The following is a 71,294-nucleotide window of genomic DNA, read 5'->3' as shown; positions in this document are numbered from 1 at the left end:
TAAAACTGAATTTTGTAATGCACTGGAAAATTATCATCCCACAATTCAAATTATTTTAATATTTGTAGAAATAATTAATATTTGTACGTTACTTGCATAATCTAATTCCTGTATTATATATAACCCGCGACAAGACCATTCAACTTACACTTTCGTTTAGAGTAATTTGTATCATTTTTATTTGCAGCACTGCAATTGACCAGACTGTATCATTCACACGGATCAAAGAGTCTTTTCGGTAATCTGGAATGTAGACAGGTCCACAATTCCCTATTCTCAACTTACTCCAGAAAACTTTTAACAACCCTGAAAAGGGAAATAAAGAAAATACAGAGGTAGATGTAACAATAATCACTAGTAATGGTAATAATTTGTAAAATGTATTAAAGACCAAACAGCCTATTAATTTCTGCCAAATATTTTTTCTTTAAATTTTGAGTATAGGTTTTTCATGATTTTGGGAATAAAATATGACGAAATAAATGGGAAATGTGTCCATTGGTCACAACGAAGATGCCCCCGCTTGCATATAATGTTATGAAGGAACATAACTCAAGAACTAAAAGAGATACTACCCAAATTTGTACTTGATCTGAGTTTTGTTGTATTTAGCATGGTGTGTACGTTTCGTTACATTTAGTTACTGGAAAACTTTAATTTAATTTAGACAACCGAAGAATCAGCAATATTTCATTTGTAAAGGGACATAACTCGAAAAAGGCATAAGTGGCGCCACAAATATTCAAACTTTATCTGTGTTTTGTGGTAATAACCATTGTGTAAGTTTCATAACATTTGGTTGAGCCAATGTCTTGCATCTTCTTCAGTGTTAAAAAAATGGTCACACTTTGCTCAACAACTATATTGGACACACACACTTAGATTAAAAGCTAAAGGAAAAATATATTTATAGCAACAAACTTTATTAGCAACAAACTTTTAATACTACTTTTACTATATGCCATAGACATGATAGAATTGATGTCACCTGACTTTGAACAAGCACTTATATCATGTTAGCTAGTTACGGAGACGTTACAAATGGGGGAGTGCCAGTGGTAAAAAAAAAACCAAAAAAACACATGTTTGAACTCAATAGCTTGACATAATACCTATATGTAGATAGGCGGATTCAACCAAGGTTGTCGATTGATCCTAGTCCTATAACATATGACCTCAGGGGCATTATTTACGATTTCTTTTTACTGTTCTGAAATTTTTTTATCTATCAATGTGCCACCCGAGCATTAGACAAAAAATAAAAAATGAAAATATATGCATGAAAACGTTAAATAGTGAATATATAATGCGAAGGACTAGATTGATCTTCATATTGTTTTAAGCAAATTTAAAATTAGAAACCTACAAGACACAAATTACAACAGCCTTAACTCAACAAAACGTTCATCACAAACTGAAACACATCCCTGCGACATAAATTTTAATTACAATTTATGATTAAAAGGAACAATGACGTAATATATAAATTCCTAACAATAGGACCAACTTCGGATAGTTATCAAAGGTAACGTTACCAGGATTATAATTTTGTACGCCAGACGCGCGTTACGTCTACATAAGACTCATCAGTGACGCCCATATTAAAAATATTGTTTAAAGCCAAACCAGTACAAAGTTGAAAAGCATTGAGGATCCAAAATTCCAAAAAGTTGTGTAAAATACGGCTAAGGTTATCTATACCTGGGATAAGAAATTCAAAGTTTTGTTTACAGGAAAATTATAAAAATGACCACATTATACGTTTCTGTAATACAATTACTTTTTCCTGATTTATGAGGGCCTAGACAGGGTATTGGGAGCATGGGAGAGGGGAATTAAGGAGGCGGTGGGAGGAAGGAGACAAGGGGCAGGAGAAAGGAGAAAAGGGTATAAAAGGAGACAAAAATGTGTATTAGAATTATTAAAATTAAGCAGGAAAACAATTATTTAATAAATGAGTGAATCAAAAAGATTCAACAAACTGGTAATAAAAAGTAAAAAAAAAAAAAAAAAACACCAAAAAAGACTCCGACGAAATCTAACTAGAGGCTCTCAAGAGCCTGTATCGCTCACCTGACCCTACTTGGGTTTTTGAAATCATATAAAAACACAAAATTTGGCTACAAAGTAACAACACTTGGCCAGCACCTCATAAAGAAAGGACTATTTATGCTATGTTTGATTTCATTCAATTCCGTGGTTCTCTAGAAAAAGACTTTTGTATGCATTTCCCATAGGGTCCTATGTTAAACTAGCCCCCCGCTGGCAGCCATCTTGGATGATGGACCGGAGACAAAGTAACAACACTTGGTCAGCATCTCATAAGGAACATTCATGCTATGTTTGGTTTCATTCCATTCAGCGGTTCTCTAAAAGATGTCATTTGTATGCATTTCCCATAGGGTCCTATGTTAAACTAAGTCCTCCCGCTGGTGGCCATCTTGGATGATGAATCAGCTACAAGGTAACAACACTTGGTCAGCACCTCATAAGAAACATTTATGCCATATTTGGTTTTATTCCATTCAGTGGTTCTCTAAAAGAAGTCATTTGTATGCATTTCCCATAGGGTCCTATGTTAAACTAAGTCCCCCGCTGGTAGCCATCTTGGATGATGGATCGGCTACAAAGTAACAACACTTGGTCAGCACCTCATAAGGAACATTCATGTCATGTTTGGTTTCATTGCATTCAGTGGTTCTCTAGAAGAAATCATTTGTATGCATTTCCCATAGGGTCCTATGTTAAACTAAGTCCCCCGCTGGCGGCCATCTCAGATGATGGATCGGCTACAAAAAAACAACACTTGGTCAGCACCTCATAAGGAACCTTCATGCCATGTTTGGTTTTATTCCATTCAGTGGTTTTCTAGAAGAAGTCATTTGTATGCATTTCCCATAGGGTCCTATGTTAAACTAAGTTCCCCGCTGGCGGCCATCTTGGATGATGGATCAGCTACAAAGTAACAACACTTGGTCAGCACCTCATAAGGAACATTCATGTCATGTTTGGTTTAATTCCATTCAGTGGTTCTCTAGAAGAAGTCATTTGTATGCACTTCCCATAGGGTCCTATGTTAAACTAAGTCCCCCGCTGGCGGCCATCTTGGTTGATGGATCGGCTACAAAGTAACAACACTTGGTCAGCACCTCATAAGAAAAATTCATGTCATGTTTGGTTTTATTCCATTCAGTGGTTCTCTAGAAGAAGTCATTTGTATGCATTTCCCATAGGGTCCTATGTTAAACTAAGTCCCCCGCTGGCGGCCATTTCAGATGATGGATCGGCTACAAAAAAACAACACTTGGTCAGCACCTCATAAGGAACCTTCATGCCATGTTTGGTTTCATTCCATTCAGTGGTTTTCTAGAAGAAGTCATTTGTATGCATTTCCCATAGGGTCCTATGTTAAACTAAGTTCCCCGCTGGCGTCCATCTTGGATGATGGATCGGCTACAAATTAACAACACTTGATCAACACCTCATAAGGAACATTCATGCCATGTTTGGTTTCATTCCATTCAGTGGTTCTCTAGAAGAAGTCATTTGTATGCATTTCCCATAGGGTTCTATGTTAAACTAAGTCCCCCGCTGGCGGCCATCTTGGATGATGGATCGGCTACAAAGTAACAACACTTGGTCAGCATCTCATAAGGAACATTCATGCCATGTTTGGTTTCATTCCATTCAGTGGTTCCCTAGAAGAAGTTCAAAATGTAAAAAGTTAACGACGACGACGGACGCCAGATGATGAGAAAAGCTCACTTGGCCCTTCGGGCCAGGTGAGCTAAAAATAGAAAGTCCTTAATCTAACTGCAAAATCAAACAAATGGACAACAACTGTTATATTCCGAATTGGTTCAGCTAGGCATTTTCTTATGCAGAAAATGGTGGATTGGACCTGGTTTTATGGTTAGCCAAACCTCTCACTTGTATGACAGTCGCAGAAAATTGCGCATAGTAACGAAAAAAATATTCCGAACCTTATCACTAATTCATTACGATCTCTTATATATGGAGAAACAATAAAAAACTAACAATTTCCAGGATTTTATTGCGAGCCCGTGGATGTATAGCGATACATGTCACCATCCTTATTTTTTTTTTTTAGATAAATTGCTTCAAAGTTGCTATATGCATAGAATTGGTGTTTTTTATGTCCCCTGTCTGGTTTCGTAAATTTCCTATTAATTCTAACTGATTTAGTTTTATTTCCAACTAACAGGGTGGAGTCTGAGATTCAGCTTTCAAAATTTCATGAAGTGAACAGTGATTTACAAGTAGAATTTGAATCGATTTATTTGAGGTTGCAAAATGTCCGGTGTCAAATATTTCAGGCATGTTCAGGACAATACAATTTGAAATTGTTGTCTAAAAAACACACATTTCTAGATCTAATGCAACCATAAACTAGAGGCTCTCAAGAGCCTGTATCGCTCACCTGAATCTACCTGGGTTTTTGAATTCATATAAAAAAAGATAAAATATGGCTACAAAGTAACAGCACTTGGCCAGAACCTCATTAGGAAAGGAACATTTATGCTGTTTGGTTTCATTCAATTCCGTGGTTCTCTAAAAAGAAGAAATTTGTATGTATTTCCCATAGGGTTCTATGTTAAACTAGGTCCCCCCACTGGCGACCATCTTGGAAGTTGGATTGGCGACAAAGTAACAACACTTGGACAACATTTCATTAGGAACTTCATGCTTTTTTTGGTTTCATTCCATTCAGTTGTTCTCTAAAAGAGGACATTTGTATGAATCTCCCATAGGGTCCTATGTTAAACCAAGTCCCCTGTTGGTGGCCACCTTGGATGTTGGATCAGCTACAAAGTAACAACACTTGGTCAGCATCTCATAAGGAACATTCATGATATGTCTGACTTCATTCAATTCAATGGTTCTTTAAAAGAAGACATTTGTATGTATTTCCCTTAGGGTCCTATGCAAAACTAAGTCCCCCGCTGGCGGCCATCTTGGATGATGGATCGGCTACAAAGTAACAACACTTGGTCAGCACGTCATAAGGAACATTCATGCTATGTTTGGTTTCATTCCTTTCAGTGGTTCTCTAGAAGAAGTCATTTGTATGCATTTCCCATAGGGTCCAATGTTAAAATAAGTCCCCCGCTGGCGGCCATCTAGGATGATGGATCGGCTACAAAGTAACAACACTTTGTCAGCACCGCATAAGGAACAATCATGCCATGTTTGGTTTCATTCCATTGAGTGGTTCTCTAGAAGTCATTTGTATGCATTTCCCATAGGGTCCTATGTTAAACTAAGTCCCCCGCTGGCGGCCATCTTGAATGATGGATCGGCTACAAAGTAACAATACTTGGTCAGCACCTCATAAGGAACATTCATGCCATGTTTGGTTTCATTCCTTTCAGTGGTTCTCTAGAAGAAGTTCAAAATGTAAAATGTTAACGACGACGACGACGGACGCCAAGTGATGAGAAAAGCTCACTTGGCCCTTCGGGCCAGGTGAGCTAAAAAAAGGTTACAACAAACATCCCATTAGTTGTAAAAGTGAAAGATAAAATAATACATGTTTTAATGTAGTATATTCTCTGTATGATGTAAACGTTTGGGTAGTGTGCATAGTTGCAGACAAACCTTGCAAACTGTATTAAATGTAAGTTCAATTAACATTCTGTCTTTCGTGAAAAATGATATAATAAAACAAATCTTAGAACATACATGCATCATCTATAGGTAAAACACTTGGTGCATTATAAAAGTTCCACCTTGAAATTGCACACTGTAGAAGGAAGAAGTCAGACTGAGTGTGCTCTGAATATGCGCACTTTTGGTATATATATTTTATATTAAAGATCATATTGGAATATAGTTGGGAAATCTCAATTATAAATCATGTCCAACTTAACAACAAAACACACCCATCCCTGTACACCCAAGTGTAAATTAACATAAAACAAAATGATATTAAAATGTTTACGTGTTTTCAGTTTGTTTCTGCATTTGAAGAAATATATCAAACAAACATATCTCTTTAATTTTGGTGTTGGCGTTCGGAGCGCTTTTCTTGGAATACCTTCGACAATTATTAAAATAATTAAACGATTATTCGTTTATTGTTGGCCACTGGGTTTTATTTAATGAATTGTGTGATTGTAAATTTCAAGAAATAATTTTTGAAATACTCAATTGAAAGAAAAAATATGTAACGGGATCTGAGAGATATAATTTTGTTTCGTCCCAACGGATGCGCATTGAGTGTTGACATCCCAAAATGACAGGCCTTTGTTAACGTTTTCCTCATTCCGATGTTGCTGTCCTGTGTAAACTGTATTTATAAGATTACAGTATCGGCAATCTATTTTTACAAGCTTCCAGAACCATATTTTATGTACAGTCCAATAATATTCCAAAACTGGTTACACTTGGAACATATATATAGGAAAAGTTGTGTGCCAAAATAACCAAGTTCATGGACAATTGTATCATTCTTCTTTGATAATTTCATTCCAAAAATTATTTTCTGCCCGATTGTCAAAGACTGCTTGTACTGTGTATTTTCAACAAATTATATTCCGTATTATTTTCCAAAAGAATTTTATTTTTCTATTTTGCAAGAAGCGTTTTTTTTTTATTGAAGAAATCTTTAAATGTATACCATCATACTTTGAACGAGACAATTATTTTATTAATTTATACTACTTTTACACTAACCCTAGCCATATTTGGGACAACCTTTTTCAACTTTTGATCCTCAGAGCTGTACAACTTTGTACCCCTTTTTTTGACTTTCGAACTTTTACATCTGGGCGTCACTGGTAAGTCTTGTGTGGACGAAGCGCGTTTTTGACACATTGAATTTTAAACCTGATGCCTTTTGTTATCTATTATTCATGTGTTTCTTTGCCTAATACATGTACGTTCTCCTATTTATTTGTATTGTAGTCCTGTATTATCATTTTAGTGTTATGTTTAACAATGCCATCAAAGTGCGAGGTTTGGCATGCCACAAAACCAGGTTCAACCCACCATTGTTTTTCTTTAAAAATGTCCTGTACCAAGTCAGGAAAATGGCCATTGTTATATTATAGTTTCAGTGTGTGTAACATTTTTACGTTGTGTCGTTTGTTTTCTCCTATATTTGAGTGTGAATTCAAATTACGTGTCACGGTACTTTTCTATCCCAAATTCATGTATTTGGTTTTCATGTTATATTGGTTATTCTCATCGGATTTTGTCTAATGCTTAGTCCGTTGCTGTGTGTGTTACCTTTTAATGTTGTGTCGTTGTTCTCCTCTAATATTTAATGCGTTCCCTGAGATTTAGTTTGTCACCCCAATTTTGTTTTTTGTCCTTAGATTTATGAGTTTTGAACAGCGGTATACTACGGTTGCCTTTATTTACTTATGTATCTTGTCATACTTTGAATGACAAAACTATTATACTTATTAATATTACTTTTTCTGTTAAGACTTTTTTTTTTGGTGATATATAAAAAGTAAAATCACATTAATACTGAACTTAGAGGAATATCAATTCGGAAAGTCCATAATAACATGGCAAAATCAAATAAAAAAACTCATCAAAAACGAATGGACAAGAACTGTCATATTCCTGACGTGGTACAGGCATTTTCAAATGTATTGATTGATTGATTCTTGGTTGCTTATATAGTTGGCAAATAATTGATGCATATTCAGGACGAGAACAAGTTCACAATAAATACAATTGGTAGGTCTTGTCATAAAATAGGCCATCTGGGATGATGGTCGGGGAAATTTGGACTGCCACTGGAAAATGAGGGTATTTTGGATAGGGACAGAAATTTGGCCTTGCAATAGGCCACCTACGGACACCTCAATGAGTTGTTGCAAGGGTTCTTAACGTGCAAAGAGCGTGGCACTCTCTTTCCACGAGGCATCGGATTTAACGTCCCCCTTCTGACCGGACGTGACTGCGAACTTGATACATCCCGCAGAGCCAAACGGACGCCCCATTTCGGCAAGCGTTTAACTGCCGGTCGGGAGAAGACCAAGTGACCATATATCTATACCCCAGTCACCCTTGGGGTATATTTTCAAATGTAGAAAATGGTGGATTAAACCTGGTTTTATAGCGCTAACTCTCTCTTTTTTTTTTTTAGATTACCTTAGCCGTGTTTGGCACAACTTTTTGGAATTTTGGATCCTCAATGCTCTTCAACTTTGTACCTGATTGGCTTTATAAATATTTTGATATGAGCGTCACTGATGAGTCTTATGCAGACGAAACGCGCGTCTGGCGTACTTAATAATAATCCTGGTACCTTTGATAACTATTTGATGATCGTCTTATCAAATTCCGTTATATATACATTGATGCGTTAAATAAACAGACACAATAAATAAAATAGTCAAGATATAGGTACATCAGTCATCATCGTGTAACAATTTTAAAAGGAACAATTTAACAGAACACAAAAACATCTATCTACAAATACATACATCACAGTCGTTTGAATTTTAGTGATAAATAAACAAAAAAAAAATAGAAAAAAAGTCGCTGGATATATATATTCAAACGACTGTGCATGCATTGATTTATGTGTCTGACGTCAGAAAATTATATACGTCACATAGATTTGTCGTTCAATGTGCATACAAACAATTTTTAAATTTATTTTAAACATATTTATTTATAATGGATTGGGAAACAAGTTTTTCAACTTATATTAATCCCTTTCCACTTTGCGGGTGCGAGTGCTAAATTTATATAGGCAATGTTAGCATATAGGCTTAAAAAATCAAAAGTATGTAAGAATAAATTTCAGAAATAGACCAAGATTGAAAAGAATCCAAAAGTTATATATATAGAATTTATAAGAATCCACAAATAGTTAATTACACTACGCGATTAAATGATTTTGACGTTTATGGTTCAACGTATTGTGTAATTCATAATAGATAAACTCATCATAGATACCAGGAATAAAATTTAATATTTACGCCAGACGCGCGTTTCGTCTACAAAAGACTCATCAGTGACGCTCGAATCAAAAATGTTATAAAGGCCAAAAAACGTACGAAGTTGAAGAGCATTGAGGACCACAAATTCCTAAAAGTTTTGTTAACAGTTAAGTTATAATTATAAACATATCAATGATAACTCAAGTCAACACAGAAGTGCTGACTACTGGGGTGGTGATACCCTCGGGGAAATAAATCTCCACCAGTAGTGGCATCGACCCAGTGGTTACAATTAAACTCATCATAGATACCAGGAATAAAATTTAATATTTACGCCAGGCGCGCGTTTCGTCTACAAAAGACTCATCAGTGACGCTCGAATCAAAAATGTTATAAAGGCCAACAAACGTCCGAAGTTGAAGAGCATTGAGGACCAAACATTCTTAAAAGTTTTGCCAAATACAAATATACCATAATGACATAAAATAGAACAATAGCATACTGACGGGATCTTTTAAAGTACAGAGTCACATTATAAGAATCAAAGAAATACAAAAAGTTGACGAGATGTATAAGTACCGAGCCACGTCAAACGGATATCGCATAAAACCATTCATCAGTAAAAGTAATATTAATAAGAGAACAAAGACAAATGAAAGAACTATAAAACACGTTGTTAAGATGGTAAACAACATCAGTACGCTGATTCTATACATCAACACCATCGTGTATTATTTGTGAAGTCGGTACGGAATATTTATCAACAAGGTCTTGGTACCTTCCGATGAACTATTTTAGAAAAAAGGACGAGACGTTCTTTGACACACCCCTCAGCCCTGGTTCATCAACTTTCTACTCCGACACTGATCACGTTTTACAAAGTCTGAATAGGAGCTGCAAGCTCTTGAATGTCGAATAAGTTGGGAAATATATATCCCATATGCAGGTGAAGTTAGTGTATTGCTACTAAGGTAGGGGAAATTTATAATTTCAAAATTAAAATCGTCACGTTTGTCATAGATTCTGGTACTGAGGTGACTGTGCAAGTCAAATTCGAGATAAAAGTATAAAAAGGAGGCGGAGGAAGCCGTGTGTTGTTTCTTTAATCTCTAGTTCTGGGGGATATATTAATGGAACCTAATCAGAAAAGTTCGGATTGTTTATGGAAAGAACATCATCAATATATCTGAAAGTCAAATTAAATAATCTGGCTTCTTTGATCTTCTTGTTTTTGACAAGTGTCCGGAGGAACTCCGATTCATAAGAAACTAAGAAGAGGTTGGCAAGAAGAGGCGCACAGTTTGTTCCCAAAGGAATGCCGATAATTTCTTCGAAAAGTCTCAACAAATATGTTGTCGATAAGAAACTCCAGCATACTGACCACTTGTTCTTCTGTGTAGCATGTTTTACCTTTTTGTTTGTCACTATTAACAAAATATGCCTTATGAAATCCCAAATTAATAAATTTATAGCGTATGCTACCATTTTTATGTTGAAAGGCATTGTGGATTATTTCTTTAAGGCGATTTTTCAATTTCACATGGGGAAATTTCATATATTTGACGTGACTCTGTACTTATGTATCCCGTCATACTTTGAACCACACAATTATTTTATTTATTATTATTACTTTGACTATTTAGTATGTTTTTGTTATATCTCCTTTACTTAACTCTTTATTTATGTATGCCGTCATACTTTGAACGACAAAATAATTTTATGTCTATCTGTGCGAATTTCAAACGCGCAATTTTAAACCAGTACTTAAAACCTTCCATCCTTAATGGGTGGACTTAACATAGATAAATAAAATCGTATAATATAAGCAAGATGAGGATGTTAAATTTGAGGTATGCCTTTTTTGGTGCTTCTTCGTTACATTTGTTGTTTTTATAGAGATTAAGATCATTACACAATGTTGACTGCTGTACCCCTAATTTTGACATTTTTACCTATTGTGTCTTTTTGTTTTGTTCACGCATCGTTGACAATGTAAAGGAATTTGATGCGACTATCATACGAGTGAGAAGTTTAGCTAGCTATAAAACCAGGTTCAATCCACCATTTTCTACCTAAGAAAATGCCTGTACCAAGTCGGGATTATGACAGTTGTTATCCATTCGTTTGATGTGTTTGAACTTTTGAATTTGCCATTTGTTCTGGGGCTTTCCTTTTTGAATTTTCCTCGGGAGTTCAGTATTTTTGTGTTTTACTTATTACATGAGAAAGTTCTAAATGTTAAAGGGGAGATACTCGTTACTTTAATAGTGTGACATTACTAATCTTCTGAGCGAAACTCTTCCCGAATGTTTTATGAATTTTAATGAAATGTATGTCGGAAAAGGTAAGGGAGAGAGAAAAGGGGACGGGAGCAGGGAGAAACATATCCCCTGTCCAGTCCCTCATTTATACGGACTTCCCGTTATGAATTTTCCACGAATTGGTTGGGTTTTTTTTTTTTTTGCAATAACTGTTTATGTATAACTAAATCTAATATAAACGGGATATCGTTTAGTATTCTAAAGATTTTCTAAATTCGCCCCAAATGCACTCAAAATCATTAAAAAAATCTGACTTTTTTCTAACAATGAAGTTTGTGCATTACCCTGTTATCGGTGTTCTGCTAACGGACGCCGTCATGTTGAAAAAAGTAAAATACCAAATTACAGAACTCCAAGGAAAATTGAAATCGAAAAGTCCATTAACAAATAACTAATTTTAAAGCTCAAACAAATGGATAACAACTGTTATATTCCTGACATGGTACATGCATTTACTTATGTAGAACCTATACGAGTGTAAAACAAAGAGAATAAAAGCTGGTTTTATAGCCAGCTAAAATATTTATCAAAGATACCAGACTTATTATTTAGTACGCCAGATGCGCGTTTCGTCTACATAAGACTCATCAGTGACGCTAATATCAAAATATTTATTAAGCCAAACAAGTAAAACTCTCACTTGTATGTTAGTCGCATAGCAGGGCCGTAACTACCTATGAGGCAGGGGAGGCAACTGCCTCCCCCTGAATTTTCTGCACCAATTTTTTTTTTTAAAGTAATAAAATGAAATATTGACAATATGTACACGAAGAACTTGAATTTATATAATAAACAACACAAGTTTACAGTTTTAACAGTGTTATCATGATTCGTGGTATATCTGTCATTGTCCGGATTTTTGATCGATAGTGAACCGTTTCAGTATTTGTTTTATTTTTATTTTTTCGTGTGGCCGTCCGTCTGTTATTCAGTATTCGTACGAGAACACATATGAAACTTTGCTTTCGACAATTTTGAATAAAACTGAACTATTCACATTTATTTAGGGGCTCAATTAAGCAGAGGAATTTCCCTTTGTATTGTGATTCTTTTATGATATCGGAAATTCGTTACCGGCTGAATCATCTGTTGGATCATTTTTCTAACGTCTCCCGATCATACTAGAACATTATGGTCAATGCCTTAGTAGTTAAACACTCCCATTCGTTGTAGCAGGGGCTTTCTATACTAAGTATATACTAGTATAGAAAGTCCCTGGTTGTAGTTATATACATGTCTGTTCAGCTTTCAACAATATTGAAATTCAAGGTCCTCGATAAAAAAAAAAATATCTTGCGTTCTATGATCTTGCTTTATATAATAAGTTATCTACGTTCATATCCGTAGATATTGGTATTTTAACACCCTGAAGCACCCCAGTACACCCTGAGGCGTAGCCGAAGGGTGTACAGGGTACTGAAGGGTGTTAAAATACCCATATCTAAGGATATGAACGTAGATAACGAATTTATCCCCGGTCTTAGTCCGAACTGGGCGAGTTTTATGGAAATTCGGGTACAAAGTGTAACGTGAAAACAACGTTTTTTTCATTATCTAAAAAAGTTTTATTGAAATTTTGAAATTTTACATATTTTTGACGGGATGTAGGGTATTTATTACCTTTGGTAGAACCCTACAGGTAGTCAAATATAAAAGACGTTTTTAATACGGAGACAGAGAAATTGCATTGAGTCAAATTTGGCGCTCAATGTTGTGAGAGTTAAGGCAGCAACCATTTGATTTTCTGGGGGGGGGCTATGGTTTTTTTTTTTCTGGACAAATTTTTTTTTTCGCCTGCGGCGAAAAACAATCTATTTTTTCGCGACAAGTCGAAAACAATTTTTTTCTTTCAATTTTAGCATTACATATAGTGGCAGCTGAGGGTGAAACAAACAATTTTTTTTTCTCAGAATCAAAAACAAATTGTTTTTTTCTCCAAAAAATGGAAACAAACTTTTTTTTCCAAAAAAAACCATAGCCCCCCCCCCTCCCCCCCCCCAGAAAATCAAATGGTTGCTGCCTAAGTCATAGACGGTGTGACGTTAACGTGGGTCATTTGCATAGCTAGGTGAGTAGTCTCATTCCTACACAATGTGGCAGTCAAGTGATGCATTTAATAAAATGAGTAAATGATCGGCATAATAGGACAAAATAGTTAATGAATTAAATATTTAATTATAAACATCAAGGATTATCTAAAGAATTCAATATTTCACAAGGAACAACCATGGAACTAAGGAAAACTTGCGTGAAGTTCCCCGGGATAATGGTTAGCAACGTCCGGGTATATGGGTTAGCAACACCCAGTGGCTATGGGTTTTGTAACGACGTGCGTTAACCAATCAAAACCCTAGATATATACTAAGCCGGGGATAAGTTTTTTTTAACTTACCAGTTTTATTTCTTACAAAAATATCTTTAAATACAGATAATAATTGTTTGCATAAAAATTGCTTCCAGGATCCAGCAATACTGATGTTTCTTAGAGTAAGGAAATCGAAGGAAAACGGGTCATTTTTACGGCCACTGATTTTATTGAGAAAAAAATCCACGGTCACATTAATTGTATTTAATGTTAATAATTATAGGGCAAAGTACGGCCTTCAAGACGGAGCCTTGGCTCACCCCGAACAGCAATCTCAGCTTGTTTTTGCATAAAAATTGCTTCCAGGTTCAAGCAATACTGATGTTTCTGAAAGTAAGGAAATCGAAGGAAAACGGGTCATTTTTAGCTATTTTACTGAGAGAAAAAAAATCGGCGGGGGCCTCAATCGGCGGTCCCAAAACCCCTGCATCCCCTGAATTCGAACCCTAGTTACGGCCCTGCATAGAATACATTCTAGATATTGACAAAAATGTGTGAATAAAAAATAAAAGATATAATAGGCCAGAATGTCAAAAAAGTGGGACATTACTTTGACCAAAAATTTTAACCTGAAGCGGGACAGACCAGAAACATAAAGTCCATAAATGGGGCATAAAAATACGGCAATTATTTTTGGATCGAAATTCCCGTAATTAGACATCCTATTAATATTGACGTAAAGAACGAAGAAATCCAAATATTGACACGCTTAAACTTTTTTGCAATAACATACTTAAGTTTAGAAGAGGTCAAGTGATTATCGTACTTTTACTTTGAAACCTTGGCTTTTAACATTTTTTACATCGTTTGTTTTCGATGAAGTACCACATAAAAGAGTGACGAAAGATACCAGAGGGACAGTCAAACTCATAAATCGAAAATAAACTAACAACACCATGGCAAATGTGGCTTTTACGGAAACTAAAGCATTACGTAATAAATGGCAAATAAAGGCAACATAGTATGTCATCTATCGATTGAGAGAGAAAAAAATCCGGGTTACAGACTAAAACCCAGAGAAACACATCAACTATAAGAGGGAAACAACAACTCTGAAGTGCAACAAAAATTTAATAAAAAACGACAATGCAACATACATATAAACAACACATGCCATATTCCTGATTTGGTACAGGACATTTTAAGAAAATCGTGGGTTGAACCTGGTTTTGTGACTAGCCAAACCTCGCGCTTTATGACGTTGTTAAATTTACCGCTAAAATGACATTACATATCGGGAATACAGTACAAATAAATACAAGAGTATCCAAGACAGAGAAATATATAAATGAAGAATGAAATAGTACATTTCGACATGTTAACCACAGTATAATAAAATAAACGGTAGCAATTTTCTTGCACCAAATGCGCATTTCGACAATACATGTCTCTTCAGTGATGCTCGTGGCCAAAAAATTTGAAATCCAAAGCTTATATAAAAGATGAAGAGCTATAATCCAAAACATCGGGTAACTAACATTATTTTAGGACAATACACAATCAGCTTTATACTTATTAGAATTACGATTTGTGTGCCTGTCACACGAATGTATCAACGCCACAAAAAGAAACGTCACAGGTAAATTTCTTAAATTTGGATATCAACCTAGGTTAGGTTCCTTATTTTATTATTTGATGTATAATATTCTTTAGTTGATAAAGGATTGGCTCTTGCAGATGATAGCCTTTTATACCGGTCAATAAATTGTACTCTAGTTTAACTAATATATAAATGTCTGTCCCAAGTCAGAAATCTGTACTTCAGTGGTTGTCGTTGGTTGATATGTGTTATTCGTATATTGTTTAGTCATTAATTATACCCCGTTAGATTTCTCAATGGAATCGTTTCATTAAAAATGCACAATGGTCTTGAATTATAGATTCTGCGTACTGACGCGTTGGTTGTTTATCATATTAATAACGTGTTATATAGTATCTTTTGTTTTTTTGTCTTTTTGAATATAACTACCGTTTAGTCTATTTTGGTGATATTCATATGACGTGGCTCGGTACTTATACATCCAGTTCTTGTATGGTTAATTTTTGCATTCTTCATTTCAATTTTGCTTATGTGCTTGTCTATATGCCTTGTTGTGTTTCTTTGTTACATATTTGTTTGATTTTAAAGGGATAAAGATAATAACGCATTGTTGACCTAATTTGACATTTTTACTTTTGATGTCTAATTGTTTAGTTCACATCATGCACTGTCAATACAATGCAATTTTATGCGACTAGCCAAAAAAAACAGGTTTAATCCACCATTTTCTACATATGAAAATGCCCGTACCAAGTCAGAAATATGGCAGTTATCATTTGTTTGATGGGTTATATCCTTTGCTACTGACATTTAATAAGAGACTTTAACTTGGCAAGCTCGCAATTCTACTGGCGCCTGTATATCAACACAATCACAGGAAATGTTTGTTCACCATATAGGCCATCACACATGCCCACTCTGTACATTATATCGAAACTGAGACCTGTTGAACATAAAACAAAAATGTCTTAAAATGTAAAAAAAATCATAAAAGTGCACTATTGCTTATAGTTTAAGTAACAATTACAGCCCTTTAGATTTTTGTTTTTACTATCATTATTATGTAGTTTATAATTTCTTGACAGCTTAATTCTATTCAAATACATACTATCATCAGATGAAATGAACCGTACTAATATGAATGACAATATCGCTTTTAAAGAAGTTTAGTAGAATTTAAACCCATATCTGAACTTCAAATAAGAAACTCTTTATTCCACCAAATCCATTAATTTGGTTAGTTTTAGGTGCAGCTTTATTGACATTCTCTGTGTTGGATTTGATAACCGTGTCAGTCGTTGATGTAGAAGGAGGGCTCTGCTTTTCCGTCCGTTAGAAGTGTCATGATTCTCAGCTTTTGTACTATCATTCTCAATTTTTGTACTATGATAATATCTGCTTTTGCCATGTGATTATGGACTTTCCGATTAGATTTTCCTCTAAGTTAAGTATTTTTGTGATTTTACTTTTCTAAGCTTTTGTACTATCATTCTCAGCTTTTTTGTCCTGGTTCTCATCAATCGTGTCATTTACAGCGGCAACTGGTTCTGGAAAAATGTGTATTAAAACGATATTTATTAGTTTTTAGCTCACCTGGCCCTTCATAGTCAATTTTTAACAATTTTCTTAAAATTTGAAGATTTTCAATAACATTTTCCACAGAAAGTACTGTTATAGATAGAGATAATTGTAAGCAGCAAGAATGTTTAGTAAAGTAAGATCTACAAACACATCACCATCACCAAAACACAATTTTGTCATGAATCCATCTGTGTCCATTGCTTAATATTCACATAGACCAAGGTGAGCGACACAGGCTCTTTAGAGCCTCTAGTTTTTTATACATTGGTATATGATTCTTTAAAAACAATATTAATAATCTCTAGAAATCCTACGTCCACAAACATAATATAACAGTCCACTTACCATTATTAAAAATAAAAGTATCAGCATAGGGTTTGCCACTGTTCGTTCAGTAGAACTTTTCTTTACCTCGTAAGTGTAAGATCAAGAAATTTGCATTATGTGGTTGCTCGCTGACTGCCTTATATGGGGACTGCTACAAGCTTCAGTGATTTCCCTGTTTAATCAACCAATTTTCCCTCTAAATCCGCATCTGATCGAATATGTTTGATTATATGATATATAAAAAAAATAACAAGTTGAACAATGTTTCATCTCATTTAAGGGTGAACAAACCTAGTAACCTTTCTGAATTTACCGTACATTATACCTTAATTTAAAGAAATATTTAAGGGAAATAAAACAATATTTTGAATCCTAATGATTCCGTTTTTTATCACTTAAAGATATTGATAGTTTTAATAAGAATGAAAAAAATAAAGAAATTTCAATACCTTCTGTGTCGAGCCATTTGTACATCGCAAAAGCTCTTGTAAAAATCTGCATAGTGAGAACCACCATCTGATATAAAAGAAACGATATAAAATGTCTCTACGAAATATATACTAGGCAAAAAAGATATGGTATGTGTTTTAATATATTCCTATTTCATGTTCAATATGTCTCAGTTTTGATACATATAATGTAACGAGTTGCTTTATGTGAAAGCCTATATGGTGAACAGCATTTCAAGTGAGTGTTTTGAGATCCATTTATTCAGTTATGAACAGGCCGTCACTTCTTCTTAAAGTGGAGATAAAAATAATTTAATTTAAGGTGGTACCTAACACTACATGGAGATAACTCAGTAAAGTCAGCTAAACGTTTTAATTACGTTGTGTTGTAAAAGGAATATTTAGCTTCTCAATGATCAAAATTGGTGTTTGTCAAATTGCTATATAACCAGTGTAATTTTTTTGACAAAACGGTTGGTTCAAAATTTTTGAAATTTTTATATTTTTGTTCAAGGGTCAAAGTAAATACTTTGACAAAATTTTATGAAAATCAAACGAGCCAAATTAATTTTAGTGAAAGTGTTGGGTATCACCTTAAATCAAATTTTTAACTAGATATGATTTCTTGTAGTTTATCAGTTATAATTATCATACAACTTTAGATTGCGATTCAATTGGTTTGTGGTCTGTGTATGTTTCTTCAATTTTAACGTTTTACTAAGATCTGCTGAAGTAAACCTATATTTTACGACTCGCTGTTGATATCTCTGTCGGGTTTTTAAAAAATGAAAAATCGGATTTCTTTATCATTCCCAGGTCTTATACATACTGGAAGTCATATGGATTCGATAATAAAACTCATATTTTAACAAGATTCGACAAAGACAGAGAAATAATTACGCTCACAATTAAAACTTTACAGTACTCTTTTTTTTAAATGATATCATTTGCATATAAGACCATTCAAAACAGCATATACGTATGTGAATATGAATACCGTACAATATGCCCCCGAATCGCCTCGGCTGGGATTTGTCAAACCACGGGGAATTGTTTCAAAATAAAGATTTATGGAACTCTATATCATATCGATTGAAATAACAAAATGGACAAATTAAATACTTGGTATATCGGTTTAAAATCCTTTTAAGGAACATTTAATTTATCTCTCTTGACTATTACTCTCGGTCTTATTTTTTTCTTCAAAATTGATTTGAATTGAAAATCATTCGGCTTTTAAAATAAACATACATTCTGTGTTGAGCCATTTGTACATCTCAATAGCCCTGCAAAAATCTACATAGCGAGAACAATCATCTGAAAAGAAAGGCAAACATAAAATATTCCAATCAAAGAAATTCTAGGATAGCGATATGAATATTGCCTCTTGAAGAAATCTATGTTTCTCTAAGTAGCATAATTTATATTTCAACATTTTAAAGAAAAAACTTATAACCTATTGACATAAAATTTAATTTACTAAAACCTAAACAGCAAAAATAAATTAATCCAGAATGTAGGGTTCTAATAGGGAAGTCTACGTCAGTATTCATCATTCTTGTAAAAGTGATGGCTGATAGTAATTAAAATGATGATCTCGAGAATGGAAAATGTTCAGTCTAATAAGGACTAAACCACACAATTTTCAAGACTTCCGTTCTTCTGCAATAATAAAAAAAAATCCGAGCTTTGCAGACTTGTTTATCATTACTGAGCCTTTTGTTTTTTTATCCAAGGCGTTGTTTACTTGAAAAAATTTGGTATGTGTTTTAATATATTACTTTTTCATGTTCAATAGGTCTCAGTTTTGATACATATAGTGTATCGAGTTGCTTTATATGAAAGCATATATGGTGAACAGACATTTCCAGTGAGTGTTTTGTACAGGCACTATTAGAATGAAGCTACCTTATGCCTGAGTTTGCATAATACCGGTTACTTAGTTATCCACAGGCTGTCACTTCTTAAAGTGTAGATCATACTAATTTAATTTAAACAAAAATTGAAACTAAATATGATTTCTTGTAATTTATCGGTAATAAATACATTTAGATTGCGATTCAATTGGTTTGAGCTCTGTGTATGTTTCTTCAATTTTTACTTAGATCTGCTGAAGTAAACCTATATTTTACGACTCGCTGTGGATATCTCTGTCGTGGTATTTCAAAAATGAAAATTCGGATTTCTCTATCATTCCCAGATCTTGTGCATACTTGAAGTCATATGGATTCGATAATACATAACTAATATTTTAACAAGATTCGATAATATATAACTACTATTTTAACAAGATTAGATAATATATAACTAATATTTTAACAAGATTCGACAAAGACAGAGAAAGTATTACGCTCACAATTATAACTTTACAGTACTCTTTTTTTTTTAAATGATATCATTTGCATATAAGACTATTCAAATCAGCATATATACGTATGTGAATATGAGGTTACCGTAAAAAGATGCCCTAGGTTCGCCTCGCCTGGGATTGGTTTCAAAAATTAAAAAGATTTATGAAAAACTATATCATATCGATTGAAATAACAAAATTGAAAAATTATATACTTAATATAACGGTTTAAAATCCTTTTAAGGAACATTTTTCTCTCTTGACAATACACTCGGTCTTATCTTTTTCTTCAAAATTCAGTTAATTGATTTGAATTGAAAATCATTCGGCCTTTAAATTAAACATACATTCTGTGTTGAGCCATTTGTACATCTCAATGGCTACTGCAAAAATCTGCATAGCAAGAATAATCATCTGAAAATAAAGGCAAACATAAAATATTCCAATCCGTATAGAAATTCTAGGATAGCGATATGAATTGCCTCTTAAAGAAATCTATGTTTCCTCCAAATAGCATAATTATATTTCAACATTTTAAATGAAAAAACTAATTACCTATTGACATATAAAAAAAACCTAAACTGCCAAAAAATTATCCAGAATGTAGGGTTCTTACGGGGTTAAGTCTACGTCAGTATTCAAGATTTTTGTAAAAGTGATGGCTGATAGATATTAAAATGATGTTCTCGAGTATTGAAAATGTTCAGTCTAACAAGTAATAAACCACACATTTTTCAAGACTTCTGTTCTTCAGTTATTATAAAAAAAAAGTCCGTGTAATTTTATTTTGACTTCAGTTATTTTGGTCTTGTATTGTTATCTGCATTATATCTATGCATTTGGTTTAGGTTAAGACTTTACTTACTTTGACGCAATTCTGGTTTAGAAAATAGTAGCAAACTCGGGAACCGCAAAGATACAATAGTTATCAAAAGTACCAGGATTATAATTTAGTAACAGTCACGCTGAAGTAATACAAACTATCCAAATAACTCAGAACTGTCAAACGCCACTCCTGGAAACACTAAGGAACTGTGACGTCTTTTGAAAGAATCATTTTATCACCGCGCCCAAGCATCACCCGTATGACTTAATTGACATCGGTGACGACTACCACAATGTGATGTTGTGTAGCTTCTTCAATAATGTATGTAGTCTGTGTGTAGTCTTGGTTGTTGACCAATATCCTCAACACAGTTAGTTTGTGAAATCGAAAATATTTTACTAGGATTACATGTTGATATAAAGATTTGAAAAATCTGCTTCCCATGTTTTGTCATTATAATGGAAACAAATATAAGGTTCAACATTTGTTGCTGTTGTGGTTTGTTTTGCGCTTGGTAACTAATGCTGTATATATATCTTTATTCTCATAAACCAAAGTACAATGGTACAGAGACATATACAAACAAATTAACATAGTATAAATTTTAAATACAAATATAGAGACATAAAGTGATTACCCAGGAGATTCTAGGCATTTAATAATAATTCTTATAAACTTGCACAGATTGTAAATGCTGTCGATAACGATAAGTTATTTGGTCTCTGGTGGAAATATAAAAAAGAAGATGCGGTATTATTGTCAACAGTTGTTTACAGTGCCCGGGATTTCATATTAGTTAGGTAAGCGCTGATCTATCACTGTTTTTATTTGTCCTGTGGTCGCTGATGGTATATGTTCGTTGTTGTTCTGCGGATTGTATATTGTGTCGACTAATATCTGATTGTGCCAGTTATGATTTTTTTATGTGAACAAAACAAACGCATTACCAACAGCCAACATTGTGTTATATTCTTAATCACAGTAAAAACTAACACGTATGGCATATTGACAAAGCACGTAAGGTCAACGGACAAATGAAAGAGAATACAAAAAATAACTAAAGCACAATAACGGGATTTATCAGTACCGAGCCACGTCAATTGAAAAATTCGTAGAATGGATTTAAATACAAATACACAGAGGGGACGTGGCCGGGTACTTGTACATCCCAACAACAAAAAAGATACTTAGCACATATATGAGAGTACTCGCATTTATGAACAGCTGAAGTTTAGCCTGTAACAAATAATAATAAAAATCATACACCTTAGAACTTATTCTGTTTGGTATAACATCGATATGAGCTATGGACTAATGTTATTACGTAGACACATCAAATAAATTCAAATGGTTCGTCCGCATTATTGTTTTGTTAATCAGTTATACAAATTTGCGTCAAAATGTATGACTTAAACTTTGCATCATCATTTAATAGGATCAGCATCTAGAAATGTTTGGTCTGGTATGGTCCTTAATAATTTGCTCACGGGTAATACTTGCAAAACCAAGATACAATAGTACACCGTACAAATGATCTCATTAACGCTTGTCTAACAATATTTATGGCTCTTCGTACACTAGAAATGCTGACCTTGAAGAGGGTTGACATGAGTTTATTAGACAATGCACACTTTATTTATACAATTATGAATAAGCCAACCGATGTCTTTGGAATACGAGAAGGAGTACTTTTGATATATGTAATAATACATGCTAACATAAATCTTCAAATTGTTGATGGGAAAGTCCAGTCAAATTTTTGCAGTCAGTTTCGTTAATATTATCAACGGCTATCTTGTTATTAGTTCTTTTTTTTTTGAGGCATGTTTGTCAATAGCTTAACAATAGATGTTCTGTTAGATGACGAGTTTTCAGACTGACATTATATCAAAATAATTCTTTTTAAGAAACCCATTTTCCTGAAAGTGAGAAGAGCAACACCTGGCTCCTGCTGGTATTAATACATTACCATCAATAAATGCTTGAAAACATGCATCAGATGATACCACAAGAAACTTTGGGCCGGTTTTTTTTTTTTTTGGTTTTTTTTCACATACAACACATTTGCATGACTGTTTGAGGCACCTAGTATAGTAAGGCAAGCAGACGGAGGAGCTGCGTTGAAATTCTTGCAACTTTTGAAGGAATAAAGTCTTGATCAGTCATTTTGTGTAGTCCTGGTAACTTTGAGTGGTCTACTTTTTTCTGCATTATAATATTTATGCATACAGCCATTGTATATTATATCATTCTGTGAAATATATGTAATAAACCATTTATTTTGTAAAAGCCGCTTTTGTTTGGTAAGATTGTGTGGAAGTGTAATGTAAAGAGTAGAATAGTCAAAACTGTGAACAGAATCAAAAGGACCATATATAGCACGTAAAGACTTGTGGACTTCGCCCCTTTCAGTTTGCCAATTGATTAGGGACTTTTGTTTTGAATTTTCCTTAGAGTTCGTCTTTTTTTGCTATTTAACTTTTCACATGCAACATCTGCCTCAAGGTACACTCAAATGTTTTTATCTTACTTTTTTTTATCTAATTAGTTATCAAACGTACCAGGATTATAATTTAGTACGCCAGACACGCGATTCGTATACATAAGACTCATCAGTGACGCTCATATCAAAATAGTTATAAAGCCAGACAATACAAAGTTGAAGAGCATAGAGGATCCAAAATTCCAAAATGTTGTGCCAAATACGGCTAAAGAAATCTATTCCTGGGACAAGAAAATCCTTAGTTTTTCGATAAATTTTTTGCATCAGGAAATTTATAAAAATGATCACATAATTGATATTCATGTCAACACTGAAGTGCTGACTGATACCCTCGGGGACGAAACGTCCACCAGCAGTGACAGTGAGTGATCTTGTGCAATATCTGATTCTATTAAAGGATGCTGCAAAGTTTATTTGGTTTGTCTACGTAATAAAATTAGTCTAGAGCTTATAGCGATGTTATACCAAACAGAATAAATTCTAAGGTGTATGATTTATTATTATTATTATTTGTTACAGGCTATAACTCAGCTGTTTTCTGTTTTCTGTTTTTAACTATGAGTCCCCTCTGTGTATTTGTTGGATGTATTTCTTTATAATATAATTTTGGATGTAACGTGTCTTCTGATTGGTTGAAGTTATTTTGTTATCAGCCCGTAGCCATAATTTAGTCATGTGGCCGTGACGTCATCAACGTTTTTTCATGGTTTTCTACGGTTTAAAATGGAATTTATAATTAAATTATAAGAAATGACTAATATTTTTTCTGTCTATTCGAAATAACATAAAAAAATGTGATGCACACTGTAAAATAACACACTACGCGCGTTATTCAGTGTGCACCAAATTTTTTATGTTATTTCTTCATAGACAGAAACAAATATTACAGTCATTCCTTAATTGAATCCATTCTACGAGTTTAGTTTTTCAATTGACGTGGCTCGGTAATTATAAATCCCGTTCTTGTGCTATGTTTAATTTTAATTCTCTTTCGTATTTCCTTACGTGCTTTGTCAATATGCCTTTAGATTTTAATGTGATGAAGATTCTAACACAATGTTGGCTGTTGATTATGTGTTTGTTTTGTTCACACAAACATTCATAAATGGCACAATCAAATATTATTAAAGTCGACACTATATGCTATCCGCAGAATAACAGCAAACATATACTATCAGCGACCAAAGGACAAATAAGACCAGTAATGGATCATGCGCTAACCTAACTAATATGAATAAATTATTATCTAAAGCGGTCACACCTTAACGGGTATCTCGAACGGATAACTTTTTTTCCCCCAATCCGTTCATGTCCATTTAGCGTCAGTTCTATCCGTAGATGTCCTTTTTGTCCGGTGGAATTTTAGCATGTTCAAAACTTTAAACGGACGTCCAACGGATGAAGTGTCTGTTGAACGTCCGTTTTGTGACCGTTATTTGTTTTTATACATCCGTTGGAAGTCCTGTTGACAAATTCAACAATGAACTGCTACCGGACGTAAAAGGGACATGAACGGAAGGATAACGGATACCTACCGAATGTAAATCGGCTAACATCCAATTGAAAAGTTCGCGTCACTCATAAATGGCAATTATTGGTATGTCAGATTTCCTGAGTAACAAAACGTGTAAAGCTTATGATTGATCTTTGGATCAATAACACATGTGGACACAAACATGATGGTAGTCTCACATATCAAAAATCAGTTCAAAATCTGGAGGCGTATAGAAAAAAGTCTGTATAACTCTGATTTACAATAATTTTCGAAGTTGTAAACCCTTAATTTTTGCAAAAACTAGCGGAGCGGAACGAAACTGAAACTTGATCTGTAACTCATCATGGTTAGCTCACATACCAAAAATCAGCCCACTATCTGAAAGCATTAGAAAAAAGGTCAGTATAACTGTGATTTTCAAATATTTATCAAAGTCCAAAGCCCAAAATTACAGCAAAAATTAGCCGAGCGAAAACTTAAACTTGATCTGTAACGCACCATGAATAACTCACATGCCAAAAATCAGCCCAATATCTAAAAGCGTTTAGAATAATAAAAAAAAGAGGCTGTATAACTGTGATTTTCAACAATTTATCAAAGTCCATAGCCCGTAATTTCGGCAAAAAAATAGCCGAGCGAAACAAAACTTAAACTTGATCTGTAACTCATCATGGTTATCTCACATGCCTAAAATAATCCCAATATATGAAAGCGTTCAGAAAAAGTCTGTATAACTATGATTTTCAACAACAAATTCCAAACCCCGTGATTTCGGCACAAATTAGCGGAGCGGAACGAAACTTAAACTTGATCTGTAACTCATCATGGTTAACTCACATACCAAAAACCAGCCCAATATCCGAAGGCGTTGAGAACAAAAACAAACTCCGTACAATGGTTTGTTGCGGAATGACGGATGACAGACAAGGGAAAAACTATATGGCACCGACAACTTAGTTGCGGGGCCATAAAAAATAATTTGAGTGTATAAGTATAATTTGATATGAGGCAGATGAAACTAAAGCAAAAGTGTAACAGCTGCATTATTTCATGCACCAATTGTAAATAAAAGATATCAGGTGAGCGACACATGCTCATTGGAGCCTTTAGTTTATTCTATTTTTTCATATTTGTCACGTCGGAACCTTTTAAAGTCGACGTTAACACACGACACAACATAGAAAACTAAAGAATAAACAACACGAACCCCACCAAAAAACTAGGGGTGATCTCAGGTGCTCAGGAAGGGTAAACAGATCCTGCTCCACATGTGGCACCCGTCGTGTTGCTTATGTGATAACAAATCCGGTAAATAGTCTAATTCGGTAGGTCACGTTCATGAAAGGGAATGGGATTGTGGTTACGACGTAAGGAACATATCCGATATCATTTGTGAAACGGTTATTCCATAACGGTCAACCAACTTGTGATGGCGTCCGTAAAATTAACGAAGGGATGATTTCAACTTCACCATTTGGAACTCTTGATTTAATAGCTTCCTTGTGAGCAGCAACCCTCTATCAGGAAAATCATGATAGGAAATGCAAGCACGGGAATATCGTATCAATTGGGAGATGTATACCCCGTATGCAGGTGCTGCTGGAATGTTGCTACCTAGAAATGAAAAGTTCACAATTGGAAAGCCGAAATCATCTCTTTTGTCATAAAGTTTTGTTTTCAACCGACCCTCATTGATAATTTCTAGATGTAAGTCAAGATATGAGGCCGACTTAACTGTATCTGTATTATCCTTTATCTCTAGCTCGATTGGATAGATGCGTTCCACATAGTCACCAAATTTTGAATTATTTAGTGAAAGAACATCTTCTATGTAGCGAAAAGTAGAGCTAAAAGATATTGCTAACTTCTTATCTTTCTTCCTAAGAAGTTCCTGCATGAAATCAGCCTCTTAATAATAAAGAAACAAGTCGGCAAGTAGAGGGGCACAGTTTGTTCCCATTGGAATGCCGACAGTCTGTTAAAAAACAAGTCCTCCGAACGTAACAAATATGTTGTCAATCAAGAAATCAAGCATCTTGATAATATCAGTTTCAGAGAATTTTTTGTTCGAATCAGAGTGATCCTTTACAAAGTAGGATTTATCCCTCCCTAACACAAGATACTTGTATCTACGTTGGCCATTCTTTTTTACGAAGCAAAGCAATACCAACTCTTTCAATTTGTCTTTTAGTTTGGAATGTGGAATACTAATGTAAAGAGTAGAAAAGTCAAATGTTTTAATACTGTTACAAGATGAAAGAGAGTTAGATTGTATGTACTCTAAAAGATCTTTGGAATTTTTAAGTATCCACATCTGATTCACGCCCCTCTAGATTATGCAGTTTCACACTAACTTTGAAACCCGTCTTTGATTGCTGATTAAATAGATGTTAATAATTTCGAAAGAGGTTTCGTGGATCACTTGGAAGACGCAGCAATATACCGTTGTTTGTAAGGACACTTATGTAGTTTAGGTATCCAATATTGTGATGGCAGATCCAGTTCTTCATCTTTGGTTGAAATTCCAAAGGAACACAGAACAAACCTATGATTATCCAGGATTTCCTCTTTGGCAAGTGTCGTGAGGGTATATGTTGAGTTTCCAAGTGAATTGTCAATACCTAATTCGTTTATCAAGCAGTTAATGTACACACAAAAACGATGTTGTTTGGGGGTTTATCTGCGGGGACAACAAACATATTTGTCATGTAGGTAGGATAGGTGTTTTGCAACATTTTGGTCTTGAAAGATTGACGTAGCATGGGCATTGATAGACCCATTCAGTTTTTTAATTCTGATTTGTATCAACGACCTCACTGCCTTAATCCATTCGGAAAGATAGAAGATGTCGACCAAAACCCATATTAAGGAGTTCAGTTTATCAACAACCTAAAAACAAAGATATACACGTCAACATCGAAGACGTAGCAAATGGGTCATTAAACTTCTTGAGAGAAAACATCAATAAATTCCGGGAAGAGACTACTTAAGCTATTGTTATAGCAAACTTTGAATATACATGTACAAGCAGTGCTCGGGGCCTAATCCAGGTCTGAAGAAACCAAACAAAAATATATAATACTATTATTACCAATCTTAATCAAGGAAAAGATATTCGCTTTATTTTTTGCGATATTTCCAAAGCTTTTGACAAAGTTTGGCATGATGGTTTACTACATAAATTGAAAGATTTTGGTATCCATAGTAATTTAATCGATTGGATTGGAGATTACCTAGGTGACAGATGCCAGAAAGTTGTTTTGGATGGGTTTTATTCATCTCAAAAAGGTACCAATGCTGGGGTACCCCAAGGCTCGGTACTGGATCCATTCCTTTTTTCAACTTATATTAATGACATTGTGGAAAATATGAGTAATCATATTAGATTATTTGCATATGACACCTCTTTATATGCCAATATTGATGATGACTATGATGCTGTTTCTATGTCTTTGACTGATGATCTTGGGAGGACTTAAACATGGGCTGACAACTGGGCTGTAACCTTTAATCCCTCCAAAACAGAAACCCTTTTATTTTCTAGAAAAGTTATCAATCATCCCCTTTATACTTTGGCATTCGTGGGGACCAAATAAAAGAAGTTAAAAGTCACTGTCACCCAGGTCTAAACTTTGAGAGTAAGGCTAATTAGAAATTACATATAAATGCAATTTATAAAAAAGCATGTTCTAGATTACATTTATTACAACAAGTAAAATATAGTTTCGATCGAAATGTACTTATTACAATTTATACAGCATTTATTCGTCCTATTCTAGAATATGCAAACATTATGTGACAGGGCAAAAGTGGACTTTGGCATTCGTGGGGACCAAATAAAAGAAGTTAAAAGTCACTGTCACCCAGGTCTAAACTTTGAGAGTAAGGCTAATTAGAAATTACATACAAATGCAATTTATAAAAAAGCATGTTCTAGATTACATTTATTACAACAAGTAAAATATAGTTTCGATCGAAATGTACTTATTACAATTTATACAGCATTTATTCGTCCTATTCTAGAATATGCAAACATTATGTGACAGGGCAAAAGTGGACATCACGTCTTGGAATAATTGTACTTTACAAGAAGCTAACTTATTAGAAAGTGTTCTAGCGTACTTGACGGGCTAGTCGGCAAAATTAATATTGTTTTTGAATTTGTATATTAATTATGGTAAACGTACATAGTGTTTATGTACAATGTGGTGTAGGTCGGTTAGTAGGTAATAGAGTAAATACATAAACCAGAGATTCCTCCTAAATATTTTTGTTCAGGTATAAGACAATTTAATATTATTCATTGTCAATTACGAAACGATGCAAGCAATTTCAATTCTCACTTGTTTCATAATTTTTTGACAGGAGAACCTTTTTGTCCTAAATGTTTATATAAATGTGAAGACAATCAACATTATTTTTTTTGATTGTCCATCATACACTTTTAACAGGATCACACTGCTTAATAAACTGTCTGCTGATGGAGTTGATATTGATTTAAAGTTGATACTATTTGGTGATCAATCTATGTGTATTGAAGACAATGTGCAGATAGTTAAGGCTATTCATGAATATATAAAAAAATTCAGAGATATTTGTATAATGAAATGTATTTTATAGTCCAAAACCAAATTAACTTTTACTTTGTCTGTATTTTATATTATATTTAAGCTCCTAGACCCGAACCAGCTGAAAAATAATTAAAACTGAAACAAAAGTTAATAATGAAATGACAGTACATTGAAATTAATATTATTAAAGCTAAAAAGCTAATAAATGCACCTTCATTTCTATATCATTCATATATTCAATTTGTATATCTTTAATTTCTTAAATCTATTTTTTTCTCTCTCTTCTTATTAATAACATTCTAAATTCTTTTTATATTATTATAATTCTTTAATGTATCAATCATGTCAATATGGTTACTACTCGCTGTCGTTTTTCTTCATGTGCAATTATTTAGTAAAAATAAGTACATGATATCAAACATGTTGTTTTAAAAATGAGTTATTAAATTTATTATTTTAAATAGCTGACTGGAGACCATTTAATTTAATGTGAGACCTCTAAATCAATGCGGGAGCTTATCACCTAGAATATTAAAACTTTTTTCATAATTTAGATTTTCTTATTTTTGTGAGTTAACATTTGAAGCATTCTTAAAATAGTCATACTGTTGATCTGAGTTAACTATTTGAAACATCATTCCAGTCAGCTAAGAGGTATTTTTGAAAAAATAATTCAGTTTTGTCATTATGTTTGTGTATGTGTTGCTTTGTTTGAATGTAATATATTGTACCTTGTTTTGTGGAGAGGGCTTACATAGGCTATGCCTGTTGCCCAATCCAATTCAATTTATTTGAATAAAATATTGTTTAAACTAAACAAAAAATAGAGAAATGGATCATTCTGTTTCATTAAACATTAATTCAGTATACGTGTAGCATCTGGGTCATTTACTAACATACCAAAGGAGTTAACATTGTAGTCATCAGGGTTCTCACTAAGGCGAGTCCATCAGTCCTGGACTAATCAAAATCTGTCTGGACTCATGATCTTCAAAAATGCAGTGCAGTCTTAGTACAAATGTAGTTATTGTGCATGAATACAAACTGAAAGAGACTCATTTATACATTGTTCATGCCTAAAGTGACTATATGTGCAAATTTGAGGTTCTATTTATGTATCATCACTGACAAAAAGGGGTCTTATTTCAAAGCAGGCTTTGACTCTTGAAAGGGGGGTCTATAAATTGAAGTTGCAGTGAAATTCATGGTTTATTCTCAATTTCCCAATTTGATGAAAATTGCGAATACTAGTATTTTCCCAATAAAGAAGGGTAGAGATATTTTTGAAAAAAGCCAACAATATCACTGACAGTCATCATAGGGGTCTCATTGGGACTGATGCGGATTAACCCCCCCTCTCCATCCTTTTTCTGCGAAAAAATTGTTGCTCATATAGAGAATCACTGAAGCGTGATGGCAGCGGGCACCCTCTTAGGCAGTCCGAGGGTCCCCACCTATTAATTAATGTTTAAGGGGTATTCCGCTTCTCACCATAATAGCGCATGTAGTTTCCTTGTCCCGTCGGACTTCGTTTCCCGTTTTCACGCTTAATTACTCGACTTTCGCGTGCATGTCACGCTAAAAAAAAGTCAATCCGGCGTTATGCTTATAGTCCCAAATGAGAAACACATCATAGATACCAGGGTTGAATTTCTGTATTTACGCAAGACGCGCGATTCATCTACAAAAGACTCAACAGCGCCGCTCGAATAAAAAAGGTATGAAACGCTAAGCAAAGTACGGAGTAGAAGAGCATTGAGAACCAAATATTCCGAAAGTTTTGCCAAATACAAACTCATGGCAGATCTAGAAATATGGACGAAAATTACTCCAATTTCAGTCTTATATATTTATGAATAGCAGATATACAATTTTCGTTTCAAGTTTTTAAATATCATACATTTAGTAATGCAAACCCATTAGATTCACATCAATAATTGAGGGAAAACACCTGTACAGGGCTGTTTTCAATCTATATTGGAGTTCCTGGCTCCAATCCATCACCATCACTATATTTTACAGTAGGCCATATGCTACAGGAAGTTGTATTGTTATTGTGTTCTACGCACGCGTGTACTTTTTCCTATATTATTTCGAGGATTGGTTCGCTCAAATGGTGCCATTAAACGATAAAGGGTAACTTATGGTACAATGCTCGATAAAATATGAATAACAATTGTCAAATTTATTTTACATTTTCTGTACAAAACACAGTTATTACTGGAAAAAAGTGTGACACAAAAGAACCGGAAGTCAAACATTTGTTGTCACTAGATACATGCGGTCTGGCAAAAGTTCAAAAGAAGTATGAATGGTGTAATTAGCATTTACAGTTTTAATCATGTTGCAACTGGATTAAACAGTTGTTGATTGCAAAACACTTGATCTAACAACTGATAAAGCTTTTTCATTTATTTCCGGAAGTTAAATTACTGTTTATTTGATTTAAAAAATAATAATCATGTTATTTTTTAGACATAGAAAATTCACGTGTTTCAATCTATTTTTACTTACAAATATACGGCGATAAATAACTACAGTATCTCGGATTACTTTTGTCAAAAACGTGCGATTAGCTGGATTAAAATTTTCTGTTGAAGTTGTTAAGAAACAAATATGAAGAACAGTGAATTACAAGGAGTTCGATAATGTTTATAGAAATAATAAGAGCATCATGAAGCAGACGACAACTTTCATTTTGAGATATTATTGACATAATTTATATTGTAGGATAGTATTTTAAAAGTTTTAGAGTGAGAGTCTGAGTGAAAGTAGACCAGCTGTTTACATGTTACATTAATTGCAATTTGAAGTGAAAATGTTTCATATGTTTTTGTGAATATTGGCATATATATAGCCATAGATAAACAATGTGGAGACATTAGTGGTATATAACCAATTGGATCAATAATAGCCTACTAGATATTTACTAAAAAGGTAGGTTTATTTTTATCAATCAAAGATAATTATTACAGCAATCAGTGAGAATTATTATAATAAACAATATAAATGCTCCAATTTAAAAAGCCATCAACTTTTAATTATTTAAATGTGTTTTTGTGAATTTCCAGAATTTATACCATATAAATATATGAATAATAAGTTTATTAAACTTTAATGCCCTTAATATAAAGAGAAACATATAAGTCAAATATTTTGAATTAAAAGTAGCAAGGACAAACCTAGGGCAAACAAACTCAGGGCGAACAGACCTAAGGCGAACATGTAATCAGGGTGAACAGACCTGAAACTGGTTTACATGATCCAGGAAATATTGACACCTGTATTATACAGGTATATCACTATATGTACATTTTGCATCTTTTTTTCGTTGAAAAGAAAGTGTACATTTAATTGTTATAATGCATCTAAAATTATAATATAATGCCCCCATTATAACCCTCATTGATCATGTTCATTGTCGTCACATTTTTGAACTGTTTACATTTGCAAAAAAAAGACAATCCTAACAACTACACCCCTATCCTTCCTAACCTAACACTTAAATTATTAATTCTTGAATATGGGATATCAATGTTTTTTTAAGATGAACACTGTACATCTGTCAAGTTAATTTTACAGTCATGACAGTCACCAGAAGGTAGTTAAGTTTTGGTAAATTAAAACTAGACATTGATGGATGATTTATTTAACTACATTTGTAATAATTATCAGAAGAATTGTTAGTGGCACATGAGTCTCCACTATTAGTACTCAGGGTAATTCTTATATTTTTGTCATCTTAACATCAAAGAAATGTATATATAAACAACGCTCTTCATGTCTACTTGATGAGTAAAGGAAGATTATTTTTTAATGCAAAGTTATGGAACGCCGTAGCTGCCTTATGTGTACTTGTTTTTAGATACGCTTATACTTTTCAATATATGCACATAGTTTTTCTATATATGCACATACTTTTTCTCTATATGCACATAGTTTACTTTATATGCACATAGTTTACTTTATATGCACATAGTTTTTCTATATATGCACATAGTTTTTCTATATATGCACATAGTTTTACTATATATGCACATACTTTTTCTCTATACGCACATACTTGTTCTCTATATGCACATCGTTTATTTTATATGCACATAGTTTTTCTCTATATGCACATAGTTTTTCTATATATGCGCATAGTTTACTATGTATACACATCGTTCTCCGTGTGTATACTTTTCCCTTATTTTCTTGATAGTTCTTCAAGGATATACTTGTATTCAATATACTTTACTATTTCCTGACTGAAGGATTCCTGGGTACCGTAATGGTAAATAAAATGGCAGAGCCACTGATGCTGACTGTTTTAAGGAAAGTGGGATTGCTAGAAGTTTACGAAAGTTTTGAACGGGAAGCTATAACTCCTGATATAATAAGTCTGCTTTCAAAACAAAATTTGCAGTTTTTAGGTATTCCAAACGCAACCGACATGATGAGATTGCGGGCAGAATGTGTAAAATATGGAAAATCCAAACCACAGAAAATAGGAGGATACTCTGGAGCACCAAAATTTGATATTGATAAATTAACATTATACAGTTTGTTAGATTGTGGATTCCAAATATTCGATATTGCAAAACTTTTATTAGTATAAGAGCGCACAATATATCGCCGAATGGCTCAGTTTGGATTGTCAAAACAAGGCTTTTCAGAAATAGACGATGGTGATCTGGAAAGAGTAGTTTCGGAAACCATTAAAGATTTCCCAATGTGTGGCGAACAAATGCTTCGACAACTGTTAAGAACGAAGGGTTTAAAAATACAACGATGGCGACTAAGGGACTGCATTCATGAAATAGATTCGTCTGGAGTTCGAGCAAGGAAAGCTGGTCGTCTCCATCGGAGAACTTATAACGTAATGGCCCCTAACTATTTGTGGCACATAGACACCAACCATAAACTAATTCGATGGAGGTTTGTAATAATTGGTGGCATTGACGGGTTTAGTAGGATGATTATGTTTCTTTCGTGTAATGACAATAACACTTCTAAAACTGTTTTGGAAAGCTTCCTCACCGGTGTTGATAATTATGGCATACCATTAAAAGTAAGATCCGACAAGCTTAAGGGACGGGAAAATGTTTCTGTAGAAGATTTTATGCCGACGGAACGAGGTGAAAGCGGCATGATCACAGGTACCAGTACACATAATCAACGGATCGAAAGACTCTGGAGGGACATTTTTGAAGGCGTCTTGTGCTATTTTTATAATCTTTTCTACTAAATGGAGGATCATGATATCCTTGACCCCTTAAATGATCTACATTTGGCAGCGCTGCACTATAATTTCAAGGACGAAATTAACAGAAGACTGAATATGTGATCTACAGCATGGGGTTGTCACAGAATAAGGACCGTTAAGGCTACTCCCCTACAGCTTTGGGGCTCAGGGCAAGTTCAGAACCCAGTTGGCATGCAAATGAATGAGACGGAATTACCAGAATTAGGAGTTGGAGAACAGAACAATGAAGCTACCAGAGATGGAGAAAGGCCAATATTTCAACCCTTAAATCTTATAAATGAACAATGTAGGGAGATCCTAAATAATGAATTGTATCGAACAGGCGAGAACTTTGGTATTGATGACTATTTAAAGTCTTTGGAGATCATTTCGGCAAATAATTAACATTAACAAAATCATTAAAATTACATGTGATTTAAAGTAAAACATTGTTGTTGTTGTTGTTTTAGCATGATTAAAGACATAATATTGTTTTTGGTACTAGGAAGATTTTGTATTGATTCTGCACCTTTATCAACAGTTAAGATAACTTAGTACCTAAACTTTTCTCTATTATTCACCAGCAACCACAAAATATAGGCAATCTAGCATTACATAGCTCGTCTCAAACCAGGTTCTGATTACAGAACATATTGACATGTAGTAGTTATAAAAGTTAAACTAGAGGTATTTTATGCAATGCTCACACAGAGCTACCCCACGTACCCATCAACATAAATAGTAAATTATTCCGTATAATGTACCCCCAGTTACAAGAGTTTGTGACCTTGACATACTTTATGTGCCTGTCCCAAGCCAGGATCCAGTGTTCAGTGGCTGTCTTGTTTTTATTTGTTGTTTTGTTTTCATGGGGTAATTTTGTCGCTGTGTCTTCCAGGTTGTTTATGTCTAGTTGCTTGCACTTTTTGTAAGGAGCCTGCTTGAACTCACTTGGTAGTGTAGGTGATGCCATTTTTGAAGACCACTACAGTGACCTTTGGCTGTTATTTTGTGCATGTCCTTGTGCTGTTCTGTGGTGGGATGATATATCATGTGTTTTTTTTTTATCCCCTATCAGTTCTTTTATATATAATGATGGACTAGTGTTGCAAAGTGTTCAAAAGCTGTTGTATTTGCAAAGATGCGGCATAAAAATGACATGAAATTTCATTCAAAAAGATTGCATTTTATGAACAAGTAGATGTAAATTGTAATGCATAAAGCATTTACACTTTGAGCTTAGCATTATAAAACATGTACGGGTTAAGTCTTCTGTGAACTTAATAAATATGGAAATAAGACATATTTGGCACTTGCAATGTTTTATGAGGTCAAAGTCAAGTAGTATACAGTGGATTTCTTTTAATCACATAACCAATTTGTTATAGAACAAGAGTCTCAAGTGGTGAGCCTGTAATCTCACCTGGTATGCTTGGTATAGGACCTCACATGGATGGTTCATACCAAGTTTCAGTTCATTTGGCTCTACTGCTACAGAGGAGAAGAAGTTTTAAATTTCAACCAATCAAAACATGTAAATCCTCATGGCAGCCATTTTATTTTTAACGGACCTGGATGATTTATGCAAATTTTGTAAAGGACCTCCCATGGATGCTTCATACAAAGTTTCAGTTCAATTGACCCAGGGGTTTCAGAGGAGAAGATCAGAATGTAAAAGTTTACGGACTAGAATGTTTTTTATCTGTTCCTCTCCGTTTTCCGCCATTTTAATTGAATAATAGTTTAGTCAATGTCGGTAAAGAAATATTAAATTTCTGGCAAAAACGTATCTTTTGAAAACTATGAGTCATCTATGTGCATATGGAGAAAAAGTATGTGCATATAGAGAAAAAGTATGTGCATATAGAGAAAAAGTATGTGCATATAGAGAAAAAGTATGTGCATATAGAGAAAAAGTATGTTCGTATAGAGAAAAAGTATGTGCATATATAGAAAAAGTATGTGCATATATAGAAAAACAATGTGCATATAAAGTAAACTATGTGCATATATAGAAAAACTATGTGCATATAAAGTAAACTATGTGCATATATAGAAAAACTATGTGCATATAAAGTAAACTATGTGCATATAGAGAAAAAGTATGTGCATATATAGTAAAACTATGTGCATATATAGAAAAACTATGTGCATATAAAGTAAACTATGTGCATATAGAGAAAAAGTATGTGCATATATAGAAAAAGTATGTGCATATATAGAAAAACTATGTGCATATATTGAAAAGTATAAGCGTATCTAGAAACAAGTACACATAAGGCAGTTACGGCGTTCCATACAAAGTAAATTGGAATTCACTTTTGGTGTTGTTTGCATAACTTTATTGACTTGCAACCTTTAATCTACAAATGTAGAAAATGTAAAAATATATGTGAAAATTTTAAAATCCACTAAACTCCAAAATGAATTAAAAGCGTTCTTTTTATTTTGTATGAATTTCTTTATTTTAGACTCCAAATAGATTTCTAAAATTTTGACAAATTCAGTATGAAACCTGCATCTTCTTTTATAAAAGTGGTAGTCTCATTGAAATTTGAATCATGCAATATATAATTTATGAATTCAAGATATAATTCATACGGATACCTCAGGCTCTATGTGGTACATGCAACTCAGTTTGAAAAACATGTATCAGAATCAGCAAATTTTATTGAAATATTCCATCTGAAATAAGTATTTTTAAAAATTGTTCATGGGCACATAGGCATAAAAATATGATTACTTTTGTTTTGGTCCAATTTGGGCCATAAAAAAGAATAGGTTTGTTTGCCCAAACACTACCTACCCAGAAAAAAGCTGCCTACTCAAATTCTTTTATTGTCCTGATTTGAAGAAGTTTTTTTTAATCAGATAGGCATGAAGACTAATAAACATCCGATATGTAAATTTCTTAAAAAAAAAAAAAAAAAAAAAAAAAAAAAGAAAATGCCTACCTACCTACCCACTGTCTCAAACTTGGGTAGGGCTTGAGCAAATCAAAATATTTTAAATTGTGGCCTTGCTGTTAGAGCCCTGTCAAAATGGGGTGTTAGTACAAGTACAACCATGTTGCAGGAGCAGATCTCACCATTTTTAAAAAGGACATTCCAACAATATGTCTCAATTCAAAAGCATTGATCGTAAAAAAAAAAAGTGTTTCTAAACCTCTGACCCCCCCCCCCCCCCCCGACCCCTTTGGATCTGCCACTGTGTTGGTCAGTGGAGATTTTAATTTTATACCTCCTGTTTTGAGAGTGCATACAATAATCAATCCTCGGAGGAAAGGGTAAAGAGAAATATAGTCTGAACATACACTTCTTTAATAAGGTTGATAGGACTGTCTGTCTTTTTTCCTTATTAGTACAATCTCACTCTCACTCACTCTGTGTTGACGGAATTGTTGTCACATAGAAAAATGCTTAGATTATTAAATACAAATTTATATAGGATATAACATCCTTATAAATCGTTTGCAAATTTATGAAATTTACAGCTGCAATTAATATTGTTGATGTCTCGGCAGGGGAGAACTGCCTTTATTATCTGTATATTGAGTTCTAAGGACATTTTTGTAAAGAAATAAATTGCTTTATAAGCGTGAAAATGAAAGATAAAGTGTATTTAAAGATTGAGAGATGAATTTGATTAATAAATTTTAAAACTGGTCCACACTTCAAATTAAATCTTCAAATATAATTTTTAGGGCTTAAAAAAAAGAGAAAATATTTTAAAATAAGATAATGAAAATTTTGAAAAATAATGAAAATATTATTTTTTATCTAGAATCGATAAACGAGTAGTTTTCATTTTTAATATTATTTAACTATAGTAAGGAAAAAGATATATTTATATACTACAGATAAGCATATTAGTGAATAGAAAAATCAAAAAGCCTGTCACAAGTTATTAAAAGTACACTTACAACTGTACACTGTATATGCAGATGAAAATTATTAAGGGATATCAAGATAGATGCATTAAAGAAAGTATTTCGGATGAACTAATAAATTGCCAACATTTTCCATACTACATAAAATTGAGAATGGAAATGGGAAATGTGTCAAAAAGACAACAACCCGACCATAGAAAAAACAACAGCAGAAGGTCACAAACAGGTCTTTGAATGTACATGTAGCGAGAAATTCCAGCATCTGGAGGTGTCCTTCAGTATACAGTATACATGTATGATGTATATAATACATGCAAAGCCACTGCAAAATATTGACCCCATTTTACTGTAAAGATGGTGCAAATGACTACATAGTGTTTTTGATTTACACTGAGGTACTCCATTAATGTTAAAACAAATGTGAGATTTATTAACTTATATGTGGGGTTTAGATTTTATCCTATGTCAGTTTAAACATTGAAATGCATAAACACAAAGATAATCCATAAAATCTATATGCAATCAATAGGTATTTAAAAGAAACTTTAGTTTAAGCCGTTTTAAACCCCATGCCAGCAATTTTTAAATACTTAAGACCATATATACATAATGGGTTTTATTAAGTCATTCTTTTCTGGTCAAATTACTGTTCATCAGTCTTTTTTATTTCATCATTTTATATAATCAGACACCATAAGATAAAGTTTTATCAATCTTACCAAATTTAATCTATTCTTGACCAAATAGACCTGTGGTTTTTAAAACCTTAATTTTAGATTTGGTGTTAAATATTGGACAAATTTTGTTGTTTACCATGTTAACCTCAAGGTTTTATATAATTTATCATATCTAATCATAAAAAAATATGGTGGTGTGAATTCTGGAACCAATGAATACATGTACATGTATGTCACTACATGTATATGAAGATCATGTATTAATGAATTTTCCATGGTGAAAAGTTGCATGACACTTTTAAGGAATATATATACTTATATAAACAGTCAAATTGTCTAAAAACTACTTCATGTAGTAGGCTAATGAGTAATGCATTTGCTTATGTTTGCTAAAAACAACTTACCTTGAGCATTTTGAGGTGTTGTGAGAGGAGTTGACTTGACTAGAATCAGGTAGACATGCAAGGCTTATGTACTGTTTTGTTGCTGACCTCTTTTTATGGCCCCGCAACAAAGTTGTTGGTGCCATATAGTTTTACCCTTGTCCGAAATTCCGTAATTCCGTCACAAACCATTATACAGAGTTTTTTTCTAAACACCTTTAGATATTGGGCTGATTTTTGGTATATGAGTTAACCATGATGAGTTACAGATCAAGTTTAAGTTTCGTTCCGCTCCGCTAATTTTTGCTTTAATTACAGGCTTTGGACTTGGGCAAATTATTGAAAATCACAGTTATACCGATTTTGTGTCCACATGTGTTATTGAAATTGCAGATTTTTCAACTTTTGGGACGGGGCCATTCGTGTCGCTTTGACACATCTAGTTCTTTAAGAGTTTTTTTTTAATGATTATATATACTGGTAGACAACTCTTGGCTTATACTGTGGATTCATAATTATAAGTGGGTTTCTACCATTTTCATGGCCCTTTTATGGGCATTATGTTTTCTGGTCTGTGCGTCTGTCCGTTTGTTCATTAGTCTGCATCTCAAAGCTTTTGGTAGAGCCTCTTTTTTTTTTTAACATTGAGTCTATGGGAGCCACATTCAGACTTTAACAGTGCTTAATGAAAAATGACAATAAAATCTTTAGGGTAGGCTATTTTTAAGCCGAAAAAGTAGGGACGGTAGGGTTACTGGAACCACACATATATTTTTATTTGGCCTAAGAAAGAAGCAAAAAAAATGAGATTTTTTTTTTTTGTAGTTTCGAAATTCCCCATTGATCTCTGTGGGTCAGGCTTAATTTTAGAACTCCTTTAAATAGCTTAATAGGGATGATAATTGATAATGTAATCATGCAGGATCATTTCAATTCACTTTGACAAGTCTATAAATCAGCAAATTTTCAAAATCAAAGTTGAGATCTTTTGGGTGGTACATGTACTTAAATAAATGCTTTTTTTGTGGCTTGACATTACATGTTTTCTAATGTGGCTACAGTGTACATGTAGGTTAGTTGATTGGGCAGTAACCTTTCACAATCTTATCAAACTGAACTTCTTTGTAAATATATGACAATTTCAGCAATTAATGAATGTTGTTATTTATAAAGGGACATTACTCCAGAATAATGAAACTGTCTACCCCAACAAATTCACATTTGATCTGTATTTGGTGTTAATAAGATTTGTATATAGGTATCATAACAGTTAGAAAAAAATAGCAGTGCATTGTCATAATTCTTCCATTTGTTTTTCAGGCATTAAAACCAAGGGACATAATTATAGTCCACTATGGAGAAGTATGAAAACTTGGGATTAGTTGGCGAAGGGAGTTATGGAATGGTATTAAAATGTCGACATAAAGAAACTGGACAGCTAGTAGCTATTAAAAAGTTTTTAGAAAGTGAAGATGATAAAATGGTTAAGAAGATTGCTCTTAGAGAAGTCAGAATGTTAAAGGTATTAATAGAGTTAATAACATTAACAGTACCTATGTTACTGCACCAATTGTGCATTTTGACAATTAATGTCGCTATAGTGATGCTCAAGGCCAAAACATTTTAAAATCTAATGCCCAGTTGTCGCTATCAAAGTTAACCTGGTAAAAGTTTTTCTTGACCAGGTTAACTTTGGTCTAAGTCATCTGTAGTCCTTATCAATTATTTTTATGAACACCTTTGTTGACAATAATTATATAAAGCTGCACTGTTATTGGATAATCCCCGTTCATTTTTCAAAGAAAATTAGATGAGATTTTCTTCCCTTCTTCAAACCCGTCAAAGTTGTTTTGATCAAATTTTTCTTTGACAGTTGTCACTACAAAAAAAAAAATCCCATCAAAAATGTTAACCAAGAAAACTGTGATGGTAACACCAGACCTTCAACACCTTATGTAAATGTTGAAGGTCTAATAAAACCAGAAATGACCAAAATACATCCAAACCAGTGACTAATCCTGTACACAAAAGTCATTGATTAGATACAGTTCCAAATTTAAAATGTTTTAAAAATTCTATAACTTTTTTCCCCTACTTTTTAGCTACCGTAAAATTAAAACATATCTGGTCGATATACTGACTTTTTTAGTTCAAAATGTATAGATTGTAAGCTTTTTGAAAGCTTTTAATTAATATTGTATTGTTGTCATTGTAAGTTTTGAAGTAGGATGCTTTTAGTGATAATGGTCAAATATGTTTTATTTACAGCTAAAAATTACTTAAATGAATTGGACCACCTGTGTTACTTGATCTGCTCTTTTCATCAGTATACACAATAAAATAAGCATTCAAACCAATTAGTGTAAGCAAACAAACTGTCATCATTTTCTGGATTAAAATTTGTTGAATAAACAAGTTTATTTTGTTTCTATTGTCGTATATAGATTTTGCATTAATTCAAATTTTTAAATGATTCTTGAAGTTCATGACACCAGATGTCCCATTTTTATTGTTTGAATATCACATGGCAATAAGTATACATTTGCATTAGACCATTTAACTATTGTTTCTCACGTAAAATTGTTCTAGCCCACTTTTATGCTTTACATAATCTATCAATATTGTCTGAATTACGATTGATTTTGTCATAATCAACATACAAATTGAAAAACAAATGAATAGAACAAAAATATTATTGAAAATAAATAATGCTCATATTACTAACAAATGTACTAGCAGGTAGTATTAGGTAGTAGAAAGTAAACATTTAAAATAAAACACTAAGTTAGTAAGTTGACTAAGTCTGTCTAGACTGTTATACATACATACAAAAAAAAAAACATACATATTTACATTTTATTATTTTAATTCATTCTATAATTTTATATTGTTTTGTTTCTTGCCAAAATTTTAGGCTGTGTCTTAATGAATTTGAGAATCTGTCTGCAACAGTAGATGAAATTCAATTATTATCTAATGTAATGACAGGGTTTTACAATTTGCTGATACTTTAGTATCTCATCTCCATTTTCAGTATGTATGGAGATTGTTCATGAGGATACAGATCTTGTCTTGTACAATTGTCATCTGACCTTGACATAATTTTGGTTGGATAATGAGGTCTTAGTACTTCATGCTACTTTTGCTGTTTTTGCATTTCAAAAGTATAAAATATCTACCACTCTTATTTCTTTTGATTAGCCTAGATGGCTAATAAAATAACAAAACATTCCTATAGAACAGATGAATATGGTTCTCCCTTTTGGTCGCCAGGACAGCAGCTACTGACAACCTTTTCCCAATGCCTACTAGATGCCTGGAAAGTCTCCCTCCCCTGGCACACAGGAGCCTTGGTGTTTTATAATTTACATGACCCAAAATTCATATATGCACCAATCATAATTAGATTCTGACTATGCAAGTCAAAGATGACCCTAGTTAGCCTAGCATAGTTTAGAGTTGCAGTCTTCACCCTTTGTCACAGGTCCATCATCCCAGGCTTGTAAAATATCAATCAGGCCTGTAAGATTTCAACTTCGGTTAAAAGAATCTATACAAAATTTTAGGAATATCGGCTTCAGGGCTGTGACAGCAAAACTTTATTGTCAATATTGGAGGGAAATTCTGTACTTTTCCCGTTTTTTATTTTGAATTTTTCAAAATAGTCACTGTATCCATTAAAATGAATTTTATTCAAATCTGAGTTTATTTAATTTACATGACAGACCTTCTGTAAAAGATTTATTGATTGATTGATTTTTGTTATGTAACACTGTTAAACACTAGTGGCTTTTTCATGGGGACCTGTTTTTAATGACGAAAAAAGCTGTAGACAAGCACAGATGGAGAGAACTACAGCTCTAAGACAGAAAAACTGACAATCCAGTTAAGATTGGAATCAAAAACACCTATTATCATATGTGCGGGGTTTGAACTCTCAACATGATTGTTGACAGGCTAGTGATACAGTAGTTAAACTACTAATACCACTCAACCACCAAGGCCCTTTCTGTAAAAGATAGTTGGCTGACATACTTGGTAAAGACACAATGGTTATACATGTAAATAGTTTTTTGAATTAGGTACTTTGGGACTTAAATGAATTACAATAAGAGTGTTAAAAAAAATTAACTAAGTTTAAGATACAGAATTTGATAACAAAAATTTAAGTAAGGATCATCTGCATGTTATAGAAAAACTTATTTTTTATTCAACCTGTTTGTATGTTAATAACAACAGATAACCACTGAATTACGTATTAAAGTACACGACTAGTTCATGTTTATGGTGATTATATGGTGTGAAACAATAAACTAAAAGTTAAACAATGAGAACGCAATATGATCACAAAGGTAGATAACATGATAATGGAGAATATTCTTTTTGTATTGTTTCAAAGGTGTTTGAAAGGTGTGACTTCTTAGGGTTATAATTTGTTTCGATATATTGAATTATTGTTTACAAGTCTATAACTTTACATTAATGAAGGGAAATATAACACAGACAGTTTTTCATTCAGTCTGAGTTGTTGAAATACGAATAGAGCAATAAATGTAAGACAGCAACCAAACAATTTAACAGAACTAAAATAGTCTAGGCCTTATAGTCAGACTTAGTAACACAGCAATCCCTCAAAATACCACACATATAATCAGAATTAGACTGAGTGTTGAATATATTGTTTGTTGACTTAATAGTTCCTTTCCTTGCATATGAAATTAAAATAAAACCATATAAATGCTTGTGTCTGAAGTGCTATTTGTACTTAGACAGAATACAAAAAATGTCAGGAATCAGACTGCAAGTTTGTTGATCATTACAGTTCCTTTCCTTGCATAGGAATTGGAAGTTACTCTTTTTTCATTTTGTGTGTCCAAAGCGCTTTTCTGTATTTACCAGTAACACTCACACCTAACAACTGGCTTACTTAATAGGCTGTGTTTAATTACTCCTTGATTGCAGTTACTACCACAAACAAACAGAAAGTTTTTGAAATAGTGAAAGCTGAAGTGACACCATTTTAAATAATCGTTCAATGTAATTGTGTGAAATTATACCATGTAAAAATTCATTAAAAGGCATATAATCAGTTTGAATTGTACCTGCATTTTTAAATGTGCTTTTAAATGCTTTATTCTCAAGTCAAAGGATATTCTGTAAAGATCATTTAATATTCATAGACCATTTTTTATTAATAATCTAATATCTACAATATAATCAAGACAGTATTAAAAGCGGGTTAGTTAATACTTTGTTCGTATTCATACTTAACTTGATCCTATAATCGTAGCACATTTACACTTGGAATTTAAATCAATGCTTTAGTATGCCTTTGGTTATGTATTGAAATTTATTAAAATCCATCTATTGATATACGTAAATAATTTTTGAATTGTATTTAACTTCTTATTTATTTCGACATTTAAGATTGCTCGTCCTGATCAATTGTCATTTGTTATATATAGAAGTATTAATAGGCACACTTGAGGAATTGCGCTTAACAACTGTTTTATCGTGTGTTGCCTGTACTGAAGATCACGGTGTTATGATATCAATGGTTGATTTAATACGTGTATTTATAATGTTTGATTATAAACAACTTATATTTGGTTGGATTATGAATAGCTTAGAATAGTCAAACACACATTATACTAGAATATTTAAACATAAAATTTTCTGTTTCAAAAAAGGAACATACTGGTTTCATCTGTCTTGTCTGTCTGTCTGTTTGTACATGACACATTTCTTTCTGTTTTTGTAACTTTAATAGAACAGATAAGGAGAACTATGTTTTAGGCCCTTTCAGATGTTTCCTCTTATTGCTTCATTGAAAATATATGTCTTGACAAGTTTTAAAGACATTAAATATTGATACTGAGTTATTAGAAACTTATTCCAGATTGGTCCCAATGATACTTCATTTATGGGGTCAGGCATGTACCTCTACATGCCCTAGTAATGCATGCTACATTCTAAAATTACTCAACATTAAAATTTAATCATGTTGTTGAGTCTGAGTGAGTGTTTTTCGTATCAAAAATCCTTCCTACATACAAGATTGAAAGTCATTGTTGAACTTTTTTTTTCAAAACAGAGATGAAGTTAGTTACATGTTGCCTTTGCTTGAAAATATTTGGTACATGTAGACCAGCATTATCAAATTGCATTCCAATGCTATGATTACTCCTCATCTGTAAAGATAACAGACTGTTCCCCTGTCAACTGTAATAGAATCTGGAATTTGTAGTCATTACATAATATACACTTATTATGTGACCATTTAAGCTATGTTAACAAACAAAAATCATTAGGACTGTAACCAGAATACGCAGATATGTATTACTGTAGAATTCTAATGAGTTAATTTGATATGTATGCATGCTTTAGATTATATAAGTTAAGACATGAAACTATGGACTGAAATTTAAGAACAAATGTTTTTGTTTTTTATCCAACTTTTTAAAGAAAATGGTTTAACTCAATGTATCCCCCATGAAGAATTTGAAGTACCAGTTTATACTATTGTTACGAACTTGTTGTTTGAAGATTTATAAGAATAAATGTTTTATGCAAATTAACTTCATTTTCATTTTTGTAATAGGAAACTGAAAAAGAACTATCTTTAATCTTTCAATTTGATGCATTACATTTACTTAAAAAGTAGATCATAAAGGTGAAGATACCTGGTACCACTTGATTTTAATACCCCTGTAGCCGTTAGTACTATATTTTATCTATTTTGACATATATGTACAATTATTGCTATTTTACAAATTTTTCCTTTGATCTTGCTGTTTGATTATTTCCTTGAGTGATTTGAAAAATTATCGCTAGAAACTAATGGAACATGTGCGGTTGTCAATGAAATTAACAATGTCTTCATAGCAAAAATAGCAATAAACTGATTATTATTGGTCATCTCAACTCGATTGCTTTTGCTATACCGACTTAATTGAGAAAACCAATCTAGTTAATATATAGTACGATAATCTATAAATATATATACAAATACATCTGTGCATGGGAGGCAGTCTATCATCTAGATGGAAAGTTTGGATGTTTTTTAGGCGACCATATGGTATTAGAAAAACCAAACAAGATTCTTTTCTATTTAAATGGCACAGCAAAAGCAATCACAGAGTTTCTACTTGTAATACATGATAGAAGACATCTAAGTCAGTTTGGAAGCCCCCCCCCCCCCTTTTTTGTTATGATCAATGCCTTTGAATGGGGACATATAGTTAGAACCCCTCCTTTATCTTGGGTTGAAACCCCTCTCCTTTTTAAAATGACTGAATCCCTCCTCAACGGTTGTCATTAAGTTACAGTTTTAAAAGCATAAAATAAGAACTTTTCATAAGATTCATGGCATCCATACTCTTTTAATGCAAAACCATTTTATCCAGAGTTTGATAAAAAAAATTGATATGATAGTATATGTTTTGCATTTTTTTTCCAGCAACTACGACATGACCACCTAGTCAATTTAATAGAAGTGTTCCGTAGAAAGAAAAGACTTTATTTAGTTTTTGAATTTGTTGATCATACTGTGTTAGATGAACTAGAAAAATGTCCAAATGGATTAGATGAAAACACTGTTCGTAGAATATTGTGGCAAGTCTTAAAAGGAGTAGAATTTTGTCATGTACATAATGTAAGTTTAACTATATGAATGTTTGATATAAATTAAAAGATGTGGTATAAGTGTAAATGAGACAACTCTCCTTTCAAGACGACACATATACAAAGCTAACAATTATAGGTCAAAGTATGGCCCTCAACACAGAGCTCAGACCCCAAAACAAGCCACAAATGGCCCCAAAATTACATTTTAAACAGGAAAACCATCAATCTAAATCATGGACTTTTATTCAATGGCAGACAACTGAAGAAGAAATGACTGAAATGTAATAAATATATATGAGTTCTATGCCATTTAAGCTTGATTCAACTGCAATTATTTAAGATATCCTTAAAAAATAATTGATGTATGCTTAAAATATTGGGCTTTAATATTAAAACATCAAAATACCACAGACATTCTGTTAAATGTACATGTGCAGTCAGGGAATAAAAACCTAGATCTTGATGTGTTTCATTTCTGTTTTTGTTTGCTTTGGAACTCTACTGAAAAAGCTCTTATAACCAAAATTTAAAATTTCACTATCATACTTTCATTTGAGAAGTTAAGCTTTTAATTATTTTGAAGTGTGATTCTTTGTAAATTAAAGTAGTTTGTTTGAACCAACAAATAAACTGCAACACAGTTTTAATAATACTTATAACAATATTTATTAAACATTTATTATTTTGAAACTTACAGGTAGACAAATAATAAACATGCTAATCTTAATTAATATCTTCACAAATAGTTGTTATATGAAGATTTTAAATCCTTTGGTAAGCCATATTTGTCACATCTGCATGATTTTGGCAAGGAAGTAAATCAACACACTGGAGATGAGCTTTGTAAATTTTGTTAATCCATAACCTCTAATTTATTAACCTTTTAGGTTATTTTGTTGGTTAACCTATTAGAAAATTTATACATGTAGTTGATGATTTTGTTAAAGTTTGACAGATCTTGGCATTTCAACAAAAAAACGGAAAGCTTGCATTTGTTGACTCATCCAACTACTCGTCTGAGAACAAATATTCAGACATTTCCCTTATGTGTCTATACAAAATGTTGCAAAAATTAACTAGTATGAATAAAACTTTACTAGTGTCAGAAGCATCAGGCAACTTAATGCAGTTTTACAGAAGCCCACTTTGTCTATTGCCAATGTGGCAATTAACACTATCAATTTTCATCTTTACAGATTTTTATGCCCCACCTACGATAGTAGAGGGGCATTATGTTTTCTGGTCTGTGCCTCCGTTCGTCCGTTGGTCCGTTCGTTCGTCCCGCTTCAGGTTAAAGTTTTTGGTCAAGGTAGTTTTTGATGAAGCTGAAGTCCAATCAACTTGAAACTTAGTACACTGGTTGCTTATGATATGATCTTTCTAATTTTAAAGCCAAATTAGACTTTTGACCCCAATTTCACGGTCCACTGAACATAGAAATGAAAGTGCGAGTTTCAGGTTAAAGTTTTTGATGAAGCTGAAGTCCAATCAACTTGAAACTTAGTACACTTGTTGCTTATGATATGATCTTTCTAATTTTAAAGCCAAATTAGACTTTTGACCCCAATTTCACGGTCCACTGAACATAGAAATGAAAGTGCGAGTTTCAGGTTAAAGTTTTTGGTCAAGGTAGTTTTTGATGAAGCTGAAGTCCAATCAACTTGAAACTTAGTACACTTGTTGCTTATGATATGTTCTTTCTAATTTTAAAGCCAAATTAGACTTTTGACCCCAATTTCACGGTCCACTGAACATAGAAATGAAAGTGCGAGTTTCAGGTTAAAGTTTTTGGTCTGAGGTAGTTTTTGATGGAGCTGAAGTCCAATCAACTTGAAACTTAGTACACTTGTTGCTTATAATATGATCTTTCTAATTTTAATGCCAAATTAGACTTTTGACCCCAATTTCATGGTCTACCGAACATAGAAAATGAAAGTGCGAGTTTCAGGTTAAAGTTTTTGGTCAAGGTAGTTTTTGATGAAGCTGAAGTCCAATCAACTTGAAACTTAGTACACTTGTTGCTTATGATATGTTCTTTCTAATTTTAAAGCCAAATTAGACTTTTGACCCCAATTTCATGGTCTACTGAACATAGAAAATGAAAGTGAGAGTTTCTGGTTAAAGTTTTTGGTCAAGGTAGTTTTTGATGAAGTTGAAGACCAAACAACTTGAAACTTAGTACACATGTTCCATATGGTATGATCTTTCTAAATTTATTGCAAATTTAGATTTTTTATCCAATTTCACGGTCCATTGGACATGGAAATTGATAGTGCGAGTGGGGCGTCCGTGTACTTAGGACACATTCTTGTTTTTAGAAAAATAGAAAATGTCATATATATATTTCTTTTACAATGTTGCAGTATTTTCCTTTATAATGAATAATTGATTTTTATTACAGATCATTCATCGTGATGTAAAACCAGAAAACATATTAGTTAGTAAATCAGGTGTAGTAAAATTGTGTGATTTTGGATTTGCACGAACTCTTGCACAACCTGGAGAATCATATACAGATTATGTGGCTACAAGGTGGTACAGAGCACCAGAATTACTAGTCGGAGATACAAAATATGGAAAGTAAGTTGATATATTAGTGACTAATCTCATGTAGATTTTGTTGAAGCAAATTTTGGAAGGTTAATGGGATTACTTTCCTTGAGTTATAGATACCTAAGCAAGCTGTATGCGATTTAGCTTGAGAAGTACTTGTTTAGCTCAGTCAGTAAGAGCACTGACTTTTAACACAGGAGTCCAGGGTTCGAATCCTGGAGGTGATCATGTGATTTCTAATAAGAATCTAGTTACCACATCTTGGGAATTGGCATAAAAAAATGCTACCCTAAAAATGAAAAAAAATATTACATTTTGGTGCCAAAAACTCTCTAAATATTGATTTATTTGCAATAGTGCAAATATTGACTATATAATTCTGTGGATCTTATATGGATTAATAATGAATAACACTCATATTGGTGTCAATATCTAACTATAGGTTTTTATATTCAAGATCCAATGCATGATATGTCAGCTATACAAAAAGACATGCATTGATATCACAACAAAATATGGTACAGAAATATTTTTAAAATGCTGTACATTCTTGAAAGTCAATTTTCAGGGATACCTTACTTGATTTCTTGAGATCGACAAACAGCCCATACAATTAATTCTCTAGGAAATTTATATATATATATCTAATATGTAGTAAATCTATCAGTACCCATAAAATCCATGAAATTCAGTACCCCACAAATAATAATAAATCCATAGTATTGTAACAATTTTTTTTTTTTTTTTTTCAGAGCTGTGGATATATGGGCAATAGGTTGCTTATTATCAGAAATGCTTACTGGAGAACCATTGTTTCCTGGAGATTCAGATATTGATCAACTCTATCATATAGTTAAATGCTTTGGTAAATTATTTACATACGGCTACATACATTATTTATCACATTCTCAGTTAGAACCCCCAAGAAAATAAATACATGCAAAGAAATTGCTTTCTTCTAATTTCCCAAGTTGTGTGATAAAAATTCAGGAAAATGAAGGCATGCAAATAAATTGCTTTACTTGGAACTTCCAAGGGCTTTGTGGTTAGAAATGTAGTTTATAAGAATATACTCTCCTTTCATCATGATGGTTTAAATGCAGTAAAATATAACTACCGGTAAAATAAATCAGATCTGCATTTTATCTAAATGTCAGGAAAACCTACAATAATTGCATATTTTGAATGGGAAAACTAACATACTTATATAATTAAGAATAGTGATTTTGCAATAGAAAAGAAGACCACTGTAATCAAAGACAACTGGTGATATTATGGATTGGTGAAACAATAGACCTGTGTGAACTTTCTGAGTCTTGCATTTTCCCATACAAATCCAATGTCATATGTTTCTGTTATTCCATCACAGTAAGACACAATTGTTCTATGGCATTATTTACACCAATTGACCTTTAGGTCGACTGGTGTAACTCATTCATAAAAAGTACTCAAATTAATCCATGCTGCCTTGTCTGTTGGTCTGTCAGAAATTTCTGTTGTCGAAGGAAGTTTGAAATAAGAATATGATCCAGTATACATCAACTTGAATCTTAGTGTACAAATGATTGGAATGATTGGAATGATTTGAATACAAAAATGAAGATGTGGTATGATTGCCCATATAACTCTTCACAAGAGACCAAATGACACAAAAAGTAACATCTGTAGGTCATAGTATGCCTTCAACAATGAGAAAGGAACAATACTGCATAGTCAGCTATAAAAGGCCTCCAAATATATTTAAATTAGATTCTTTTGTCTATTGTGAACTGCAATAAAATATGTAGAATTTTATACTTTCTTTATAGGTAATCTTACGGCTCGTCACAAAGAAGTGTTCCTTAGAAACCCATTGTTTGTTGGTATGAGAATCCCTGAAGTAAAGGAAACAGTGCCATTAGAAAAGAAATTTAATAGAATATCCTCCAATGCTTTAGATTTAATGAAGGTACTTTTGGAGTGAAGTGTTTATTTATAGAATTTATTATCTGTAAAGTGCTTGTTAATAGTCTTTTAAAATTCCTCTGTACATACATAGACATTAAGAAATGATAAAAGTATATTGCCATTATTGGAGAAAATAGCCAATATTGATAGTATTAAAAGGTAGATTTAATTAAATACCAGATGTCATGCTACAGCCATTAATTCAATTTACAGTGAAATCTTGATTATTTGTTAATTTTTATTTGGATTAGTTTAAAATTATGATATAATTGATAAGACAGCAGGTAGCGCAATAATGAAACCTTTGGATAAAATTGAAATGAAAAAGTGATGTAAAAAGCTTAAAGTTTGAGGTCATTATTTTAGGACACTTGCTTTTACTGTATATATTGATACAGTAAAATGTCAACTTTCTATAAAAGTGCTTACATAAGCAAACTTATCTAGAACATAGGTTGGTAATTTGATCAATATAAACATTAATCACTATAATACTATGGCTGATAACTATTGCATAAGTTATGCATTTGAAGAGATATTTATAAATATAAAACAGGTGTTAAACAGAAATTGCTTATGTAAAATCACGGCAACTATAAAGTTGTCACGTTTATCGTAGTGTCTAACAATAATTTAAATAGTTCTTGATAAAATTCAAATTTTGCTGATCAGTTGCTAAAAAGAACTATATTCTTTGATACAATGAATAACAATTGAAATGTTTTCTTAAAAAGGCATTTTTTTAATTTCATTACTCTTTAGTTTAATTCTGATGTTAAATTACACAACCTGGATAACGAGAAAGTCACAAAGAAATGGTGTTTCTTTCTTTTGTTGTAAAGTGGAAGTTATATGAATTAAATATAATTCTGCTTGATTTCAGCAAAGTTTACGACTAGATCCTGATGATAGACCTACATGTACACAGTTACTTAAACATGAATTCTTCCAGAAAGATGGTTTTATTACACGAATTCAACACGATCTGAAACAGAAAGTACACAGAGAGACACACAATAATCCGTTAATAAAAACATCATCAAGTGAAAAGGAGGATGGAGATGATCCTAAAGGATCAAATATCAAGAAAAAGAAAAAGATTAATGATATAAAAGATAATAAGGTTTTTACTCAAATATGAATTTTAAATGTATATAGATAAAAATTTTGATTTTAATTAATTGAATTCAGAATAACTTACATTAAGAAATGGCATTTCTGTCAGAAATAAGTTCAGTAAGGGCCCATTGTTTAGTTATGAGTATTACAAGCAAAAAATTTATAGAATTGGAAAAGAAATATTCTTGTGGATATTTTCTCTTAAAGCCTTGACATTTGAATTCAATTCTATTCATTTTGAAAACAAAAAAGGAAATCCTTATTTGAAATTAAATTTGAAATTAAAGATAGAAATAGAGACCATTTTTAGGTCTTTTGTAACCATTTTTTTTTTTAAATCAAATAGAATCTGAATATCTAAAACTACCATATATAACAAAGTGAGAAATGGATAATTTTTGCTTAAATTCCCATTGGTGCATCAAAAATGATTGTTTTTCTTTTTCTTTCTAGTTTATCTGTTATCAAATCTATCCATTTTAAATAGCCATTTATTTTAGTACCTGTCTGGTATAGGAATGCTCATATAATAGACTCCTTTAATATGGACCAAAAACCATATATGTTAACTAGTAACAGTATAAATACTTTACATAGTCAATATTTTTATATTTAAAGGATGCCAATAAAAAAGACAACAAAAAGGAAACAGAAAAACTAGCTAAAAAGACTTCACAACAAAATACAAGTTTGACCCCTGTCAATGCTAAATCTCCATCTGGTGATAGTCAGAAGGAAAAAGAGAAAAATAACCAGCGTGAAAAGGAAAAGACAATGATTAAAGACTCAAAAGTGTCTAACAATGTTAAAGAAAGAGACAATAAAATTATCAAAGATCAAACGAAAGACCGGGAAAAAAATGATAAAATTGATAGGAAAAGTGACAAAGAAAATGAGAAGGATGTAAAAGAAAATGGTGAAGGAATTAAGGAGACAACACCTTCGATACCTCCGATTGCTAATAATGCTGGTCAGACCAATCATATTTCTACTACAAATAATCCCCAGTCAATGCCTTCAATTACCAGGTTAGTAATGGTTACCATGGTAACAGTAGTAAATGTTTTGGTGTTGTATGTTTGGTTTGTTGTAAAACTGTTGTCTTGAGTTAAGATAATTGTCCATTCGTGTAAAGAAGAAACAGAAAATTAACAACAACACCTTTCTTTTTGTGTAGAGAATGTATGAAGATTTTAAAAAAACAAGAATGGTTCTAAATATTTTTTAAATTGTTGAAAAATAACCTGATTTTCAAGCTCATATTTGTAAAGAATTTGATGGTATTCTAAGTTATCAAAGATGTGATTTTTATTTAACTTTAATCTATTCTAGCAGTAGTAAAATTTTGTTCATAGAGCTTACAAATTTGAAATATTAATAGCAAACAAACTTTTAAAATGCAATACAGCACAAATTAAAGTTTTAAAGTGCTAAATAAAATTTGAAGTTTGACAAATTCAAAAAAGAAGTTTGGTAGTTTTTATCACATGCATCACACTTTCATGTCAAAGCATTGCTTACTCTATCACACTTTTCTGTAGGTCAACATTTTTGCAGTTTTGTGGATAATTACGGACATTTGATTTGGTATTTGATAATGTAGCTTATCAATGTAGTGCATACACTGCTAGTAGTTAGAATTGTCATGGTAAAACTAGAAAGTTACAATTTCTGTAGAAAGAAACATAAATTAGATGTAGAAATAGGCTGCAAAAAATTAAATGTCAATTCCTCATGCATAATTTGGAAAACTATTCTTTTTCAATTAAATTATTGTGTTTATCACATAATGCAGAGATAGTGACCATATATAAAAAGCATACTGGTAATATATTTGGGTATTCCTTTAAGTCATGTAAGGGGAAACAAAGTTAATAATAAGACATGCTATTTGTTTTCTTTAAAGATTTGAAGGAGCACATGAAAGAAACTTAATATTAAGTTTTGCTGTTAATTTGGATACAAAATGAATGGAATATTAATATTTGCCTTTCTATCTCTTTATTGTATATATTAGAGTTATACAATCTATACATATAGACCTTCCATTTATATAAAAAATCATCAATAATTCCCTGTAGACATTTGTACCCTAAACAGAGCAATACATTTACATAGGTAGCTACCCTGTGTTAACATTCAGAGTACTAGTGTACTTTTAAGGAACATACATATTGTCTGCTCTTTGGTCAGGTTGTCTCTTTGACACATTCCCCATTTCCATTCTCAATTTTATATCATATATATACTCTATTATACCAGATTATTATGTAAATTGCAAATAGTATTATTATTTTGCATATAAGGGTAGGGATGTGTTGCTTCAAACTGCAGATCTCAGTAAAGCTTTTAAAGATCTGTGTTCACGATCAAGCAAGAATTTAGGTAGTACCCTTCTGTAATACTTTTTCATCTTTCAAAACGGAGGCTGAAAGATCTTCATGTTCAATTTTATTTTGATTGTCAAATCAATGTCCAGAATTATTGTATTCATGCATATCAAATAAAAGCAAACCATTGTTGATTCCATTATGTATTTTTTCCATCAGCAGACCAGTTCTTGTCATTAAATCCCAGTGCTTTAACTTTTTAAGGTATCGTATCACAACATTTTCTCTATATAACATAGTATAGTCTATTTAACATAAAAGCAGCCAATTTCTTCTTATATATATACAAAAATATATCGCTTCACTTTTGGCTTGCCCCCCTTTGTTTTAATTTATTACTTTGTTTACAAATAATCCTTAATTACAAATTTTGAAAACATAATTTATTTTTAAACACATACTTTTCTATTTGAAAGATATTATAATAACTCATTTTCATTTAACTGATAAAAAAATCATTTCATTATGATGTATCAGATTATTCAGTTCACTTTCTAATTTTCATAGCTTCCGAAAATCATATGTCTTTCATTTTTATCATTCAGTATTTACCATTTAAGTCATTTTATCAGCATTGAGAGATCATCACACTTGTAAAACATTTTCAGAATTATGTTAAATTTATTATTTTTGTTATTTAATATTGCATGTATTTCTTTGCATGATATTGTCAAACTAATGACTTAATATGAATGTACTGTGGATTCAATATTTTTCTAATGAAACCAATATTTATCTGCAAAGTTAAATTTTTAATTTAGATTTTTAACCATGTACCAATTTTCTAGTTGTATAAAAATGGAGGGGTGGGAAAATCACAAAATCAAATACTCACAGAATACATTTTTCCCTAATCCATGAAAACTGGTTCTTCAAACAAGAAAAAATCCACCGTAATGTTAATAAATTAAACTATAGCATGTACATTTGTGAAGATAATGACATTGATTAATAAAATATGAACAGTTGAAAAAAAGCAACTTTCAGGAGACATAAAAGTTACTATACTGAGGTTGCATATTGAAAATATATTAGATAGAGAAATATTTATCAATAGCAGCAGTATCAGGAAACTGTAATTTATTCATTTAAAATGAAGTAATGTTTTACATAAGATTTATCAATATAAACCATTTTTGATTAAGCCTTATAAAGGAATTAAAAATGTAATGACTTATTTTTCCAGTCCTTTTCCTAGTATGTCACCTTTTACACCTACAATGTCGCCAGGTTCGTTCACGCCTAGTTTGTCGCCTAGTGTTGCCTCTGTACAAATGGCAAGTCCTATAGCGAACTCGCCAATATTTTTTGGTCCTCCCCCATTAAGGTAAGAAGAACACAGATCAGGATTGTATTTGGTGGCGGAATATTCTAACAAGATAGTTTCTGCTTCTAACGATCTTCAGGCTGATGGACAGATTTCAGAAATCATTATCATCAGTCATTCTGTTTCTGTAGAAATAATTATTTTATCGCCATAATTTAGAGTAGATTTGTTTAATTTTAAAATGGTAAATTTTATCAGCATATTTGTAACGTTAGTGCATATATACAGGTTTTTTCTATTCTGGCTTTTAATGGATGAAAATAAGAATTATGATATACCATTCATAATATCTGAAATTGCAGTTTTTTGTCTTATGAAGCAGAGTTCTGTAATAAAGACATTTCAAATTAACTGGCTATGCTGTGAGATTTTCTTTACATCAAAATGAAATTGAAATTTTATATCAAATGTAAGAACATTTCCATCACCTCAATGGGCCTATACATATCATTTATCCAAAATTGAGAAACATCATGGAAAAGTAAGTCATTTGATTATAAATCAATTGAAATATGTCATTTAGTTTAAAATTGGATCATAGGATGTAGCATTAAAGTGCTGCAAAATCATCTTATTGGGAATTATCTCTTCTTCATTTCATTGCTATCATACCATTTTATTCATACTGTTTTTCTCTCCAAAACTGGTAGCGCTGGTTCACACACCCTATAAAGTAGAGATATTTTATTTCCTAATCATAGGACTCATAACAAGCATGTAATCAATCACATAAAGTAAAAATAAAAAGCCTTTCTCTCCCACTCGCATACACTCACAAATACAACTATCGTTCTGATTAAGGATTAATTTCTTTAGATATATACTATACCCTTTTTCAAAACTGGTAGCTGGTTCATACCCCTTCAGATATATACTATACCCCTTTACAAAACTGGAAGCCAGTTCATCCACCAACAGATATATACTATACCCCTTTACAAAACTGATAGCTGGTTCATCCCCCAACAGATATATATATACTATACCCCTTTTCAAAACTGATAGCCGGTTCATACCCCTTCAGATATATACTATACCCCTTTACAAAACTGGAAGCCAGTTCATCCACCAACAGATATATACTATACCCCTTTACAAAACTGATAGCTGGTTCATCCCCCAACAGATATATATACTATACCCTTTTTCAAAACTGGTAGCTGGTTCATACCCCTTCAGATATATACTATACCCCTTTACAAAATTGGAAGCCAGTTCATCCACCAACAGATATATACTATACCCCTTTACAAAACTGGAAGCTGGTTCATCCCCCAACAGATATATATACTATACCCCTTTTCAAAACTGATAGCCGGTTCATACCCCTTTTACTACACATTTACATGTACTTGTTCCAAGAGTTTGTATGGACAAAGAATTCAATCATAAAAAAAATACCAAATATTTTGTTTAAATCTAGCAGATTATTGTTGAAAGATAATGTGCAATAATTCATTAATCTAACAATTATGACATCCCTGATCCATCAAATAATTCAATTTAATAATAGAGAATTGTTTTTATCATTGACAATTAGTATTTCTACCATAAAGTAAAAACTTAGTATCTTGAATAAAGTGTCAAATTGCACTTAAAAATTAAATGATACATGATGTCTGAAGTCAAAGATGCCACTTAATTTCATCATGCAGGGCCAAGTGGCCTAGATAGTACATCCAACAGCTATTACCGGCCTGTCAAAACTGATGTTGTGAATTGGAATCCTGCTCATGGCAGATCTATACTTCTATGCCTTTGACTCCTATCTTAATTGACTAGGATTGTCATTCTTCTTCCTAAAGATCTATGGTACTCAAGCTATCTCCATCAATAAAAACTGACAGCCATGATATAGCCAAGCATACTGAAAGGGGCATTAAAATGATTTATCACCAACAATCAATCATTTCATCATGCAGATTGTAATCAAGAAAAAAGTGTTGTGAAAACTAATTTTATATGCAAGTGTGATTGTTTGGAGTTTAAATGTTACTTGGGGGTTACATGTATATGCTTGTGATTGTCACAGGGATTTTGAAAAAAATACACAATTTTTGGTTTTAACTTTGGTAGGTGAATTGGTGCTATAACAAACAAAATGTGATTTATCTTTAAAACAAATAATGATTATTGAGCATAATAAAAAGAAAATATAAGAAAAAAGAGACTCAAAAAAGAATATAAGCTGAAAAAAATGACGCATTTTTGTTACATTTTAGTACATCTTAAAATTTAAATCAATAACCATGCTTATTTAGCCAGTTATAAGGGTATTAATTTTTTTTCAATAGCCAATTATAAGGGTATTATTTTTTTTTAATTACTTGAATTACTATTTAACATTAGTACCTTTTGAAAAGAGATGTGCATAGATTTTATGAATGTTAATTTTGATAATTAACAGAGATCGAGGAACACCTCAGGCATGGTAAGTGGTGAAATGACAATATTGTGTGTTTTGCACAGCCAGATCTTTGGCTTGCTTAACTTCACCAAAATAAAGAACAAGGAATAACTGTCTCAATCTCTCATGCACTTTGATGATTTGCAAGCACTCAGAATAACTTGTTTCTTAAAAAGTTGCAATCTAATTCTTTATGCCTGGCCACATGCACAGAATTTATACTTCAGGCCAATAGAATCTATACAAACTTTAGGCTCATTGTAAAAGACAATGGTTTACCTTTACAAATTGTGACTTGGATGAGAAAATTGTCCCATTGACACTCATACCACATCTTCTTATATCTATTTACCCCGAAAAGTTATGGCTGTACAAGTTCATCCTGAAAACTAAAGTTCTAAAAAAAAATCATTTATAAGAAAGGGTATATATTTATTTGAAGAGATTTTAAATACTAATCTCTTCCTTTGATATTACAAGCTCTGTAGATAGTTTAAACATATTTTATTGTTTGAAATGACAAATGGATCAGACACAAGTTTGGCAACTTTGTGAAGTCTTCTCTGTAGATGAAATGAATTGCTTCCTTTTTGTATTCTAGTTGGATAACTGAGTTACGAAGAAATGCAAGGTATAACGGGAATGGCTGTTACAAGAAAATTGAGATGTACTTGGTTTTATATATTTATTAAGGAAATGGGTCAATTTCTTAATGCTTTCAATTGAAATTGTTAGTTAATAAATAATTTATTTTGATTAATTATCGACTGGGTTTTTTATCACTTTTAGATAATTGATCTCGTTCAGATTTATTTTTTCAATCTAACACTTCTTGGCAGCTGTAATCAGGTTTTTACTTAGCTATTCTATATCAGACACATTATCTTATGAATTACTAACATCGTTTACCAATTATGTAATTGTTTGTTTAAGGCTGGCGACATGCACGTAATATGATTATCTTTTAGCGTTACCTTTTATTTTCTCATTTAGAATAAAAGTATTTTAGATTTGTCAAGATATTTATATAGACTGCTGATTTCTCAATCATATATTCATTGAATATAAATTATGTAAAGTGAATAGGGGTTATTCAAATAAATATTGAATACTCAAGACTTGAAGAGACATAAGAGATTGATGAATTGTATATTTTACAGCCGAAAGTATTTGTTAACATAGGTATTACATCATAATTTGCTTTTTAAATTAGTCATAGAAATTCTTCATTGACGCTTACAAAAAAACTTATTATATCTTTTATGGACCAGACTTAGTTTTATTATGCTCTTTTGTTTGAGTAAAATGTCTGCTTCTCTTAAAAACTAATTGCTTTCTCTGCTTACAAAATAGATGATTGTAATTTAGACCTCTCACTGTGGTTAACTCAAGGGGCTGAGGAGGCATTTATATATATATATATATATATAGATAGATAGATCTTTTAAAATGTTGATTATTTGTTCAATTACTTTGTGATCAATTAGAATACATTTGACATACCGGGTACTCTTTACTTTCATTTTGCTTTATTGACATCGTTTATGTGTCAGAATCATTTGATGAATACTCAAAACCTATATTTGATTAATTGCTTATTATTTTATCTTTGATACTTTTTAAGTATTACTAAAATATTTTTCATTTTCTACAAGTAACTTCTTTTGCAGTGTGAAACTTGCATATATTATCAGTTTTGCTACACATGAGTTTTTATTTAAAAGTACTTGAATTGTTTTGTTTTGAACTTATTAATCATAATTTGAGACCTGGAAAAGTTTGAGTTTGTTATTTATATTGCATGATCTTTTTTTTTTCTTTTTTTTTAATTTTGCATGATATTTTATTTTTATTTTTCAGCTGTAATAATTTAGTTCTTTAACAATGTTTTGAAGTAATGAGTAATGAAATTTCAATCTATTTGACATTTTAGTTGTGGTTTTTACTTTAAACCCAAACTTGAATGTTTTCATTTTGTGTTAAAGTTATTGCAGACACACTACAGCAAATTCTAAATATGAATGTCAATATATTTTCAGGGTCAGTGATAAGATGGTGAAGAAGACACCTTCCCACATGCAGAAGAAAAACCTAACAAATCACCATAGTAGTACTTTAAGTCCACAACCATTCCAATCAGAAAAAAGTTTTCTTCATGAAAAACTTAAATCCAAAAGTCCAGATAAAAGAGAAAAAGAAGGTCTTAGTTTTCCTGAAGTAAAAGGTGCTGAAGGTATAGTGTTGATTTGGATAAATTTTAAAAGATCAGGTTAATGGGTTTAAGGATGTACTTAATAGGTGAGGTTAGGTGGAAATTAATAAATCAAGAATTAGAAATTGATACTTTGGGCTGATAAAGCATTCTTTAAGGATAAAAATAAGCTAAAAATATTGATAGGTCATGGACCTCCTTTTCGAGATATTTGAGATTAAAAATATGGCGGGAAAAGGCTGACTGGGACTTTTACCTAATATATGCATTGGTATTATATGGGTCTCAAAACAAAAGAAAGAAAATCAAGAATCTTGTAAAATTTTGTAAATGACCTTTCATGAGCTACCATGTCTTATATGAAAAAATAAATGGGTGTTATGGGGCAAAATATTTTACCTTGTATTGTATGGAAAAACACTAAGGAGTCCGAACATTTGACATGAATTCCAAAACCTCACCTAAGTACATCCTTAAGGAATGAAAGAAGATAGATGGTGGGATAATGATTTGTTCTTTACCAAGCTGTTACATGCATCTTGACGGGGTATTATCTTTGATTTAGACCATCTGTAAGTGTGTCCATGCTTACATCTCTAAATTGGTTTCCCTTTTTAAACTTAAGTTTACCTAAACCAAATGTCATGAAGCTTATACACCATGGTTATTACCAAAAAACACAGATCAAGTGCAAATTTTGATGTCATCACTTTAACTGTTCTAGAGTTATGCCCCTTTACAAATGGAAAAAATGCTGAATTTCTCGTTTCCTTTATCTTAAGTTTGCCTCATCCAAATGTTATGAAACTTGTACACAATGCTTAATACCTGGAAACACAGATCATGTTTCAATTTTGGTTACCATTCTAGAGTTATGCCCTTTACAAATGGAAAAAATTGCTGAAATTTCCTTTCCTTTCTTAAACTTTAGTTTGCTTCAACCAATTGATATGAAACTTATACACAATGCTTATAACCACACGACACAGATCAAGTTTGAATTTAAGTGGCGTCACTTTTATCATTTTAGTGTTATGCCCTTTTCAAATGGAAAAATTGCTGAAATTTTGGTTTCTGTTCTCTAACTTTAGTTTGCCTCAATCAATGTTTTAAAAATACTTATACACAATGCTTATTACAACAAAACTCAAATCAAGTACACATTTGGATAGTGTCTCTTTTACTGTTCTCAAGTTATATCCCTTTTTATGCAAATAAGGGGGGGGGCATCATCTGTGTCCATGGGACACATTCTCCATTTAATTTTTGTATCAAACAGTGGAATATTGAAAAAAAGTAAACAATTTGCTGACTTATTGCTTCTGATTATGTAATTTTTCAACTGAACCTGTCTAAAAGTTATATATGCAGCAATCAAAAGTGTCTATTGGGAATACTTAATGGAAACTGGTACATGTTATAGAATGTTAAAACAAATGTTCTAATTACTAGAATTTGACCGAAAATATGGTACATATAATGACCTGATTTTTGTCTTCCTCAATGCAGGTCATTTTCAAAGGTTGACAGGTATGAACAAGAAGTTAATATTTTCACAAAATAAGATTATTGCTTAAATGCTTCAATCATGGAGATGGAAGATTAAAGGATGGAACTTTTTATCACTTGCAGGCTTTGATATGGAAAATAGGCTGTCACTACAAAGTTCTCTGTACAGAAATATCTTGAGAAAATATGCACCAAAGCAATGAAACCTTCTTCCATATATATTGTTTAGTGTCACAACATAAAATATATATTTCACAGACTAGAATGTATTGTTTTACAAATGTCATAAGTCATTCTATAACAAATTTGAGGTTATAAAGTCCTGGAACTGGAAACTTGTTGTGTTTATGGCTTATGGAACACTCTTTAATATATATATATAGGCTTTTGAGGATTGTCATAGGTGGCACAATTGGCTGCACTATTTTTAATTAGTTTTGCACTATTTTGAATTAGTTTAAGTACTAGAAAACTGTGAGCTTTAGTTTGGTACCAAGTTCCAGTATAGTTTTGTTTTGCTGAAAAATACATTCATTTAGGCATCAATGCACACATTTGAAAATAAATGTTTCGCATCACCTGATACCTAAACAAATATTTATTTTTCTGTTATTTTGTTAATTTTTTCTTTTGAGATTTAAAAAATATTTGAGATCTTGTTTCAGTTTACTATTACTGATAGAATTTGTGAATTTTAACAATTTTGATTTTTTCAGCTCATCCTACAAAAACAAAACCACTGCAGCCTAAACAAAGAACAACCATTGCTCAAATACCTCACATAACAAATATAGATCCCTTTCCTTTTGCAAATGTAAGTATAAGTAATATATCACCTATATATATACAATTATTCCCTGAGCTTTAGGGTGAATTACAGTTGTGTCAGAAGAAAAACACTGAAGACATACAAACCAAATGTTAAATACAAAGTAATAGTGATATGAATACAATTTGGTACCCATTGCTCTATATTGTTTACAGTAAGCCAGTTTGTCTTTTCAGAAAAGGAAATTACTTTTATTGAATTGTAATGCTAAAATTCAGTATTTAAGATTTCAGCAATAAAAAAAAATAAGACATATTTTATGGTTCATTAGTAATTTGCTTGCTTTTTCTTAAAGTTTGATTGATTCAGGACCTTATGATGAAATATAATTTTATTACTAAATGGTGCCAACTATAAAATAAAAGGAATATATAGCCCACATATATAATTTGATAGCTTGCCTTTTGAATTCATTACATCTCATCTCTGGTATTGAATGAAATAACATTAAATTTAAATGTTTAAGTTATGGCATGTCATTGTGGCAGTGAAGGCTATTTTCACATGAAAGTAATATAATTACTCCCAAAAATTGTTTTTCAAAGATAATATATTACTTATTTTTTTAACAATGTAGAAAATCATTTATATTTCTAACAATCTAATTAGGGTTAAAGCTTTGCAGTCAATCTTTTTTTGTATGCTTGGTTGCTGCAAATGAGGCGTGTGGAGATTTTAATAAGTTTGCAATTCTTATATTATTTTTAAAGAAATAAAAAAAAAAGAATAAAAAAGTTTATATAAAGATATCTTTATTTTTTTCAAAAATAGATGTAAAGTTTACTGTTTTACTTCAGATGCTATGAAGGGACATACAAAGGTACTGGTATATTAATGTGCCCCTCCACCCTTACCAAGAGCTCTTTTATAGTTCTCTGTGACTTCTGTACAATTTTTATATGATAGTAAAAATGTATGCCATAAAAACAAGTGTAAAAATTTGTACCATTAAAACAAGTATCAAAAGACCATGCACACATGCTCTTTCAGCTGGAAAAAAAAGATTTTAAAACTTTATTCTACAACCAGTATTCCAAAAAAAAATTTAAGTGTTCATTTTCTGTAAACTGAGCATATCTGCATGACATGAATAAAAAAAAGTAAATATACAATGTCACAGTTATGATGAAGGAAACATGAAAATCTGTGATGTTGACCATTTACTCTTAAAATTCACCAAAATGGTCTATTTGAAGTTAATTTTGCTTTAGATTTCTGTAACAGAATGAGGAAATTACAGCCATACAAATAATTGTGGAGTGTTCACAGATGTTGTATAAAAGAGTGTTTTATATAAATTCAGTCAAACTGCACAAAACAGTTACTGCAATATGAAAACATATGTTTTGCCCTTTTTTCTACAATGTATATTGGGTAACATTGCCATATTTTACACAGTGTCATTTGAGAACTAATAGTTTTAATAATTACTTCTGCATGGACTTTTAAAACTTCTTTGCCCAAATTTTATCAATTGGATCTTCTGGAAAAGACAAATTGTAGTTGCTTATTCATTTTATTGCATGGTGTATGGTAAAAAAATTCTGTACAAACCTAGGTGGTCAGAAAAATATTTTTGAGACGTCTTCATTTAGCTGTCTAATTCCTTGGAATTCTGGATTTAGCTTTCTTGTGATGCAGGACACATTATTTTTTTAGATAAATAGGGTTTCGTGGTTTAGTTTCTGGGGAATTCAGGATGAACTCTAATACCATCCCTCTCAACCTGGAAAATATTGACCTCTCCTTCGTTTTGAAATCCAGTGTCCACAGGTTTACCAATATCCAAAATATCCTTGCATGTTGATAACTTAGACTAAATGTTTTTGAATAACAACAGAAAAATACATAATAATGAAATTTTAAATAGATGATTTTCATTAGGAAATAAGCAAATATTTTAAATGTTGAAAATGTAAATGAAAACATATATTTTATTTATAAAATCAAGCTACAGCACTACTGAGTAGAGTTTTTTTTAATTGAACATTTTTTCAGTTTGTTTTTTACTTGGAAAATTAGAACCTTTATTTAGATTATTATCTGTTTAGAAAAGATTCATTTATTTAAGATTGATTAAAAATTGGAAAAATTAACTAAATGGTTTTATTTTACACTTTTTTTTGTTGTTGTTGTTTCAGGCGGACACTAACGGTAATGGCAATGACAAAGACGACAATCTTCCTATTGTATGATGATGAACAGCAATCAAAACCAAATCTGACCTCAGGGATAACCTTCATTATATCAGTGATTGGTCAGTAAAAACTTTTTGTTAACAGTATATCACATATTATACTGTCAGAAATTTAAAATACAAAAAGTGAGCATGATGAGACACGGCACCAGTTTAGTCAGAGAAAACATTTTGACATTCTAATGACAGAAAAATATCAAAGACAACATAGATATCATCCATATTTTTCAAAAAGTTATGTAAATTTTTGACTGGTTTTATATTTTTTTCCCTGAAGTATTCAAGTAGAGGTGTGCAAAGCTTTTCAAAATGAGGAAACTATTCAATTTTAAAAAAGAAGATAATTTGAATTTTTTGAAGATCTCATTTTGACAAGGGAGATAATTTGAAGAATTTTTGAAGATCTCATTCTGACAGTTTCATGGTTGACAGTCAATACTAGAATCATTGTCTTGATTTACTTTTTTACTATGTTCATGTTAAGTAAATGATAACAAAATTATATTGGCCAAATTATTGAATTGTTACAGGATTATTGCTGTAAATAATATGAACTGGTTTATATGTCAGATATCTATAATATATATATGATAAGTACTAATTCATGTGATAATTGTTTATGTGCCAATTATACTCAGTCTTCTTTTAAGTTTGCATTTATTTTTATTATATGTAAAGTTATATGCATTTTAAAATTTAAAAAGCATAAAAAAGTATTTTGCATTTTCAATTTCATAATAAAATATGGAGAGCATTTTCAGTATTATTTGTAAATTGTCCAAATATTAATGAATGCACTTTTATTTTGATATTCCATGTACAGAACATTGAGTGTTTTTCATATCATTTCCAATATCATATCCAATATCAATCTTAAATGTCCATATCAGCTCAATAAGTTATTATAGGGATGTTTGCTGGTCTTGTATTTGACTTTTGAGAATCATCTTGTTTTATCTGTGTAGTGCTATTACCAATTATGCCCCCTTACCCCTATTTCTTCCATACTTTTATTGCATTTTGTTTTGAAAGCAGTTTTGGAAAATCTTAAAAAACCTTGTTAGTTTATCAATGTTCTCAAAAAAAGGTGCCAATATTAAAGTATAAAAAATCTAGCAGGAATCATTTCCCCCAAAAAGTGTCAATGGCACATATCTCAAAATCATCAACATTGACTTTTATTTTTTCCTGTTTTTAGTTCCTTTCTTTGTATTTTATCATGTAAGAACAGTCTTTTAAAAACCTATGATTTTGAAACATAGCAGCCAATATCCTTAAGAGCCTGTTATTATACATATTTTCTGTATATGTATCCATCATATCCATTGCTATCATCATAGTTAATGATATGTGTTGAGTCTTTCATTCAGGTAGATATGCAAAAGATCATATTTATTACAATGTACAAGATTTGTGATATGAAAATGGTTATATATATATATATATATATATATATATATATATATATATATATATATATATGTGTGTTTTGAAAACTCTTGTTTATGCCCTGCCTCCAGTTGAAATAATGGCATTGACTTTGGATCAAAATCTATGTTTTATATTTTATAGCATGTATGACATTGGGAATTCACAAAAAAATATCTTTCGTTAATCTTCATAATAAAATGAATACACAGTAATTTATTTGATGAGGAGACAAACTTCGTATATGCTATGCAATGTTTTTTCAATGTTGTTTTTACTCGATAGTGCGAAGGATTTATATAGTACATGTAGTATAAATCCTTGATATTGCATTGGACATTGCCTATTTATTTATTTAAATGTAAATAGAGTTCTGTTACTAACTGAATGTAAATGTGCAATTCTAACAAACTTTGTAATAATGTATTGCAATAAATATAATTTTCATGATCTAAAAATGCTGTTCCAAGTTTTATATACAATTGGTTGAAAGGTAAATCTGGCATAAAGAAACATTCAGTACTGAGTGCCATTAGAAATGCAACAAAACATAAGTAAACTCTCCTTGCACACGGCTCGTATGACAATACAAAATTGTTCTTGTGATGCTTTCTTCGCCCATCTGTCGTGCTTCAGGTTGAAGATTTTAGTCATTGTAGTTTTTGATAAAGTTAAAGTCCAATCAACTTGAATTTTAGTGTACATGTTCCCTATGATATGATCTTCAAATTTTAATTCCAAATTATAAGTTTTGACCACAATTTTCACGGTCCATTGAACATATAAAATGATAGTGTGTGTGTGTGAATTATAAACAGAAAACTTTATTACAAATAAAAAATATTTAATATACAAGGGAGATGATAACAGCTAAATAAAACAGAATGAAATATTTAATGCCTAATTGATCATTCATTCTTTTTAAATTTCTCGGCTTGTTTTGTAAAAGTGAATAAATTAAAGGTATGGATGTGTGTGTCTTCTTAATTATGAAAAACAATACTAAATCCCATCGTACTTCTTTCTCATCATATGTTTATTCATGCTAGGATTTACATTTGTAATTTTTAAAATGTTGAAACTTGAAGAAATATGTCATGTCTTTGAACTAGGCTTTCTGTATTATCTATATCAAAATAAATCAGTATTACACTTTTTACCAATGTTAACTGTTATTAAATCATTGAAGTTTATGAAAAAATATGCTCAGCTTTGTTTTATTGTTGAAAAATGGTATGATACCAAACCAAATTTAAAACCGATATAGTCAAGATATCTATATCATTGTTGCTTAGTTTTATAGTTTTAAAATAAGTACCAGTATTTCAAAGTATATAGAAAGTGATTTGTATGCATTTAACAGATATCATTTATTTTTAATAGCAAATGTAATATTATTTTGAAAAAACAATTTATTTAAAGAAATAGGTCATATGTATGCATAAAATTAGTGTGTACTGTAAGCCCAACTTTCTGTGATTTTATGTTTGAAAGATGACTATGTGAGATTGTGAAACCTATATGGCTGTATTATTATATAACATTAATAATCAACAATGTAAGCATTGGTTAGAATCTTGAATTGTAATAAGGTATATTTCGTTGATTACTTTTAAGGTAAAAAGTATATTACTTCACCAGATATATGTATATGTTTCATTTCAAAAGCAAAATCAAAAAGAGAAATGAATAAGTGTATGAATTAATTTGAAAATTTACTATACAATTTTGGATTGCAGATATGAGCTTGTAAATTTCTCATTCTTTGAACATTGAAACAATCAATCAATCATTTTAACATGTTTGAATACAAGAGAGAACACAGAAACATTAAAATTTTTGTTTTAAAAATTAAGCCACTTCAGTTGGCTGTATTTTTAATATTTCATTTTGTTGCCAAGAAACCCTTACTGTTTACAAGTTTTTGTGATTAGGGAGAGTGAATGAATATTTTAGAGTTTATCGTATGTGCCAAGCGTATTTATATGTGAAGATATTCAGTATCGTTTTGAAATGAATTTGAACTACTCATTTTGCATAAACATATTGTTATTTGTTTCATTTCTTTTGAAAATTATTGTTCACAAAATATCACATGTTTAATATATAAAATGTTGTTTTGTTGAAATGAGAAAAAAACTCATGTTTTCACAATATTGGGTGCTTTCTCAAATGAAGAAAGAATAAAAAGTGAACATCCATGTTTGTTGTTTTTAGACTGACTTATACCTCAAATAAAAAAAAAGATGTGGTATGATTGCCAATGAGACAACTCTTCACAAGAGACCAAATGACACAGAAATTAACAACTATAGGTTAACATTTGGCCTTCAACAATGAACAAACCCCATATCACATAGTCAGCTACAAAAGGCCTTGAAATGACAAATTAAAAACAATTCAAACGAGAAAACTAATGGCCTAATTGCTATTCTCTAACAGACATGACAGATATCTATCAAAGAAAAACATGGGGACCAGTGCAAACACAATGAGGTGGGTTTAAACATTGAATTATGTTTCTGTTTAAATATTTTTCAAAAAAATGTGATCTAAGCATTTTAAGGTTTCCTATAGCAAGCCATACAAGTTGGTCTGTTTGCATCAAATAAAATTAGAAAAATTATCTGAGGAGTCCAAATTGAAGTAAAATCTTTTTGCAACTTAATACAATTATAGAAACAAGACTACCTCTGACAGCCATGTTTTTCATTTGAACAACCGAAACAAGGTTAAGTATATACCTGCCGAAGGTCTAAAAGGATAAAATAATTTTAGGAAAATGATTGATGATTCAATGAGAACTAAATAACATCAATGCCTTTATATTTGTCCCAAATCAACATTTAATGACAATCTGCTGAAGAGGCTTTAATAAACATCAAATTCAAATTTGGATTCAAAAACTATTGGCAAGTAGTTTAGGAGATAATTTTTGAAAAATAGGCCAACCAAATTCAAACTTTAAACATTGGCTTTTATGAAAACGCAAATATTGCATTGTATAAAGCATTGGTTCTGATTGTTTCAACACCATGTTGTGACTTCATTTTCTGAGTATGTATAACAATGATAAACTTCTGGAAATGTTCATAGATACAATGTATAGAATGTTATGATCAATGCACTATTTTTTGTGTATAAAAAAGTAGTGATAAGGCTGAAAGAATTAGATATCAAGTCGGTAACATCAGGTTTTGAATGGCCATTGCAGTCGAGACAGGAAGTATGAAGCATAAGGTACACTACAAAAATATACTCATTTAACCTATATTGATGTACAGTAGAGATTTTTGGAGAACTCGGTTTAGTTGTCTTTCCAAAATGAATGAATTGTTTAACATTTTGTCACTCCTAACCTGTTAAAATGCTTTGCTATGCAGAATGAATCTAGGTCATTGTTGAAGGCCATATGTTTACATCAGTTTTTAAAAACATAACAGATAAGAATATATTCTTATACCTTCAGGTATTTCATATCCAATTTTTTATGGAAATATTCTATATAAAGCACAAAAATGTCAGTATTCACCTCAGAAACTAAAAAAACCTTTAAATAGATTTATTAAGAAGGGACATAGTTACGATACTGTTGTCAGGTCATTAAAGATTGCATATTTTGGCGTTAATATTGATTCACTTACAGGGTCTTTGCATCGGAACTAAACACATTTATTCAACCAGATGCCCTGCAGGGCGCAGCTTTATACGACTGCAGAGGTTGAATCCTGAATAGTAAGGGCAAGTATGGACACAACATTCAAGCTGGATTCAGCTCTAAATTTGGATTGGGATTAAATAGTTGACACAGCATAGGTTTCTGACACAGAATGAATGTGGTCTAATGAGCTTAAAATTTTTTTTTTGCCTTTTGAAGAAATTTTCTTTTTATTTATGAAATCTGAAATAAGAAAAATTGAACAACAACCCCCCCCCCCCCCCCCCCGCAATTTTTTTTTCACATGTCCCTTTCCATTGTTCCAAAACTGATCTCAATTCAAATTTCTAATGGAGTTTGCAACAATAACTACTCATTTAAAGTCATCATAAAATATTAAAATGTAAAAAAAGTGCTTGTTATCACTAAATGGTAAAGTTTGTTTTAATTTATCAGTTGGTAGTAAAAGTGAATATACATTGTATATTGTATAAAACAATGATTTAAGTTGATTCAACAACTAATCTGGACAAAGAAAGATAACTCCAATTGAAAATTTCTTGCTATTGTGCAATATTGTGCAATTAGATATTTCTTGCTATTGTGCAATTGAAAATACTTGATATTGCACAATACTGTGCAATTGAAGATTTCTTGCTAT

General features: G+C 31.9%; 1 protein-coding gene across 18 annotated transcripts; it reads left to right on the top strand.

The window, feature by feature from the left end:
• The first annotated feature begins 31,304 nt into the window (after positions 1-31,304).
• LOC143045169 (cyclin-dependent kinase-like 1) lies at positions 31,305-69,176 on the top strand. 18 transcript variants are annotated; one of them, XM_076217486.1, is made up of 16 exons: positions 31,376-31,391; positions 31,986-32,192; positions 40,752-40,953; positions 46,891-47,085; positions 49,459-49,637; positions 50,363-50,475; positions 51,419-51,558; positions 52,441-52,680; positions 53,295-53,704; positions 55,226-55,270; positions 56,253-56,393; positions 58,801-58,824; positions 59,402-59,467; positions 60,840-61,033; positions 63,238-63,335; positions 65,492-69,176. In XM_076217486.1, exons 3-16 carry the CDS (start codon positions 40,786-40,788, stop codon positions 65,543-65,545), a joined length of 2,067 nt encoding a protein of 688 aa, XP_076073601.1. In that variant the 5' UTR covers positions 31,376-31,391; positions 31,986-32,192; positions 40,752-40,785; the 3' UTR covers positions 65,546-69,176. The 18 variants fall into 18 exon arrangements, with proteins under 18 accessions (XP_076073602.1, XP_076073601.1, XP_076073605.1 ...); XM_076217490.1 differs by lacking the exon at positions 31,376-31,391 and adding an exon at positions 64,148-64,170 and having other exon boundaries at positions 31,567-32,192; XM_076217492.1 differs by lacking the exon at positions 31,376-31,391 and adding an exon at positions 64,122-64,170 and having other exon boundaries at positions 31,567-32,192.
• The last annotated feature ends 2,118 nt before the right edge of the window (positions 69,177-71,294 follow it).

Source organism: Mytilus galloprovincialis, chromosome 9, assembly GCF_965363235.1.
Source record: "Mytilus galloprovincialis chromosome 9, xbMytGall1.hap1.1, whole genome shotgun sequence".
NCBI lineage: Eukaryota > Metazoa > Mollusca > Bivalvia > Mytilida > Mytilidae > Mytilus > Mytilus galloprovincialis.
The sequence above is the reverse complement of the archived record's forward strand: the minus strand, read 5'-3'. Positions and strand labels throughout refer to the sequence as shown.

What these genes read in the sequence shown, in the direction of transcription:
- LOC143045169 (XM_076217487.1), top strand. Translation starts at nt 40,786, where the DNA reads ATGGAGAAGTATGAAAACTTGGGATTAGTTGGCGAAGGGAGTTATGGA. An exon ending in GGAGATACAAAATATGGAAA is followed by an intron (nt 49,638 to 50,362) that starts GTAAGTTGATAT and finishes TTTTTTTTTCAG; the next exon opens with AGCTGTGGATATATGGGCAA. An exon ending in TGAAGTAAAAGGTGCTGAAG is followed by an intron (nt 61,034 to 63,237) that starts GTATAGTGTTGA and finishes TGATTTTTTCAG; the next exon opens with CTCATCCTACAAAAACAAAA.